The 55644-nt window shown below is 40.7% G+C and overlaps 4 protein-coding genes and 1 non-coding gene across 11 annotated transcripts; 2 read left to right on the plus strand and 3 right to left on the minus strand.

Moving 5' to 3' along the window:
- Positions 1 to 8193: 8193 nt before the first annotated feature.
- On the minus strand, positions 8194 to 21375 carry PNLDC1 (PARN like ribonuclease domain containing exonuclease 1). 6 transcript variants are annotated; one of them, XM_085307440.1, is made up of 19 exons: positions 21299 to 21375; positions 20440 to 20497; positions 20226 to 20299; positions 19248 to 19281; positions 18969 to 19008; positions 18089 to 18177; positions 17697 to 17797; positions 16343 to 16422; positions 15299 to 15436; positions 14293 to 14362; positions 13923 to 14008; positions 13689 to 13744; positions 12405 to 12472; positions 11498 to 11551; positions 11240 to 11282; positions 10568 to 10667; positions 9887 to 10062; positions 9644 to 9742; positions 8194 to 8934 (listed from the first exon to the last, which is right to left on the minus strand). In XM_085307440.1, the coding sequence occupies exons 1-19, from the start codon at positions 21372 to 21374 to the stop codon at positions 8862 to 8864; spliced, it is 1515 nt and encodes a 504-aa protein (XP_085163566.1). In that variant the 5' UTR covers position 21375; the 3' UTR covers positions 8194 to 8861. The 6 variants fall into 6 exon arrangements, with proteins under 6 accessions (XP_085163566.1, XP_085163562.1, XP_085163561.1 ...); XM_085307436.1 differs by having other exon boundaries at positions 12405 to 12469; positions 18969 to 19092; XM_085307435.1 differs by having other exon boundaries at positions 18969 to 19092.
- Positions 21376 to 29542: 8167 nt separating this feature from the next.
- Positions 29543 to 32564, minus strand: MRPL18 (mitochondrial ribosomal protein L18). 2 transcript variants are annotated; one of them, XM_085307431.1, is made up of 4 exons: positions 32368 to 32564; positions 31565 to 31721; positions 30065 to 30299; positions 29543 to 29750 (listed from the first exon to the last, which is right to left on the minus strand). In XM_085307431.1, the coding sequence occupies exons 1-4, from the start codon at positions 32435 to 32437 to the stop codon at positions 29679 to 29681; spliced, it is 534 nt and encodes a 177-aa protein (XP_085163557.1). In that variant the 5' UTR covers positions 32438 to 32564; the 3' UTR covers positions 29543 to 29678. The 2 variants fall into 2 exon arrangements, with proteins under 2 accessions (XP_085163557.1, XP_085163558.1); XM_085307432.1 differs by having other exon boundaries at positions 31565 to 31745; positions 32368 to 32562.
- A 1037-nt stretch (positions 32565 to 33601) lies between these two features.
- On the plus strand, positions 33602 to 42831 carry TCP1 (t-complex 1). Its single transcript, XM_085307429.1, has 12 exons — positions 33602 to 33750; positions 35169 to 35254; positions 36097 to 36225; positions 36800 to 36897; positions 37216 to 37326; positions 38049 to 38230; positions 39074 to 39200; positions 39527 to 39702; positions 40473 to 40596; positions 41654 to 41846; positions 42160 to 42323; positions 42537 to 42831. Exons 1-12 carry the CDS (start codon positions 33678 to 33680, stop codon positions 42748 to 42750), a joined length of 1677 nt encoding a protein of 558 aa, XP_085163555.1. The 5' UTR covers positions 33602 to 33677; the 3' UTR covers positions 42751 to 42831.
- Positions 34517 to 34652, plus strand: LOC146594491 (small nucleolar RNA SNORA29). Its single transcript, XR_014896165.1, has one exon. It is a non-coding gene; the product is annotated as a small nucleolar RNA SNORA29 (small nucleolar RNA).
- A 136-nt stretch (positions 42832 to 42967) lies between the features above and the next one.
- ACAT2 (acetyl-CoA acetyltransferase 2) lies at positions 42968 to 51965 on the minus strand. The gene is made up of 9 exons (XM_085307430.1): positions 51819 to 51965; positions 51441 to 51575; positions 50006 to 50187; positions 48923 to 49040; positions 48016 to 48159; positions 46812 to 46934; positions 45951 to 46105; positions 43824 to 43934; positions 42968 to 43204 (listed from the first exon to the last, which is right to left on the minus strand). Exons 1-9 carry the CDS (start codon positions 51865 to 51867, stop codon positions 43037 to 43039), a joined length of 1185 nt encoding a protein of 394 aa, XP_085163556.1. The 5' UTR covers positions 51868 to 51965; the 3' UTR covers positions 42968 to 43036.
- Positions 51966 to 55644: the final 3679 nt, after the last annotated feature.

Raw genomic sequence — 55644 nt, forward strand, 5'->3', positions numbered from 1 at the left:
GATCCTTAAACTTATACCCAGGGATACATCAAAGTTTTCTCTCAAGCTGTTATCCTCCCCCTCAGAGCTTGTTCCATGTCTTTAAATTAACTAATTCTCCCATAAAGTAGTTCTCACTGAGCAGCCTATTATTATGCCAGATGCAACAACAGTTTAGGACACTAAGTACTGCATCAGGCTCTTGACAAGTGAATAAGGTAAAGAAACCCCCAGGCTCAGAACTCCCACACGGGAGTATTACACTGCGTTGAAAACTCAATTATATTCAAGTGTGAAAAGGAAGAGCATAATTCGCAATCATAGGCTTTCATGGGTAGCCCTTATTATAAASAGTTGCCAAATCAAGAATACTTTTTTTACAGTTAGTTTTGCAAATTAGATTTAAAATATTGCTGAAGAGTTAGTAAAAGGAACACAAAGCATCAGAAATGCCTGCATCTGTCGCTTCTCTTTGGAAACCTTCATTCAGCGACAGTGAAATCTCTTGTGTCCCAGCAAAAACAAACAGTGTACTTTTCCTTTTTAAAGCATTTTTCTACAGCCTTGTCCCATCACTGTTACACAAACGCTGCGGTTGCGTGCCTAACAGATGGGGCACTGTACTGCGTTGTGCCACAGGACACAGGGCTTCTCTGTGCCGCCGCCTCGGCTTCCCAGCCGCTGTGCGGTCTTGAGCTCAGCATCTCGACTCCCTCCTCCTGCACCCACTGCCTGTGCCCACGGGAAGCACGCAGGGCCAGCCGGCCTTTTCGGCCAAGACACGCGTCCTCCCGCGAGCACAGCTGGACGTGCTGCGGCCCCTCGCTGCTGCCGCTGCGCCCCTTGCCGCGGGTTGCCAGCTCCCCACATCGGCCACTCCAGCCCTCTCGCCTGTTTCTGCTCAAGCAGGCTGGGTGGGCTGCRTGCTGGTGTGGCTCTGCTACCCGAGGCAGTGCAGAGGGTGAACATGCAAGTATCCCGAGAGAAGCATCAACGTTAGGCAAGGAGGAGGTGACATGCAGATGAGGGTGCCAAAATCTTCCGCCTTGGGCTGGATCCCGGGTTCCCCCTGCAGCTCAGCAGTTGCAAACCCTTTCCATGTCATCTCCAGTTCCCTCGCACCTGTTCCTGCACTATCTTCTCCAAATCCTCCTCTTGTCCTAGCCTCTCTCCCTGGTTGAGCAGAGGCACAGATAGCCTCTTTCTTACATTTACTGCCCCTGGCATGGGCAGGCAGGAAAGGGAAGGACGAGAAAGGCAAGTTCATCCTCCTTGGGAACAGCCTGCAGCAAGGGAACTGAGCAGTGCCTCACACAGCACAGCCCTGCCCCCTGCTCTGTCCCTCAGCACAGTGACCCTGCAAGGACCAGCAGCTACAAACGAGAGCAATTTGTTCCTCCGGGTGCCTCTTGCAGCTGTAACTGGAAGCACTAGAAGCACACAGATAAAAGAGACTAAGCTCAACAGGGAGTGAGTCTGGAATGAGAGATGCCAGCCAGGCTTTACAAGTATTTGGGAGTATGAAGATGGTGACAGGTGCCTATGGGATTAGGAAAGAGCTCCAATTCCATTTCTGTGCCCTGTCACCGTGCTCTTCTAGTGTGCTAAGTTATGGTTTACGTAGGACATTCAGCAGCACGAGCTGCAAAGAGCATCTCTCCTCCACAGGGTTGCCTCTAGCTGCACATAGCCCTTAGACACCCCTCACTGCGTAGCCAGCCCCTGCCCATCCCCTGGGGGCTGCTCGGTTGACAGATGCTGCAAGATGGCCTGGGAGGCCCAGGAGCCCGGCATGTCTCCTGTGGCATCAGTTCCCATGACCCAGCGGCCGTATGGAACAATTACATCAAGCTGCTCCAGCCCCGCATCCCAGGGGAGGGTGCAGGTTTCAAGCATTGCAGGCAGCTGCGTGATCTTGTGGGTCTGTAAAACCTCTTATTTATGTAGGAGCAGCAAAGTTTGTTGTATGCATTTCATGCACAGTATACATGAAAAAAATCACTTTCAGTGAACAAGTGATGGACTGCCTCTTCTGGTTCTGCTGCCTGCAGTCGTCAGCRAGCAGCTTGTTGAACAGTCAGAAATCAGAGGCAGTATGCCCGTTGTTAATCCAAAAGCTGGAGACAGTGCAGAAATTTCTAGTGGGATCTTTCAAAGCAAGTTTGGAACATGCAATATTTGTGCCTAATCACTAGTGCCAAGTGTTGTGGAACAAATAAAATAGTTCTTATGCCTTCAAAATACAATATGAGGATTGCTGAATCTTCTTTCACTGTTTTTGCTAYGTTGAGTTAAAGTAATTTTAAAGTGCAATTATACAGCACTTAACACTGAGTTTGGAGTTTCTTCATTAAGRTACATATTATATTTTCATAGGCACAAGAAAAATCTTTGAGGCGTTAACTTCTGAGGCAAGGTTATGTCCTGCACTCTGGGACAGCTCCTAGAAACACTGATGAATTTCCAGGGGTGTCAGTGGGTGGGAATGGGTCCGGTCTGAGTGGTTTTAAATACCTATTTAAAACATTAAACCAAGTTATTTTTTTTCTTTTTAACTAGATATGTCTCTCTTACATAGTAACTATTACATCTTGCAGAGTTCAGTCACACAGACATGCTAAAAACAAGCCTAATTTGCAGCATGGGAGTTGGATTCTTTATAAACCGAGTTGCTGTTGCCACTTCTTTAAAAAACCTGGCTAAAAATGGTCTTAAATAGGTCTATGGGGTAGTGTACTCACTCTGGAAATAGGAAAGCCAGTGTCAATCACCTCTTCTGCCTCCGAGGAGCACACACCCAGCACTCCCATGTCCGCAGAGAGCCCTTGGCCGTCCTACATGGGGAGGAAGGGGAGACGCAGGGGATTTCTCCACCTCTGCTTTGAAACAGTGCCACTGGGAAAACATCAGTTTGTCCATCCCTCACCATTCATTTAGCCAGGAGGAAGTCTGACTCCTTGCCTATTTATTAGGACGCTGATGGGAAAGACACATTTGAACCCCTCACAGAGGGGATCAGGGGTCTCTTGTTCCCTGAGGAGTTGCCCAAGCTGCAGGGCAGATGCCTGAAGGACAGCACAAGCCTGGCTGCACGCAGTGCCCCTGCTTAAAGGAGAGCAGCCCCTGCCTGCATTTAGAAGTTGAACCTTGGAGCTGGGACTGCCCCAGAGATGAACCCAAAGGTACCACACAGCACTTCAAGTACTGGTTTTATTAAAACAGAAACGAGAATGAGGTAACATCTGCAGCAAGACAAAACACTGATGAGCTGGGTGAGACATTCAGTATAAATGCCCTTTCTTCCTCCATGCATCTTTGTGGTATGATGCTTCTCCTCCACTTTTCATGGCCTCCTGGCTTGTGACAAACTCAATCCCTCAGTAACCTTAGGAAAAACACATAACAAAACAAACAAAATCTTTCTGTCAGCACTGCCTGCATATCTTCTTTCTAGTCTTTGTCCTTGCTGAGGTCCCTCTTTCTGCCTACCTCAGTCATCTTCTGCCCCATGGGCTCCATATGGCTTAGGGAGCAGCAGGTAGGGCTCTGAGGCAGTCTTCTCCCCTCCCTGCTGCTCAGCCACAGTAGTCATTTGAAGAGCACTCACATACTCCCAGAGCTCACTTAGGAAGCTTGGAAAAGTCCCAGAGGTGGCTTTATGAGCAGTTATTTCAGCTGCTGGAGCCTGCTTCCCACCATGGAATGCATTATTTCTACAGCACAGCTCTAATTCATAGCTTTTAGATTCCCTAGAAACAATAATTATTTGGCAAAAGATTCAGACATTGATGCTTTCCCAATGTCTGTATTCTCTTTAAAGCAYCTGCCTTCAGAGAGGATGAGGCTGACAGGACACTTCCTTTCTGAAGATCCCTRTGTGCAAGGCCTTTCACAGGCACAGGTCAGGTATAAACACACCTTTTTCTTAAGGAGAAGGGGTGTTGTAAGAACTACAGCCTCAGCATTTCATGCACTGCCCTCTTGATTAGTCCTCTGGGGGTTTTCCCCAGTGGAGACTAGAGCAGCTGGTGGGCAAGGGGTTGTTTGAAAGATYCCCAGGAAATCAAGAAACCTAAAACCATAAACTGCAAGTCAGAGATTTGGCACTGCATGCAGAGAACAATATAAAAATACATTAACTGAGAAGTTGTAGAGAAGGGTATTCCCTTGTCATCTAACAAGCTCTAAGGCATACAGAAATTTCCTTAATACAATGTTYTGATTCAGCTATGATGCTGTGATACAGGCACAACAATCCTTGCTTGTTAGGTTATGTGCTATCAAGAAGGTGAGCAACACATTACAGCTTATTCTTCCAGCAAGATACTTGTAAGCTCACCACTCCAGTATGAATAAAGATTGTTAGCTATGCTGTATTTTGAGTAAATGCATAATGAAGAAGCAGCATTAATTCACACCATTAGAAATACATCAGACTATATAAAATTTTCTTCTGTATAAAAAGAATAACTTGATTTTTAACATAGAAGTGAATTCTGTGCTTCTCCACATTAGTGTAAATCTGGAGTATCTCCACTGAAGCCATGAACAGCAAGAATGTTTTTTTAAAGGAATATTTAGAGCGAGTTTTGCCTTTACCATTTACAGACTTTTTTGCATAATTGATTTTTTTTTCTAAATTAATTATAAAAATAAAATTTCTCAAAGATGATCTGGCCCGATGGAATTTCTTTTAATCTGAGACGATGCTTAGCTCCTCCATTGCAAGATTTGTATGCTGGGTGTTCTGCAGAAGGAGGTGGCCTTAGAGGCTTCTCRCTGGTGAAGAGACATCTTAACACACACTTATTTGATCTCTAACACATTAAAAAAGCGTTACAACTCAAAATGTTCTTTGGAAATAGGAATATTATGATCTTTGACACTCCATCTTCGGGATTATGCTTTTAATAAGGACTTTCACAACTTAAATTCTAACACCTTGTTTCATTGAGTGTTGCAATTATCCTTCCTACCCTTGCAAGATAAAACGCAATTTTCTAACTGTCTCAGAGCTGACAAGCTGGTGTGCTGTAACTGCTTCTAAGAACTTTGCTATGGTTTTATTACTGTCTTAAGGCAACAGGTTTGATTTTCACATGCCAGCCCTCAGAGCCCCACAGCAGCTTTAACATTCACCTCTTCAGAGCCAGTTACAAGGGAGGTGTGCACCACCTTGAATTCACTTCAAAAGAATCCTTGTAGAAGACATTTAAGGACACACAGAACCAGAACCACCTGTGATACTTCCAGCTTCAATTAATAACAATTCCCTAATSTGGGGCAAAAGCAGCAGCTGAGGTCAGAATGGCCACACAAGCACATTGGGGAGATCCTGTCTTCATCTACAGCTGTTCAGAAAACCTTTTCATCTCTTGTGAATATGTTCCCACAGCTGAAAGTTTGCTCTGATTTGTTAGATTAGCCCCCAGCTAACTGATTTTATGGGAATTGACTACTAGTATATCCAACTGATGTCTTTAAAAGGCTCTAAGCAGTGAGTGGCCCTAGATTATTATGAACAGGCAGCTTTTTTTTCCCCCTTAAAAGATGTGCCCTAGGATGGAGATCACAATATATTCAACCTACTCTTATTTATTCTTTGTGTATTTATTCTGGATGTAAACTTAACTGATTTATAGTAGGCATATCTAGTAGATCAAAAGCTATTTTTATTTACAATCTAAATTCTCCTAGCTCTAATGCAGGAAAGCCAAATCTCTTGGCTTGACTACACTGTTTCACTACATGAGGTATGTTTGTCCCTTAAAGGGAGAAAGGGCTGACTGACCCAKCGAGTGTTTCCCCAAAAGGAGTGAAATGGTATCTGCTTTATTCCACAGTGAAGCATGTTTCTTTAAAGGGTCAATCAGGAGAGAGAATACTGCTGCAGGGAATGAATACATCATTTGTCCATATGCCACCTGGAAAAGAAAATGGGGGAAAGGAAGCAAAATTTAGAGATAGGGCAATCTATTTTTTTCCTTAAATCAAAGGCAACACTCCCTTAAAAACTGCTGTGCTTCTCAAATGTAACAGCATCTATATCTTTATGATCCCTAGATCCTAAAGGTTAGATGCAAGCATGGTTGCCTCTCCCCACATTTAAGCAGTTAGCTGAATTAGGGCCTCAGAGAACAGGCATATAATGTTTCCCACTCATATCTCCAGAAGAATATTTTTGAAGAAAAATTTTAAAAACARTTTCTCATTAGAGCACCTAAAACAGTCACTGTGGCTCAAAGCAGATTCTTTCTCAAGGAGCAGTAACAATCTGYTCCAAACACTGCAATTGGCAGTGGCCCTTCAGATTTCCCTGTTCTCATCTATCATGCTCTTTGCTACATGGTGCCAGCAATAACTCACATTTAAGTTCTTATTTATCTTAAGTGAAGGGAGCAAGGAAATGTGGGAGTCTTCCTCATAATTCCTTTGACAGGGAAAAAAAAACAATGTAGTGTCAGCAGTAACAAACCTGCTGAGTCACTATGCACAGACCTCACTTGTTGGGGTGCAGGCTTCTTCATTGCCTACAAAGGGGACACAACAAAGAGTAACTGATTCACTCCTCACAGGCCATTCAGTCTTTTGTTTCATCACTAGAACACCAGTGGCAACAAATACCATGCTTTAGCATTGGAAAACCATCAGATAAAAACAGTGAATTTTTCACCATCTTTTTCACTGTAGGACCTCATTAAGAATAACTATTCTTAATTCACAGGTAAGGAATCTGGAGCAAATACCTCTGAACAAGTAATTTCATCAACTTGTAGTGTAATTCAGGCTCTACTTTTCTTAATTTTAGCGTTGCCTGATTAACGCAACGAGGCCGAACTCATTTTAAATGGTAGATTAAACTCACAATCAAAAGTCTTATACAGAAATGGAGTGACTGAGGAGTGTTCCTGCAGGCAGAACAATAGTTATATTCTGCTACTCTAAAAGAAATTAATTTCTGATCTGTGTGCTAACTTATAAAATAGTTACTTGTCAATAAGGGCCAGCCAAATAATGTTGCCATAAATTTTATTAAAGTTCGCTCTGCCATTTACAGGAAAGCCACCTAATAGCAATACTTATTTTTAAGAGATGGGACACATCCTATGAAGGTAAATCTCTCCACCGTACCTTTCTTAATTTGAATTATCTGGTATTCTCTCATGAAAGCAGATCTGTCACTCCTTTGCCTTCACATTCAACTGCCCCTTCAGCCTATTTCCTTGCATGCTCTACTCTTTGCTGCACTGTACACCTACCTTTTCTCACTTCATAGCAATAGGTTTCAACTTCAGTCTGAACACCCTGACACCCCCACCTCTTCCGCCAGCCTTTGTTGCTTGGAAATCCACTGCACTGGTTAGTCAAGCACTGTTCAGCGCCCAGTGCTTAGAGCACTCTTCTGTCTCTTGTGCTTCATACCAGTCTTATCTTCCTTGCAGAGAGGAGCAGTACACTTGCTGCAGGAAATACACAGTGCTAAGCTGAATGTATTTTGTTTCCTAGATAACAAAGTATCAGGCAATGCTCAGCTTTACAAATATCCTATGCTGGCTGGAATTTATTCCATGTGGGAATGGATTTAGGGATTAGTTATCAAGCCTAAYAGCATCTTCAAGGCAGCTCCATGTAACTGCCAGTGAAAACTTTCCACAAATCTGCACAAACACTCAGAGCCCGTGTTCTCCACACAAAGGTGTTTGTAGTGATGATAAAAGACAGAAAAACACAATAGAAATAATGAACAGGAAAATATTTACACTGGTATTTTAAGAAACACTGCCACAAAGAATTTTATTACTTAAGGAGTTACAAAGAGGAAAAAAAAAAAGCCAGAAGTCAGTTACTTGTCTGGCTAAGAGCTAGCTTATGAAATGAGTTGTAAACCACAAACTGTGCAAAACTTGAGAACCACATCTGAAGATACATTGCCCTTTTCTCCTTAAGAGCAGCAAAGCAGCTAACAGTTAACAGCAGAGAACATGTGACCTTCATGCCCACTGCAATTCCCATTTCAGAGTCAGTTATACGCAGATTCTATGTATTATATGACTACAAGTCCCATTCAGGTAGGTGTTGACTGATGAAATCTAGAGACCACTATTTGGAAATCACAGATTGGCAGGTTCTTCTGAGACAAGGAAATTTATAGAAGAAGTTTCAGAAGACAGGAGTCCCTGGACTGACAAATTTATATCAGAGAAACTAATCAACAAAGCATGTCGCATGGTATTTTTGGATAGAAGAGTGCTCACATGCTGTGCACTAGAAGCAAACAGAAATACACAAGTCAAGTGAGTTGGCACACAGTCTACAAATCGAAAGCAAATACATGCCATTTCTCTGTGTTTATCATCAGCTTCACTACCACTGAAAAGTACAACACTTGCAGCACTGTGAAGTATTTAGTATTCCTCAGAATCTTTCATGAGCCTCCAGAGTGGTTTCTCAATCAACTCTACCCATTTTAAATTTGGTCAACAGTGACATTTCCTCTGCTTTACAACTGAAGCTAAAAATAGCCTCTTCCACTTCGCAACTTCCATAACTTTAAGAAAAATGTGTTTTACAAAGCAGCACAAGCATTGGAAACCATCTGGCATTAAGAATTGCTGTAAAGACCTAAGAGAAGATCAAAATAACTGAGTCATCCAAAATACCATCTCCTCCTCTTCAGAGGAGGACTATGCTTCYAGCAGATTAACAGACTAACACTTAACTGGAACCCACAGCATCCTCCTAAAAAAACAGTTTGCAAGAAAACAATTAGAACAGTATTTGTACCTTGTTACTGCTCATACTTTATTGTGCAAAGAGAGGAAAAAAAACATAGACAGAAAATAAGATCAGTGTTCCTCAGTCCTCATCCATAAAACAATCCTTTACACTGAATAGCAAGGAGCTCCTCCGAGGACGAAGGCCAAGAGAGACCACAGTGCAACAATACTGGAGACTCTAAAGGGCAAAAATGATAAAATACATTAAGGCTACTTAAATTTAGGGATTAATTTTGTACTTATTAAGAACTAGGATTCCTTTCCAAATTGTGTCATATGAGAAATTCATCTTTCCCAGCATCACCATCACTGCCTCATAAGACTTTGCATATGTACTTTGAACCTACAATTCTCTCCTGCTACCAAGCTTTCACCTTGGCTTTTTAAAAAACTCATACACCCCCCCACTTGGAGACTTGCCTCCTTCTCCTCAAGGTTATTAAAGCTAGCACTACAGTTCATTAAGATAACCCTCCTTCTACAATGATAGCACATAGTTTTGTGTTATTCATGAGGAAACATTTCCCATTGGTAATCAAGATTAAAGCCCCATTGACCCAGAGGTGAGAACTCAGGAGTACCTGAGCCCTCCTGGTTATAGAACAGGTATTTCAAGTCCTGGTATCCTCTACAGGAGTCAGAAAGTTACAAGCAAAGGGAAGAAATCTGAACAGTTGTCTGCTAGGAACTTTACTGAAGTCACTGCATCATACAGATTTCAAAAATGGAAGTGAATGGATAATAATTTGTACCTTACCCTGCTCCCTAATCCCTTGTTCCCCAGAAGGACACTGCAGAAGAGCAGCAGGCTGCTTCTGTGCCTGGGGGTCTGGCACTCTGCAGAAAGTGCTTTCCCCTTACCATCAACTGTAACTGCTGTAACTTACTGCAACAGGCAGTTCACGTGTGGAGAGTGCCTCCAGTGGCGATAGAGAGAAATCTGCAGATTAGGGTGATCTTTATAATCTTGCAGAGCAAGCCTGGCACTGTAACAAGAGCAGATGTCATTAGCCATGACTTGCAGGCTGCTTTCAGCCTCCCACAAATCAGGAGAGGAATCTCTTTGTCTGAGAGTTGCCAAAGCAAAGAGAAGATGAGATGGAAACTTGAAGTGAAGATCTGTCACTTACTGCTTAAATTTACTGGACAGCAAAATGAACTGGTTCTCTGAGATACGTTTAACATCAAACCGACAAAGAGCTTTTAACTCTTGGTAAATATGCCTTTCATTCATCCCTCGCCAACCTTGGACGTGGACAACCAGGAGAGGGGGACGTCGGCAAGGAGCATCTACCCCAGAAAAATTCTAGAAAATACAGAATATTGAGATATATCTGAGTTTAGAAATAGAGAAGCACTGCTAACATAATCAGAAAACATGCAAAACATGACATGCATACATAAGCCAGGCTGTAAAAGACAGCTATGGGGCAAGGCTATTTTTCTTTTGTTTCAGGATTTTTCTAAATATGAGTCACAAAAGCAAAACTGTCATGATTACCATGGTGAAACAACCAGAACAACATCAAGCTGTTTTACAGAACAACATCAAGCTGTCTTAAAGAACAGAGAGAATTAGGGCAGCATAAGATAGCTGATGCCATCTTTCAACATGACAATATTAATATAGTTCATAAGGCAAAATTCAATTAATTTGTTTTTTCAAAAAGTCATTTGTGCCGTTTGTATGGTGAAAACTTCTGCCAAGGTAGGCCTAGGCACTAGTGGATTTTTTCTCCTCTAACAAAGCCATCATCTAGGGTAATGACCCCCCACACCCCAAACYGGTACAGAGCTGCAATTATACGCACAATGCTTGAAACGCCACCTCGGATGAAATGCACCTTGTTCAGATACTTGACTAATGTACTGAGGTACTCAGAAAAAGATGGATCGGCCTCTGCTGTGACACTAAGCAAGAAAACAAAATGGAACAATGTTTTCTCCAGAGCTGCACTGTCATATGTTACCTCTACAGCACAGAGCTCGTGGCTTCAGCAGCCTTCCTAGTTATAGGACACGTATTTCAAGTCCTGGTATCCTCTACAGGAGTCAGAAAGTTACAAGCAAAGGGAAGAAATCTGAACAGTTGTCTGCTAGGAACTTTACTGAAGTCACTGCATCATACAGATCTCAAAAATGGAAATGAATGGAAAAATGATTTGAACCTTACCCAAGTGAACTGAACTTCAGAGAGCTTGTTTAAGGATAAATAGAATTCACAATGCCATTTCCCAACCTCTGAACCATCTCATGGCCCTTGATTTCATTTTCAAAATGTCAGCTTTGACATAAAGCTGCTATGTTCAGATTTATAAAAATTACAATCTAATTAGAACTGTGACATTTTCAGTAACACTTTCTCCTAAAGTAAAGCCAGACTGCAAAACAAAAAGTTATCCAAAGCAAACTGACAGCTGATTTTCATAAGATCCATCCATGTAATGCAGTTTTTGAAAAATAAACATTTAAAGAACACTCACTCTGTTGATGTGTAAAGTAGCAAGTGAGCTACTTTCAGAAGAACTAGAAGGAAAAACAATGAAGTGACATTAGAACAAATCATAAAGACAACTAAACAAATGAAAACAAAAAGCAAAAACTCAAAGTGCAGATAAGTTGCTAAGAACAGACTGTATATGAACAAGTCTTACTTACCATCAAATGAATAAGTTACAGAGTAGAAAAGGAATGGCTGAGTATCAATACAAATTTTTCAGAAATGTTTAGAAGCATTTTACCTGAGCCACAGAGAAATGCATCATAGCCTGCCTCATGAGGAGACTTCTTCTCAGCTGTAAGCATCCAAGAAAAATCACAAAGGAGTAAACACCTCTCACAAACTGTGCAGACTGCTCAGTAACAGAATCCTGACAACTTTAAGATCTACTGTTTTGTCTTTTTTTCCCCTCCCTCAGCTCTGTTTCCTTCTTCCTTTTTAAATCTTTATACCCCATAGGAGATCTGTGTGTCCACCACAGATTTTAAAAGCAGCAAAATTTTTAAAGCAGCAAAAAGGCAGCAATTACACCAGTGGTTGAAAAGCTTAGTAAGATGTAGATAAAAAAATGAAGTTATCTTTTAAGAAAATCTAGAATAGAGTTGTATGTTACTGATGGTATGGGAACCATTTCAAAGTGTACACAGGAGGCTCTGTACTGCATGATACCATGCAGCTTGGAGAAGACAAGAAATCTCTGTCTGGGCAGCAAGTATCATAAAAAGCACTGAACACATCCTCCTGTACAAACACCACTAACACTCCACATGAGGCACAGAGCTCCTGCTGCTTTCTGGGACCTTTCTGGGACTGCCACTTCCTAGATTGCTTTGCACCTTCCAAGGGCTGTTGAGAGCACCAAATTGGGCTAAATTCAACTGCGCACAAATGTCATTTGTGCTAGCAGCATAATGCAGACATCTGCGTTCTGCCTTGCAGTACAGTACGCTTGGTGGCTGTCAGGATATGCATAGCACACAACATTGTTGAAGGGCAGGATCTGGGCCTGGGCAAAGATGTGTATCAGAAGCTCTGTGCAAATTCACCACAAGCCTGACACTCAGTCATGCTTTGCATATGGATATCCACAGAGTAAAATAAAACCCTTTTAGGTACCTCTCTTTGAAGGTGTGCCTAAAGGAACGTACCATATCTTGAGCAGTCACTTGCAAGAACAATCACTGGGCACGATGAATCTGTGTGATTTAGATCACTGCTGAAAACAAACAGAAGTGTGAAATTTTTCTTTTCTTAGTATGTCAGAGAGAAGACAAGTTAAGCRCCACTCTTTCCTGCTGTCTGGTAAACTGTGATTTCATTTTAGAAAAAGCTACTTAAAACTTTTTAAAAGAAATTTTGCTTATATCCTACCAAAAAAAATGTACAACATTTAGCTGAATATTAGCTAATAGTTTCCTTCCTGAAAACTAACCTACTACCTCAATTTCTTTCCCCAGTCAAATCTATTAAGCAGCAAATCTGTTCTAACTTCCTACAAAAATGTAAATTATCCTAAAAATCAATACAGTGGACAACTCTAGGAAAAGGGGTTGACTAGATGGCTCTATATGAACGCTATTTGAGTGGAAGGCTCTGGAGAATGGAGTAATAAATGGATACCATGGAATGACTGGGGGGGAGGAGGGGGAAGAACAGAACAAGACCTCCAAGAATCTTCAGTCTGAAATTGCTAAACCAACCACCACCACCACCAAAAAAAAACACAGAATCCCAGCACTGTTCTTATAAGTACAGATTTTACATCCACAGAACAAGTCCAAAAAAAAAAAAAAAAAGAAAAAAAAAAAGAAAGAAAAAGTCTTCTACTACATCATGTCTAAGCTCCTGAGACAACATATTTACTGATGTGCTCCATTTGACTTGTATTTAGTTACTACATTGGGCTCCACACTAAGAGCAGTTCTTTCCAATGAGCTGCCATATGAAGTTAGGATGTATTTTCACTGAGACCCTGAGGGAGAATACCTACTCATTTTATAACAGGCCATAAGCAACATACTCCGAATTAGAGCTATCTGCAAGCCAAACTTGAGACCAATTAAATAAGGATGGAAATCCATTAATGAAGCTGTCAGGCCCTGCTTGGTACTGTGGAATCCAGATCTCTTGACAATGACATTTGAAAAAAATCAACCAACCTGATACATTTCTGTTACAGAATATAGACAAGAATATATTTTATTGACTCTAGGCCCCTAATGATATAAGAGAAATAGTCTTTAGAAAAGATAATTTACTTTATAATTAATTTATAAAATTAGCAAGTTTGTACTGTTAAATTTAGAAAGACAAGGAGAAAAAAAAGAACATTTGGAAGGAGGGAAGGTAGGAATATATGAAATGGCTGACTTGGAAATATCTCTCCCAAGAAATTAAAGGGATTATTCAACCTTTTATAGCTCTCCACTTACCTGCACAAAACCTCATACACCTCTAGAAGATTAGATACTCGAGGAAATGGGTATTTCTGTAAAAGAAGAATGTGTTAGAAAATCAACTAAGACAGCCCTTGTGGAAAGTGAGCTCATTTTCTGTTATTGCTAATTCATTAAATGAGATCTGAAATCAGGACGTCTAATGGCAACACTGAGAACTGGTTACAGCTATGTAACCAACTCCAAACAAAAAAGACCTTCGCATCTCACCTTCCAGATAGATTTTGTTACAGTCTTGGTGTCTATGAGGACAGGAAACAGGCTGTGAATGTTCCTTTTAAACTCTTCATAGCTTTCTAACAGAGAAATAAGAAAGCAAAACACATGTAGAGACAGACATCATGAAACTGAGGAAAAGCCAAAGGTATTTCATATGAATAAGAAGGGGAGGGGCAGTCAAAGGAATAAGGCACTGCTCCAGAAGTAAGATCAGAAGAGGTAGCTGATTAGYACTGCTGCTTGCCAAACCCTGCAGGTGGCTGGGGTGCTGAATGACCACTATCCTGACTCTTCCATCCCTACTGCAAAGGTAGCAATCTGGCAAACCACTGCTGGGGACAGCAGCTAGGTACAGCATTACCTGGAAGGGGCTTGTAGAACTTGTCATGAAGATGCAAAAGGTCCATGAGCATGTTGTGTCCCACCAGGGGCTACAGGAAGAATATAAACAGAACAGCCCATTGGAGCACACCTTTGCAGAACAACTCAGAGAGAATGAACTTCAAACCAGCTCAGCAGCTGCAATCCTTTCATTCCCTGGGCAGCATCCACACACACTCACTCAACAGTCATTCACATGGCAAGAGTCACAACAAGGCTACTGCTTTCAGGAAGTCAAACTTATGATCTATACAAAGAAGGTATTTTTTTTTCAGTAGCATTCTGTTTTGAGTGGACCTAAGGAGCCATGGGTGTGGTTTGTCTTTCAGTTGAACCCAGGCATATTTTTCCAGTGATCAGATTTAGAGGCTCACTCACAAGGGCAGAGCCTTTGACTGCCCAGCAACCATAAAGACCTCCAGAACTTGGATTTGTTCAATTATCTGCATACAGAATGTAAGATTTGCCACATATAATCAGACTACTGGGTGGTCCAATAAGCCTGTCTGACGATTACTGCAAAGTATAATCTGCTCAGCTCTCTAAGATGATGGTAAAGTAACACAAGAATTTTCAACATTGCAAATGCCTATGTTTTCTAAAAAACATTTTTCAGAACAGGTTCTGGCTCCCTCTCCCTTGGTCTTGCTTGATCTGCAGGAGTAATGGGAGTGCAACACAGGGAAATTTACTGTTGGATGAATAATTCTGAACATGCTTTGGGAGTGGGACCCAATCAGCAAGATGTTATGTTTAACAGCCTTTTTTTCTGACCATGATTGCAATCTAAGAATTCAGCTTGGTTGTTTCTGTAAACTGACAAGGAGGTGGTGAAGCTAGTGCACAGCCATTTACACACACGTGGAGTCACATCACTCCATACAGAGCACTTACCTTTTATAAACCCTCTACCTCCAGCATAACAACAAAACAAAACAAAGAAAAGTAAAAGAGAGGGACATGTGAATAGAAATGAGGCATTTTACCTTCTTGGCTTTAACAAGTGCCTGGAAGAGGTTGGTGAAGCCTCGGGCAGACATAAGAATAAGCTCTTTCTGGCAGGAGTCATGAGAAGAATTCTCCAGAAGCCGACGATGATGTGGACTCACTTTTTTTACTATCACCTGAAAAGGACAGTTACTGAGTGTCTCAACCTTCCATACTAGTAGTATGTATCTTGCTTCTTGGGGTTCAGTGATGCTGAGGACAAGTTCAGTTTCTAGCCTGTCAAGGATGGAAAAACAGTGCATCCTCCAGCACCTCAGGATTACCTCACTTTTCTTCCCTGAACAGAGATCAGTATTCCAAAATCTGCTCTAAGAGTATAAGAGTGTTTCTTCTTTAGAGGATGGTTGCTGCCATAGAACAGAACACAGAACACAAATGGGCATATTCCTGTTTAACTCAATGCTATTACGATAGCAGATTTATGGCACTGAAATAAGACAACAAAGAGGAATCACACAAATTGAATCCCCAAAGACTGTGCCTCAAGTGAGGTAAATCCTTCCACTCTGTTGCCATTGCTTATCAGGCCAAAACAATACTGATGCAAAAAGTACTCCTAAGCAACAGACTCTGATCTTATTCATGTCATGTTTCGAGAAATCCACAGCCATAGGTTTAATTCAGGAAAAAAAAAAATGCATCACACTTAAAACCTGAAGATGAAAGGTGAAAACTACTATGAAAACTACAGTCCTCTGTAGGTAGGTTCTGAAGGAAAGATCCAACAAAGTCTAGAGACTTAGAAAGTCCTTCCAGAAAAATAAATGTTTCCACTTCAAGACATTTTGTGGCTACAAGAGAAACAGAAACCAAAGTTACTCAACTTTGAGATCCCTAAAGAAAAAAAAAGGGGGGGGGTGATCCAGAATCAACACTTCCTGGAACGTTTCTTTATCTTCTTTTCTCCTCCTCCTGGACTCTTATCCTTAAAAGTACAAGCAATTTATTTTGGACTGCAGGAATGTCAGCCATATCTATCTCAACAGAAAGCCTATTCCCAAAGGTCCTAGTTTTCAGCTCACCTCATTACCTCCAAGAGGCTGTGTCCAAACATTTTGGAGAGCCCTCCTCAGAACCAGTTGAACTTCAAACATCTGAATGCCTGAGACAAAAAAGGAGGAACAGAAACTTCAGAAATGCAGAGAAACCTGTTCAGAAAATCATTTTTCTAGATACGAAGACTAAACAGATTATTCTGTTCCAGTGCACAGAAAATATTTCTGAATGTATGATCTTGGTAAATTCTTATACATACGGTAATAAGGAAAAAATGTCACAGTAAGAACTTCAGGCAAGTAAGCTTTGGTAAGGACATAGAAGAAAAAGACAAACAGAAAGAGAAAAGAGGGAAGACGACTATCACGAGTGCTCTGAAAAAACTCTGGCTGTGTCTGTGAAATATCTCAGAGTCATCCAGAAGCCAAGCACAGGTGACAGGTACTAATGCATTTCCCCCCACTGCTGATACAAAACTATTTTCAGTCCTCTTCTGAGCAGACTGCAATATGCAAAAAAGACAGCTTCATCAGTCTCACTGCTTACTTAAATAGATACTCTTTCTGTCGCATGTGCCCACTGTTACCAGACCATCTTGAAACATCAGTGTCCCTGATAAATAGATTGAAATAAACTGAATATACTTCTCCATCTCCTTCCATTTCACCCACTATAGAAAAGCCTAAATAGAGACAAAGTTAGGAAGAACTGAAACTATTTCATACCCTGACCTAGAGGTTAAAGATTTGGTTTCTATGAGCAAACCTACTAAGTATTCTTGTTATAACTCCCTGTCCTGCAACACCCTCAAAACAACAACAACAACAAAAAAAACCTCTCAGTTCTGCTTTCTTGCTCCCAAGAACTAACACAGCTTGTTTATTCCCATGGGCATTATTTCCTCCTGTGGCCCCATGGGGCTCCTTGCTGCTGCATATAAGGGAGAACAAACTCTGGATGGCAAGCCACTTTCCACTTCTATAAGGGGAAGGAAACAAACAAGAAATAGATCATCCAAGATTCAGAAGTCCTCTAGATCCAGAGAAACTACAGATTCTCCAGTTGCTGCTCTGAAGCAGCACAAAATGGAAGCAGGTTAGCACAAAGCAAACTCCCCTCCTCCAGGCACCCAATCATCCACTTTCTTTACAGGAAGATCAATCACCTCAACAAAGCAGAAGAACAAACCCCAGAGATGAATGCCTGACTGGAACAGAGGCATAGACAGCTGTAAAGACAAGATGGGAACAGGTGTTTTCACACTAAATAGACCAGTTTACCAGAACAAGCAAAGGACAGTAGCCACCCTTAGACATTAAGGAAAAGTGATGAAGGCACTCAGAGCCCACAGGTGCCTAAAGGAGGCATCTTGCTTCATACCACTCAGATCCTGCAGAATCATAGTCTCCTCTTCCTCTGCTGCTGCTATCCAGCGCGTCACTTCATCAATAGCCTTCTTCATCCTGTCCCTGTCCAGGGCACTGAAGCACAATCAGGGTAAAGAGAGAAGGGGATAAAAAGCTCTTTTCAGAGGGAGCCTCTTGCTTTGCTGTCAATATGGAAATGCAAAAGAATCATTTCCCAAACATTCACCCAGTTCTTCACATTGTATCCTGTGACCTCAGCCCTTCTCTGGAGGAACCACGGCATGCTGGAACAGCTGGCACCAAGGCAAACAGATCAACAAATTTTAGTATTTCTACAAAGCAGGACCTGAATGAAGGTGAGCTGCCAGAGTCAACATAGGAAGCAACTCTCTGGGGAACACTCACCTGCAGGCTTTCCAGCTACCTGCCAAGAGATGCTGGATAAGGTTCTTCTCCTGTAATTCATTCATGTATGGGATTCCATCTTTCAGGAACTGAAGGGGAAAGAGTCCCAAGTTGGTTATTCTCCCCTGGACTTTCTTGCATCAAATTACAGAAAAGTTGGTTAGGCATGTCTAAAATTGGCATGCATTTGGAGATGCTGATATTCCTCATTCTCAAAATACAGGCTTTGAACACCTCTAGTGGGGAGTAGAGGGGGTACTTCTGAAGAATGTAAGTAATCTGAGATGTATTTTTACATAACGGAAGACGTACTTGTATTTGGAGGAAGGAAGATGATTTTTGTCAGCTCTATTCAGACTTATTTTTGCTCTGCTTTTACCATTCCTTTAATGGGATACTTCAAAAATATCAAAATATTGTGATACTTCCTGTCCAAATTACTAAGCAGTGCTGTTATGGGATGGCATAGCCTGACTTTTATGGGAAATGATACAGTACATAAATATACATAAAATGCAGATAAACTGAGACTTCCCCAACTTAGTGGCTAGTAAAACTAACATGGTGGGGTAGCAAGGCAGCCCAGGTGCCCCAGGAAGGTCCATTAAACAACTGCTCTTCTCAGCCCACTAGAGCTCGGCTTTCTTCTTTAGGGACAGGGTAACCTGCTTAGGCTGACAAAGACATGGTCATTGCCTCTGCAGCAGCCCTGAAGCCAATGCTTGCTCTCCCAATACATGATGAACCACATAGTCACCACATACATACTTTAGCAAGATATTTAAACCAGAAACATAGCATTTGAGGATGTTAATTCTAACTTCTCCTGTAGTTACACAGACTTCCTCTGTTCCGGATTTCTGCTGTAGGGACTACATACCTTATTATAGTCAAAGCCATAATGAGACAGGAATTGAATGCTAGATGCAGAGAAGGTGAATTCAGCATCTGTAACTCCAAATGTTGAAGGAAAGAGAAAAAAGTTGTATGAATGCACCACATACCTACAAGAGAAGGGAAAAATCTCTCTAGAAGACAATCACAGGAAATGGCATAACCTTCCCCCCGCCCCAAGAACCTCTCCATAAAATCTCAACTGCAATATCTTCATTATTACAGAAAACTGAAAACGTATGTGGAAAGGATGCATATTACTTACTTGTTTGAGTTTTCATTTGAGAATATTGCCAGTCCTGAAACAAAAGAGAAACTTGAGCTGAAATGACAATGTTGAGTTGGATGCCTACTGATACTGTGGAAAAAATAGATAAGAGATGTGGGAATGCCCTAATGGAGTGCATGTTTTCCATTCATTAATGCCACACTGCAATTTTAACAGCAACTTCCAGGTCACTCCCCAGCTCCATGACAGCTGGGCAGTAACAACTTCTTCGGGCTAAGTGGGAAGAGAAGTCAAATTTGATTAAGGAACAAATGAAACTGAGCAACGAGTGATAACAGGTAAGCTAGTGACAAAAGTCTCCAACCATGCATACATAGGTCAGGTGGGTCTAGCTATAACACATAAGCATTTGGAAATAATTAGGTATAACAGAGGACAGAAACATGGGTTTTGCTACTTAGGTCCCTGCTAATAATAAACCCTAAAAAGCACATTAAGGCCTTCCATGGCCTAAGGTCTTGTTTTGGAGCTAGTTCTTGACCTTTAGCTAGTTCTTTATGAAAATGGTCAACAGCCTTCTACCCCACCAAAGGCCCCTTCTTGTTGATTTTTATTAAAGTCTTAAGAATATCAGCCCTTCATCTCCAACAGTCATCTTACTTACATGCTATATGAGTGACATAGCCTTGAACACAAGCTGCTATGACCTCCTTCTAGCTTGCTATCCTTGGTTTTAAAAACTGTTTGTAACTGTAAACTTTAAATATGAACAATTTTAAAATAGACAAAAGTATATGGCCCACCTGACTTTAGACTACTTACAATATTAAATGGTAGTATTAAGCATCAGTTAAAAAAAAAAAAAAAAAAGACAAAATTTACCATAGCAAACAAATGGCTGTAATAGAGAATTTGAAGCAGAACTATCCCCAGAGCTCACCAGCTGGCAAAAGGCTGGTTACAGCTCAGATCTAGGGAGATTGTTTTTTCTTCTCCATCAGGAATAGCACTTACCAAACTGACTAACTGTAAAGCGCTGTACACTCTGCCTGGCCTTCAGATACCACTCAGCTGGGGAATCAAACAGACTGTTTAAAACAAACAAACAAAAAAAAATGGAAGTGTGGGGTCATGGAAAGAAAACATAAAAACCTTTGCAATACACTGATTTGTTTTTCCCAAGCTAGAACAGCAATTCTTCCTTATGTTTCAAGTGCAACACCTTTACCTTGGCCTGTTATTTTGTGGGAAAGCTGAATGTAAGCCTGTAAATTCCATATCAAGCCCTGTTGAGACAAAACACAAAAAAATCTGAAATATGAAACATTCATTTCACTGGCCTCTGGACACGGGTCTCTGAAGCATTTATCCTTGCTGTAGCCTCTTTGTCAAACCCAACAGCAAGCTCAAAAGTGATCAGCTAGTGTAAAAGTAAATTCTCCCATCTCTTCCCTAATCCATTCAGCAAGATGAACAGAAAAAAACCTTTTGAGGGGAAACCTGTTGCACAATTTAGAAATTAATTTATTTGCTAACACCTTAAAGTAGGCTTATACACAAGCAAGCCCACCCTTCTTATAACTTCTGAGCAAACTGACTGGATTTCTCCACTCATACACGAGGGGGCACAAATTCCTAACATGGGATATGCGATGTAAAATAAATAGATAGATAAATAAATAAATCATACTTTGCATTCACATTTGAATTAGGTGCCTTTGTCACCTTCCATCACCAGAGAGCTACTCCACCAGGAAAGGCAGAGGCAGCACCGTCAGAGCAGCTACACCAAAGGGGAAAAAGGCTATGGCTTTAAATCTGAAAAGCAGCCTTACACCCTTATACGGGATTTACTTGTTTTCCCATTAGCTAAGCGTAAATATATTCCTTAGTATTAGCTCCACTCCCGCATTATCGCCGGAAAGCRGATTTAGTCCTTCCTTTACACATCGCAGTCAGAGACACCGCGCGCCCTCCCCGTCCGAGGCGCACCGCCCGCGGCGGGCCGGGGGCCCCGGCAGGCCGCGCGCAGCCCGCAGCCGGCCCCAGGGGAAGCCTCCGGCCCGGCCCGGCCCGGCCCGGCTCACCGAGGAAGGCGGCGCGGCGGAGGCGGCCCCGCAGGCGCGGCAGGCGCCGCTCGAACCCCGCTGCCCCCACCTCCATGGCCGCCCGCAGCCCGCGCCGCCGCCCACCATTGGCCGCGAGGGAGCCAATCAGGCCGCAACTTCGGCCCTGCGCCACGCCCCCCTCGAGGCGGTGTCTCTGCTCCCCCCGCACCCGGGGGGCGTGAGGCGTTTCGCGCCTAGCGGCTGCGGTCTAACGGCTGCGGCGCTGCTGTGGCGCGTGTTCGTGCTTCCCGACGGTTAAAAAATAAACAAAATAAAACCAGCCCAAGCCACTGCTGGAAAGCACAACCCACAGGAATCCCGAATTCGCCTTTCTCACCGTAAGGGAGCAACACCTGCACGCAGCCAGGTAAAGAGGCCAAAAATCAGACTGGGAGATTAAAGCTTAAAATGAAAGAAGCTCAAGGCTTCAAATCCCACTTCTTATTCACAGCTTTCGTTCGCACAGAAAACTAAGTCCATTTTTTGTTGAGTATCACTATTTCAAGATGATAAAGACCACAAAAAGATTAATGCAGTCTGTCGTACAGAGTGCTGTGAACACTATGAGTGCCAGCTGGCAATAATACAAGTAGAAAACAGTGGGAAATTTCAAAGAATCAGCTTGACACTAAATCGTAACTAGTTTGCAGAACTTTCACCATACACAGTATGTTTTACTCAGTGGCACACCTCTCTTTCAAATCTATTAAACTTTGAAACTATGTGATAGCAGGCAAGACTGGTACACATTGCTGTAAGATCAGGCTTAAAATAAATCCCTCCAAAACTTAATTTGAATTTTTAGAAAGCGGGCATTTATTACAGCGCTGGATGGACATTAGGAGGAACAATCCCCCTGTGCATCCAGCACTGTAGTAAAGAATGCCTGCTTTCTAAAACTTAAGTTTAAGGAGTTTTATTCTGAGCCTGATTTTATGGTAACATTTTGGCGACCCAGATGGGACACTGCCTGAATCTTGACAGATCGGTGGGCTCACAGGACCTCCAGCCGATACTGCGGGATTCTTGGAAAGAGCCTCCGATCCTCAGACCGAAGTGTTCAGAACAAGGGCCCTGGGAAGGTAAAGGCATTCTTTCTATTAGCTTTTTATTGGTTTGGTTGCCTGTCTGTAAGATGTAGGTGAAAGCCACGCAGGATAGGGCTATAAGGGTACCTGAGGGGTTCGAGTCCCTGTCGAGTCCCTGTAGGACTTGAAAATTGGAAAAGGGGTTAGAGTCTCCCCTGCCCAGGGTTTCGGTAAAGGGGTTTGAGTCCCCAGTGTCAGTATTTTTGTTAATCTGGTTTTTTTGATTACAGTTTTATTTATTGGAGTTACGGTTCTGTTTTACGTTTTGAATCTGTGATATTGGTTAAATATCAATCCTAGATAAAATGGGTGCCAGATCATGTAAGGGTGTTGAGGGCAGTATTTTAAAGAAATCACCTTTAGGATGTATCTTGAAACACTGGAAACAGATTGCCAGACCTCCAGGTGGGGGGGTAACAAAAGGAATCTTAACTAAATATTAAGTAATAATAAGTAATAATAACAGTAGTAATAATAATATAATAGTTAAGTAATATTAATATTAATATTAGGTATTGAAGTGATTTTGCAAGTGTTATTTGATAGCATCGAAAGAGAAATGGTTTGCAAGGCAGCTAGAACACAGTTAGAAGCGCAGATCGCTTTAGGGGCTTTATTGGGGATGGTAGAGACTCACTTTTCTTCTGTAGGTCTGAATTGAGATCCGAATGTCAATGGGTCAAGACAACTCCTAACCCAGTATCAAAAGTGGATTTTGGTTGGAATTCGAAACGCGATACCTAAGACAATTAACTAGTCTAATTTTTATGAAATAAAGCAGGATCRAAAGGAATCTCCTACTGATTTTATGACAAATTAAAAGAGGCTGCTTGTAAATATACAACTATCAATCCTGATTCAGAGGAAGGCAGAAATCAATTGGCTCCTTTATTTATAGGACAGTCCATGGACAATATAAGGTGAAAGTTACAGAAATTACAAGGAAGTGATGCGARCGATCCGGGCAAATTGCTTGCTGTGGCTTGGGCAGCATATAGAAATAGAGAAAGACAAAAGGAAACAATGAATAGTAGGCTTGGTAGCAATATTAGAAGAAAACACTCGTGCTAGAGATAATCAAAGGAGAGAGCAATATCAAGGAAGGGGTCAGGGATGAAGGGAAGTTCCCCCATCGCGAAATTTTAGATCTCCTTTGGGGGAAAACCAGTGTGCCCTTTGGAAGAGTGTGGGACATTGGAAGCCTGAGTGTCCCTTCTGGAAGCGAAATACCCCCCTGAATTCTTTACTCTCAATTGGGGAAGACTGAAGGAGACCAGAGGAATCTCTCTCAGTGGAACCTCTGGTTAAAGCTAGGCTGGAAAATGGAGAAGTTGAGTTTTTGGTTGATATAGGGGCTGCCTGTTCTGTGTTGAATACATTGGAAGGAGAATTAAGTAATAGAAACATAAATGTTATTGCAGCAACAGGGACTTGTGAGACTCAGCCATTTTTCAAACCTCTGAAATTAGGGCTAGGGAAGCGATGGGTCACTCACCAATTTTTATATTTGCCAAATTCTCCAAAACCCCTATTAGGAAGAGACTTCCTTCAAAAACAGGAAGCAGAAATTAAATTTAAAGAAGGAAAGATTGAAATTCACATTCCAGAATCTAAATATGTTGAGGCAACAGCCTTTTTGTTGCAGGATATAGGTTCCACGGGAGAAACAATTCCTCGACAAGTGGAGGATGCTGTAATCCCTGTTTTATGGGCTGGAGAGGTCCCAGGAAGGTCTCAAAGGGCAGAACTGGTAAGAGTCGATCTCAAACCAGGATCATCGCCAGTAAGAATTAAGCAGTATCCTTTAAAACCAGAGGCAAAGGTAGGGTTAATTCCTATAATTCAAAGATTTTTGAAGTACAAGTTATTTGTAGAATGCGAGTCAAAATACAATACCCCTATTTTGCCAGTTGAAAAGGGTAATGATTATCGTCTAGGTCAAGATCTTAAAGCAATAAATCAGATAGTACAGGACATCCATCCTGTAGTGGCAAATCCATATGGGGAACAAAGTTGGTTTACAGTTTTGGATTTGAAAGATGCCTTTTTCTGCATTCCTCTTGATGCTAAAAGTAGAGAGCTTTTTGCTTTCGAATGGGAAAATCTGGAAACAGGAAGAAAGGTACAATATGATTGGACTGTCCTACCCCAAGGCTTCACAATAGTCCAACTATTTTTGGTAATCAGTTGGTAAAAGAGTTAGAGATCTGGAAGAGAGAAAAGGAGTTATGTTACAATATGTAGATGACATCTTAATTGCAACAGAAACCAGAGAACAACGCATCTCCTTGACCATAAGCCTTTTGAACTTTTGGGGAATTAGTGGATATTGAGTATCCAAAGAAAAGGCACAAATTGCCCAAGAAACTGTCACATACCTGGGGTTCGAAATCATGAAAGGACAGAGACAGCTAGGGACTGAACAGAAGGAGGCTATTTGTCGTTTTCCTAAACCCCAAAAAGCCAGAGAATTGCAAGCGTTTCTAGGAATGGTGGGATGGTGCCGGCTTGTGGATTGCAAACTACGGACTATTAGTAAAACCTTTATATGAATTACTGAAAGACTCCCAAAGAGGATATATTGATTGGACCAGAGCCACTTTTAAACAATTAAAACAAGCCTTGATGAAGGAACTGGCTCTCAGATTACCGGATCTAACAAAACCCTTTGAACTTTTCACCTGTGAGAGGACAGGTATAGCTCTGGGCATCTTAGCACAACTTTTGGGGAAACAGCGACGGGCTGTGGCATATTTTTCTAAACAGTTGGGCAACATAAGCCAAGGGTGGCTGAGCTGCCTTAGAGCTGTAGCAGCTACAGTACTATTGATTCAAGAAGCTCAAGTTAACCTTTGCACAGAAGATAGCCGTATACGTGCCCCATATGGTAATTACAGTATTGGAACAAAAAGGGGGACATTGGCCCTCCCCCAGTCACATGTTGAATGCCAAGCAGTACTGTTAGAACAGGAAGACACTTACCTCAAAACGACTTCAATCGTTAACCCCGCTATTTTTCTTTCAACTGACCACATAGAGAATGCTCCAGAGCAACACTGTTTACAAACAGTCAAGGAGATTTACTCTAGTCGCCCAGATCTCAGCAACACCCCACTGGAAAACTCGGATTGGAAATTATATCCAGACAGTAGCAGCTTTGTTTGAGATGGGAAAAGAATGTCAGGGTATGCTGTGATGACCATCAATGAGGTTGTGGAATTGCGAGCATTACCTGTAAAGGTGTCAGCTCAAAAAGCTAAGCTTATAGCCCTCACATGAGCACTGGACCTGAATGAGGGAAAAAGGGTTGACATATGGATGGATTCCAAGTATGTGGTTGGAATTGTACTTGCATGTAGGGCTATTTGGAAAGAAAGAGTGCTTCTGCCAGCACAGGGGACCAAGATTAAACATGCCTCCCAAATTCAGGAACTACTTGAAAGCATTCAGAAACCGGCTGTGGTAGCTGTAATACATTGCAAAGCACATCAGAGTGGAAATTCTACTCCAGAAATAGGGAATCAATTAACAACAAAGTGTCAAAGGAGGCTGCAGAAACAGGCATCCTACCTCTAAAACCCGAGAAAGAAATAATCTCACCAGATACCCCACCAAAATATGATAGAAAATATTTTAAGCTAATAGAGTCCTTGAAAGCTAAGAAATGAGTAAACGGATGGGCTATTACACCTATAGGACAGGTAGTAATTTCACCATCACTAATGAGGGAAATTGCTAAAAGAGAGCATGAAAAGGTACAATGGGGAGCGGAGAATTTATTAAAACATCTACAAAAACAGAATGACAGAAATTATTAGATCAATTACAGAAAAATGTGAGACTTGTCATAAAAATAACCCGAATACTAACAATAAGCTAATTTTTGGAGTAACCAAAGGGGGGAGCTGTCTTGGAGATTATTAGCAAATAGACATTTCTGAGTTACTGAGGCAAGAAGGATATAGATACATTTTGGTCCTAGCTGACACATTAACGGCATGGCTTGAAGCTTGTCATACCAATAAAGCAAGAGAAGTAGTTAAGATACTACAAAAAGAAGTTATTCCACAGTTTCGTATTCCCCTGGGAATGCTGTCAGATGGGGGGGGGGGTCTCACTTTATTGCTAAGGTTGTGGAACAATTAAGTAAGATAATTGTGGAACAATTAGCTATAACATGGGATCTTCATACCTGTTATAGAGCACAGTTGAGTGGGCAAGTAGAATGAATGAATTATACTCTTAAGCTACAACTTGGAAAGATCTGCCAGGAAGCAGCAATGACTTGGGTACAAGCATTACCTTTTGCATTATTAAGAATCAGGATCCAACCTCATAGAAGGGGTAACCTGAGGCCATATGAGTTGTTATATGGAAGGCCTTACCAAGCCCCACATATACCAGATAACACCCATAATATAGGAGGAATGGCTATAAATAACTATTTGATGTCTCTGGGAAATACCTTACAGGAACTTCGGAGATATGCGGCAACTGATAGACCGCTGGAATTAGACGCACCAACACATCCGTTCCAGCCTGGGGACTGGGTCTGTATTAAGTCGTGGCATTCAGAGCCACCAACCGAAAAGTGGAAAGGACCGTTCCAAGCTCTCCTGACAACTTACACCACTGTTAAGTTTTGGGGCAAGGGACCGTGGATCCATTATTCTAGAGTTAAGTAGGCTCTCTCCCCTCGGACAGTAGAACAACAGTCTCCTCTTAAACTTAAGATAAGGAGAAACTATGTTTGACCTCTGGCATTTACTTGCATTAATATTGGTAGCCATGAGCCAAGCTTGGCAAACCTTATGTTGAGACCAAAATTTACATTTGATCCTAGCTCAAAACATCACTCAAATTACACAAGAATGATTGTCGGATAYGTACCCAAATGCCCCAAAGCAGTAATCCACACGGAATATCCTTAGTTGGAATAGTTTTAAGTGACTCACAAATGCAARAAAAAGAAACAGAGTGGAGTCTTGTAAGAGTAATTGGACTCCCACCTCTGATCCACTCACACATATAAGTCTTTCTGTGGTCTTGTGGGATGAAAATGATAAATTATGTATAACTGTAAATGATGTCTTATTATTACGCTGATTATGGCTATTGTAATAACGATTCATATGTAGGTGAAGAAATCAGTAAGCCTGTTACAAGTAAACTTGGTCATGTTACAGGAATATTAACCCCACATGGCTTAGGATGGTATTGGCTGTGTGGTGACAAAGCCTACACAAAGCCTTGCCCTTACATGAAGATGAGACCTGTGCACTTGGAGTTTTAGTCCCCAATGTGATTATAATTGATAAATTGCACCAACAAAGTGGATGGGTTAGGACCTTCCTCAAAAGAACTAAAAGGGCTCCTACTGCCGTTGCAGAATGACCCACAGGATTCCATAGTTTTGTTAGATGGTTCCTCCTGTGGCTAGGGGGTGAGCGAGTTGGAGAAAACAATTGTCAACATCTCAGCAACAATAGAACACATTGAAAATAAAATCCTGGATGCAATACAAGCCCTGCAGGCCAAAGTATCTAGTCTATCAATCAATCATAAGTGGTTTTACAAAATCGAATGGCCTTAGATTTATTATTAGTTTCCAGGGAAGGGTCTGTAGAGTTATAAATACGAGTTGTTGCACGTGTGTGGACCAAAGCRGAAGAATTTCTACAGGCTTAGATGAAATTTGGGAATAAACGAAGGTTTTACATGAAGTCACAAGGGATGATATCCCCCAGATTCAGATATATGGAAGAAGCTTACCTCATGGCTACCCAATTGGACTTGGTTAAGAAGTCTCTTTGTTACTACAAGAACAATAGTCTGTGCTTGTATTTTAGTCTGTATTATGATTCAGTTTTGTAGTTGTTAGAATCAAATGTGTATAAAGTCAGGTATGAAATAATTTGAAACTTTGGATTTGTAACTCCAAAGTCTCAAGAAAGGGGAGACTTGATACATTAACCCTTGGAGAAAGTTCCATTTTTGCCCTTTTATGATCATTTTTTTGTACTTGACAGTGTGTTTTGTGAAACTTAGCAGATAGTACAAAGCTGATGGCTGTGGGGCAGGCGAGGAGTGTTGGGGGGGAGTCATTCTGGTCTGGAGGCGCTAATGGCTGGAAGATTGCGCAGGAGGCATGGAAACAGCGAAGCTGCAGTAACTATGCATGCTCACAGAAAAGTTCAACTAAAAAGACACCCTTGAGTAAACCCCTGATGACCCCAGGGACCACCAGAGACCCCCTCAGAAAACCCCAAAGCACATGCATAAGCACAATGTGAATATTATAATTAGTTCCAGGAAATCCAATGAATACGTATGATATGATGAGATATATATGAATGATAAAAACTTTGTTTAGCGTGATGTGCATTATGCATGTTGGGAGGAACGATCGCCTGTGCATCCAGTGCTGTAATAAAGAATGCCTGCTTTCTAAAACTTCAGGTGAAGTTTTAGAGGGTTTTATTTTGAGCCTGATTTTACAGCAGCATACAGGAGTTGCACGGACCACTTGGGACTCTTTGAACAGGTGTTAAAATGCCACCAACTACACAATCTTTTTTAAGGAATAAAGTATGTGGGTTCACACTAACTGCAGGGTTACATTCCCTGGAAGCATTGCTGATGAATCAAGCAAACTTACAGCATAGTTCTTTAGCCGCGCAGAGCAAAATATTTCTTGAGCATAGACAAGGAAAAAGGGGAGGAGGCATCTTACTCCCTGCAGCTGTGCAACTTCACTCTTAGACCTGGGAATTACAAACATTTAGAAAAGTTTTGCAAGAAACCTACAAAGATGAGTCAGGAGAATTAACTCGTTACACAGTAAGTGGATTAAACACAGAACTTAGTTATATTCTAAGTCAGTCACCTAATGAGTGCATTTTGCTAGAGTTAGATTGCTTGCAGAGTTCAGGTTAAAAAGAACACAAAAACAAATATTAAAAATAAATAATTGATCATATTGCAACAATTGAAGACTTTAGCATTAAATCAACTATATGGCATCTTGATGCAGCACTTACTGAAATAAATTTAGTTGTCTGTGTGACAAGTGGTGAGCCTATTACAATTCTATCCTTAATCTGTTCATAATTTTAGAATCAAGAATAAAACACACTTCTGTTCTTTTAAAAATATTTTATTATAAGATACCATGCTCCAACTTGTTCCAGCTCTCAACCATCACTGTGCCTGCACACACATGTGAACAGATGATTGTTGTTCCTTGGCAAGTTCTCCTGATAGTCTCTGTTTTATTGGTAGATTCTTCGTGGCTCACACAGAACAACACCACCCTCTTTCATAGCTTTTTCAAATTCCTGAATCTTGTTTGAAAGATTAAAAGAAAATAAAAAGGGAGAGAGAGAGAGAGAGAAATGAATAAATAAAAAACTTTTTCCCATCCCACACAAAGGAAAAAAGAAAACAATCAGCACTGAAATATCTTTTGGGAACTGTTATGCAGAGAGGCAGAGGTTAACAGCCTCACTAAAACATAAAAGGATAACTGACAAGCTGCAATTCCTATTAACTGTTGCAAGCAGAGATTTGTCAAGCCACRTAACACTGATGTTCAGGAAGAATAGAATTAACATTTAGAAGGAAAGAGTAAAACAATTTTAAGGAGAAAGATACTTGCCGAGTCACAACGACGCTCCCAGGGGATGACTGCTTTAAAATTCACAAAGTTGATTCCTGCTTCCAAACAGCGTTGCGCCATTACATGGCCAAGGTTTTTGCATGCTGTTACTCCTTTAGGGCTGTACAGGTGTCTTTTTATGGCCCACTCTCGGGTAGAGGCAGATACTACAATGTCCCCATTACAGCGCTCAACAAAGGCTTCTACATAATGCTGTGTGCGCTCAAGCCGTAATCTGGAGAAAGGAAAGAAATACGGGATATGAGGTGTTTTCCAGATCTGAAGAGACAAAAACATTAAGTGCTTAACTGTATGTTATATGCGACTCACCTTATGAAAAAGAACTCAACACATTGAAACAACTGTAGTAATAATGATGAATTTTTGTATTACTTTTATTATCTGGGGCTTTGTTTCCTTTTATTAAGGCATAAAACAAGACTTGAAGCAATTTCAGGTGTGAACTTTTAACTTAGGCTTTGTTTCACACTAAGGACAGGTTGAATATCTATTGAGAATACAGTGGAAGGCAGGCAGGCAAGTAACAGCAGTCTAGACAGATAACCAGAGTTCTGATTAAAACTTCTGAAACATTTAAAACTTTTAAATTATGGCTGAAATTATTAACTTATGGTGAAAAAGATGACACACTTTAATTCAGTGCTGTCACATTAAGAAAAGGTGAAGATTTTTTTTTTCTGCTTTTATAAAGTCTAAATAGATTGCTATGGGTGATGTTTTAAAGCCACAGCTGTCATATTGAGACACTTCAGCAGTTCAACAGAATGAAATTCCAAAAGCAACTTTTTAACAATTACTCAGGTGCACAGTCCTACATTGTTGCAAATCAGCAGTCATTCCAAACTTTGCATGGACTGATACACCTGCTTGTGAGCTAAATCAGGGAACTGCTCCAACTGAAAAATACGCTTGTCAGTCTCTCTAAATACTTCAGCTTACACAGCAGGTAACATTGCCAGGAGCAGTAAGAGCTTAAGCAGTACTGCTAAGCCATAACATGTAACTACAAATTATTACTAGTAACTATTTCCTATTACTCTTTCAGACAAAATCAGATTTTCAGATATGAACAAACTGGATGGAATTCTCTCTCAGGAATAAATAATAATTTTGATTAGCCAGCTTAAAAGGAACTTATTTTCCAGAAGACAAGTGATCATCATTTTCTAAAAATTGGGCTATTTTTGTGCCTCAAGTAGAACAATAATATATGGTCAGAACAAGCAAAGAACTAGGAAGATTATAAGTTAAATAGTAGTTCTGTAGTAACTGCTACCTTAACAGTAGTTGGAAAGATTGTAAACACACTAACTTTGACATGATGATAAGCAACTGTTCTCTGAACATGAAAGATACCTGTAAATTCAGGACAGAAATAAGAGGACAACTGATTCAAAAAAGTACATTTTGTAGAAATACCAGCTGATATAGTTTAATTCTTTTGAAATCTTCATTTCTGGTGGGGGCTTTCTGACTCACCTATGCCAGAAGTCTCGCTTTGGCCACGTTGTCTTCCAGCCACGCTCCTTCCTTGCCAGGGCCAGCTGCTCCAGGTTCCGAGGATTCCTGTTAGTGAAGTCAGGGGCAACAATCTCATTTTCTGTTGTGTCCACCTCGCTTTTAATTTTGAGGCTGGCTGTAATTGATGCAAAAAAAAAACCTAAAAAAAAAAAAAAAAAAAAAAAAAAAAAAAAAAGGCATTTAAAAATACGTGTAGTATAAACAGCAGTATGAATACAGTAGTAGAAAACAAAAGAGCCTGTAAGGTTGCAGGGCAAAGTTAACTTTTTTTTTTTTTGTGAACATCAAATAGATTCATACCAGAGCTGAACCTTTTTTCCAGTTTGTGGGGTGGACTGTAAGCTAAAAATGAAAAGTACCTAACATTTCAACAGTCGTTCAAGACCTGTATGTATAGCATTAATTCAAACATAGCTAGAAAATCTCTAGGATGAAGGCTTTTTAATATAATCAGAGGGAACCACGCAACTATACTATCAGAGAACAACCAGTATTAAAAACCCTACACCTCGTCCGGCTTAACCGGCACGGATTTGCACGAACGTGAACTTGGTGTCAAACTGCTGCGTCGCGCTGTCGAAGTATCTCTGCCACGCAACGCCTCCACGCGGAGAGGCAGCAGCACGAAGCCCTCACCAGGGCGACAGCCGGGGGCTCCCCCTTGCCAGCCATCCCGCGCCCCGCCCCGGCCCGGCCCCCAGCAGCCCCAGCCGCCGCGCCCTGGGGCACCGCGCCTCGCCCAGCAGTGGGGCTGACCTTACCTGCCGCGCGGGTCGGCAGCCGCCCGGCCGCGGCCCCCAGCAAAAGGCAGCTCCGGCTCCTCAGCGCCATGGGGAGCCGGTCCGCGATGGCAGCGGGCGGCACCCACACCCCGCCCCCGTTCAGAGGCACCTGGGCGCCGCCATCTTGGGCGAAGCGGGCGCCTTCCCCCCGGAAGCCGACCAGAGGAAGACTTCCGCCCGTACTTCATGATGTCACCCGGAAGCATTAGCGCTATGTGACAGTCCTGGCAGCGCGGGAAGGGGGGGGGGACAGTAGCGCCTCCGTAAGGCTGCCGGCGGGCGCTGTGCGAGTTGGTAACGTGCTTCAAACGGCTACGTGGAGAAACAAATCACTCGGAGATAATGCACCGCTTCATGGGCGCTGGAGTCGTGATCCTAGGCGTTCATGAATTTTTCCACGTCTAAAAATGGTACACCCACGGGTCTCCAAAAGCCTCCCAGAACCTTCTGTAGCTATAATCAGGAAGATAGTAAATCAAGTGTGAGGTTCACAATAGTACTGACGAAAGGGTGTGAAAAAGCCCTTAGATACTAACAGCTACAGACCAGAACTAAGGTTGCTGTTACGGAGCCTAAGAAAAATCAAACTGTAGCACAGGAGCTTGTTTACCCTTGAAATCTAAAATGCGCAATATATGCAGATTTGACAAGAAAGGGGTGTGAATTTCTATCTTTTCCAGCACTTATCAATGCTACAAAATGGTGACTAAAGGCACTGGGAAAATTGTGCACTGTGCTTGAAAAATAAGCCTTTATCAGTATTAAAAAAGCAGCGAAATAACAAAAGCTGCTTAGTCTCCTGGCCGAATCGCGGCCAGAGCGAGTAGCGCAGTAGGAGGCAAAGGGGCGCTGCCCGCTCCTCCGCTGCTGTAGAGTTTTCACGAGCTTCTTGAGAGCGCGCCCAACTTCGGGGTCCTGGAGCCCGGGACAACAAGTTGCTCCCCAGGCGAAACATCCCGCTCAAGGCGAGGGGGAGCAGAAAGGGACACGAACACGCACGCGCGGGCTCCCACCGCCTTCTAGAACCTCCTGGAACTGCCCATGGCCCCTCGCTCACTGCCCCTCCCCCGCGGTGACGGCTCTGACAGCGGCGAGGGCCAATGGCGGCTGGAGGCGCGTTACAGCGGGGCGGGGYGCGCCGTAGGATTGGGCGAGCAGGGCGAGGTCCCGCCCCCCAGCGGAAGGCACCTCGCCTCTCCCCATGCGCGCCCGGGAGGGCGTTCCCATCATTCTTTGCGGCTCTGCAGTGATCTGGGAGCCGCGCGTGCTGCCGCTCCCTCTGCGGGAAGATGGCGGCGATGGAGGGGCCCCTGGCCGTGTTCGGCGAGCGCACCAGCGGCGACGCGATCCGCACGCAAAACGGTAGCGGCCCGTGGCCGCGGGCAGAGGCTTGATGACTGCGGGGGGGGGGGCACAAAGGAGGCAATACGGCGCCGTGGTAGGCGCTGCCATGTGCTTACCCGCCTACCGGGCAAGCGATCCCCCCTACCACCGTGGGCCGCTGGGGCCGTGAGAGAGGCCAGCCCGCCATTGGGGAGAGGCGGCTCTGCTCCCTTCCCGGACTTACGGAGTCCAGCGCAATCCTGGCGCCCTTTCCAGGCTCCTCCCGCTCTGTGGCGAGGCGACCCCCTTTTCTCTTGATGTCCAGGGAGCGTGGTGGCCGCTGGTTGCGAACTGACGTCTTGTTTCGGTTCTCGTGGGGCCGGGGACTGGTGGTGGGCCGGCAGGGCCTGTGGGCGGGGATCCCTCCGCAGTACAGAGAAATAATCTGCTTTGGGCAGTAGGGACCTTCTTCGAGATGAGTGTCTTTAGTTCTCAAAAATGCTTCACGTTTCTCAGGATTTTAAACCAAATCTGGGGGCAAGGCTGCAAATTCTGGGAGGGTTCTCAGAGTAGTTCTTGAGAAGGTAAATGGCAGAAGTAGCTGAGGACTTATCCTTGGGTTATTATGAGAATTTGATGCCGTTTTTATAACTTAGCACACTGAAGATGAAGATTCCTTAGGCTGTGGTTAAGTAATAATTTGGTAGTGACTAGCCTGATGGTGTCAGGGATAYTTGCTTTCAGAAAGTTGCAGAAAACTCGTTCAAAGCAAGAGAAATAGATCATTTAAAATTCAAAGTAAAGCATTCCCATTATACTACCACTTTTTCAATTTCTAGAATAAGTGGCTATGCTTGTGGGATAGAGAAAAACTTGCCACGGTCTGAAGGAAAAGGTTGATTGTATCTTTTTCCTATATGAAGTTGGCAGAACATCATTTAAACAGACAAAATAAGTGGTTTGTTTTAGTCACAGGACTAAGCAGGATATAAAAACGTGTTGCTACTTCACGCATGGTAATRCTATTGTTTCCTATCTGCCCACGCAAATGTACCACTTTCTTTGTGGAGCTAGGGGCTAATGAGGGTGAATTTTGACAGTAGGGCTTGCTGCTACCAAAAGAAGCAGTACAACCAGCTTCTATGAAGCTACTCTCCAGTGTTTTTCTGACCTTTGTACTGTAGTCCATTCATATTATAACCCAACAGAAAACAATTCTTTTTCTGAGAAGTTATGTCAGTTTAGTGAGCAGAACCAATTTTGAGGGAAAAGTGAAGAGTGGCACAGACTGTATTCTTTAGTAGCACTAAGCCATCACACAGCTTTGCTGAAACCTAGTTCTAAATCAGGCTACTTTGTTTCATTTTTCTGAAATGTAGGTTCCTGTCACATTGTTTTGTAAGCTGCAGTCCACCTAAAATTGGAAGGATATAATCTGTTTTATTTCATTTATGCAGTTACTGCTGCATCTGCTATTGCCAACATTGTGAAGAGTTCTCTTGGGCCAGTTGGTCTGGATAAGATGTTGGTGGATGATATTGGGGTAAGTAATCTTTAAGTAAAAAGTGCCAGGAGGACTTGTGTGTCTGAGCAGGAGTGTTTTCTTTTAAAGTGTTTCACAGGTCTAACATGCACGCATGTTTGTTCCATAGTGCTGAGTGTGGGGGGAATAAGGAAGGAGGGAATGAACAACTGTAATGGAAGTGAACATAGTAGTTACCACATAAGTTGTTAGATTATTGTAATTTCATGTAGTAAATTAYTACACTAAAACTGATTTATTTTTATATGTGTTTGTCAGTATTTAGTAACATTGGTCAAATTCATAGGAATGAATACCACTGATAACGCTGTTAAAGTTGGGCCTCATAGTGGTGTTGATTTATATAGCCCCATTGCTGCAAGGAGAGAAGTAACATATTTGAATGAATTCAGATAAACCCATAACCATTTAAAAGTCTGTTTTAATGACAACTTTACAGTCTATTATAGTATTTTTGAAAATCAATGTAGTCTCTTAAAATACTGTATTAAAGGATAGTCATTGTGCAGTATGGAATCAAACTATTATGTGCAAAAAGGTAGATGAGTTTCTGTTAAAGAACCTTTTATTTCTGTAAGACGAAGACTTCTCTGATAGTGTGCAGGAGTGCAAATACTATACTAATAACATCTTTATTGGTGAAATGAGACTCCTGATTTAAAAAAAAGGAAAGAAAGAAATGGAGTAAACATATGATATAATTGGTCATAATATGGGTTTTCACAGTGAATAATTATCTCTTTTCTACAAATATTGTGAAATGCTCGTGTTTCATAAGTAGAATAGAAGTAACCTTAGTATTGACGTAGTAGAAACAAACTTAATATTTGACTTAAAACTAGGATGTGACCATTACTAATGATGGTGCAACCATTCTGAAACTGCTAGAAGTAGAACATCCTGCTGCAAAAGTTCTTTGTGAGCTGGCAGACCTGCAAGACAAAGAAGTTGGAGATGGGACCACTTCAGTGGTATGTACAAAGTTTTACAAGCAGATATGCAAAAAGTCCATGTTTCACAACAGAAACACAGCTTTTGATTTATCCATCTATGAATCGTGATTGTAATGGGGATTAACTTTATAGGACAAAAAATATTGTTTGGATACAAGCAGATTTTACAAAGCAGATTACAGAATAAAGGAATCCAATATTGGTGTTTTATGGATGCTAGTTTCTCATATGAGTCCCATCACTCAGTGCGATTCCATTATTCATGTCTCCCATTCTTGAAGATCTAGGGTAAACTCTTTAACTGGTGTTCTGCAATTTTAATCAGCAAAAGAAATCCAAAGGTAGTTGGGCTAATAAATAAGGGTCTTAAGCAGTAAAACCTTGCCTGAGATTTGCAGTATATTTTGAAAGAAGAAAAGAATCAAATGGCTTTTWTGTGAGGTTAGAAGCTATTTGCTGTATCAAGTTGCGAGCACTTCTTTTCCACTGAGTAGATACTGGACAACCTTTATGATTCTGCTTTCCACTCAGCAATAATAAGTGCATTTTGTTTGTTTGGAACATGTGTATGTAGTGTTTGTGTTTTAAACAGGTAATTATTGCTGCAGAACTTCTAAAAAATGCAGATGAACTAGTCAAACAGAAAATTCATCCTACCTCCATTATTGGTGGATATCGACTTGCTTGCAAGTAAGAACCTAATACAATTGAAGTGTATTCCAGTTTCTAAAGTACCATGAGTGCATGCTTTTTAGTTCTTTATTTATTAGTGCATTAATACAGAGTCCCGGGAGCAAAGTGTTGATGTGTRTTTTCTTTGTTGTAGCTTCAGTGTTGAACTGCTATGTACTTACATTAAAAGTCATTTTTACTATTCTAGAAGATGAACTGATTTCATTCCTATGTTATTTGAGGTAATATTTAGAAAATCTTGCATGTTGTCAGACATTCATCTTTTGTGGGAGTGTTTTTCTTTAACATCTTTTTTTTATTATTATTATTTCACAGGGAAGCAGTTCGCTACATTAATGAAAATCTTATTATTAACACGGATGAACTGGGCAGAGAGTGCCTAATTAATGCTGCTAAAACATCAATGTCCTCCAAAATAATAGGAATGTATCCTTTTACTTGATTAAGTTATTTAAAGAAGAATGATTGTCTAGAGAACTTGAGTAGCTAGGCTAGTTTCCCTTGCAGCAGTTCTTATGGATGGGAACAGTAGACCCTCTATCCTTTTGTAATGGAATTGTGAAGAACGCTTTGCAGAGATCAAAGTCTGGCATGGGAAGATGTGTTCACATTTTGCAAAACCGTTTAAACCTGGATAGACACAGCATGTCATAATAGCTTTAACAGTGGATTGATTGRTTCCTTACTACATTACATGTTAGTGATAGTGGCAAAGGAACTGTGTGAACAGAAGAATGCATTACAGAAATCAAGTACCTAGGGAGTGAAAGTGCGGGAATGAAGGCTGCATTTTACTTGGTAGTTGCAAAAGAACCTTTATTTTAAGCCTCTGCGTTATAAAGTGAATGCAGATTAACCATAGCATAGGTACTTTTGTTATGGACACAAGGTAGGTAAAATACAAGCAGTTGCGTCACACTAGTCTGTCTTAATTTTCACATAAGTTTTTCGCCTTTAAAAAAATCATTTCTTTAAGGGAATGATAAAGTATCTGATAAAGTGAAGGAAAGCTAAAACTTAAAAAAAAAACCACCAAAAGAACTATTAAACTATTAATGGAAGCAATTTTTGACTCTTAGTTTAGGGAGACTTTTTTTTAATGCATGATACTGGTTTTCTTCCTAAGTTTAGCCTTAACAGCATTTTAGTGATGGTGATTTCTTTGCCAATATGGTGGTGGATGCTGCTCTGGCAGTTAAATACACAGACCAGAAGGGTCAGGCTCGCTATCCAATCAACTCAGTCAATGTTTTGAAGGCACATGGACGCAGCCAAAAAGAAAGCATTCTTGTGAATGGTTATGCTCTGAACTGTGTGGTGGGCTCACAGGGTAAGAACATACTATGTTTCATAAAGCTTTTGTGTGAATCTAGCCCTTTCAATCTTTTTGCATAGATTTTTTTTTTCTACTGACTCTATTAGTTGTAAAAGTCACGTAAGTTATCAATTCCAGAGCAAGTAAACAAAATTTAATTATTTCACTAGTAGCTTCCAAGCTCAGTTCTGCCAGCTCGTTAATGGTCTGTAAAGTTGGCAAGTAACTAACTCATCTTGTGTTGATGTGGAAGTTTTGTTACATTGTGTGATGCACAATGTARTGAAGCTTCATTACACTGGATGTCAAAGCACAGCGAAATTTTACAGGGATTGAACATTTAATATAGTAGTTAAAGGGTTTAGTAATTTAGGGTTTTTATTTAAAAAACAAAGCTTTTGCTGCTTCTGTTGATCTGTGACACCAGGAATATATGTGTGGCTGGCTGCAAGGCAGAACTTCCATTGTAAGCGGTTTTGTGTGCATCAGTAAGGTAACACACCTCCATTGTGGGAGCTGCTATCAACTCTGCTCAATGTACTTTTTCTCTATAAACTTAGGTTGTAATTAGGTAACTTCAGGGATGTGACGSTGGCTGGTCAGCTTTTTATGGTCACTTGCTTTTGAGAGGGGTCCATTAAAAAAAAATAACGTTTTAGTAGGATTCTGAAGCGTATTTTACTTCTTCCAAAGTTTTTTATTAGTATTCTTCTGTACTCCTGCAGAATTGGAGGAGACACAAAATGGAAATACAAAATATAAAAGTAATGTTAGTTTTGTTTTCAAATGCTAACTTAAATTTCTTCTGTTAACTGAGTTTGACAAAATCCTTTTCCTTTTTTACTTTCTCCCCCCCAGGTATGACCAAGAGAATAGTTAATGCAAAGATTGCATGCCTTGACTTCAGCCTGCAGAAAGCAAAAATGAAGCTTGGTGTTCAGGTTGTTATCTCAGACCCTGAGAAGCTGGATCAGATAAGGCAGAGGTGTGTGAAAGCTTAAATAACTCAGTGGAGTTTCACAGGCTTCTTTTGGTCTACTGTTTGAGTGGCCTGTACTTTTGACTGAGCACAAGAAGTAAAAATATTTTTAAATGTTAGCACTTCTTGGTAATAGATACTAATTGTAGAAGAGTTCAGTTTTGGACACAGGATTAGAACTAAGTCAGTTTCAGAGAAATCTACCATTGAACCATTTGTGCAATGGTTTCTTTTCCTTGCAGAATTTTGCACTAAGGTTTCAGAAAATTGGTTAAAGACTGTGATTGCAGATTTTTAAATCCAGTTTTACAGCTTCAGCGTTRTGCTTGCAGAGAGTCAGATATTACAAAAGAAAGGATCCAGAAGATTCTGGCCACTGGTGCCAATGTTATTCTAACCACTGGAGGCATCGATGATATGTGTCTGAAATACTTTGTTGATGCTGGTGCTATGGCAGTACGCAGAGTTGTAAAAAAGGATCTAAAGCGCATTGCAAAGGCATCAGGAGGTATGTATTTATGAATCTTAATTTTATGCATAAGCTGCGTAAGCATTAGCTGTTAAGAGTATGGGTAGCTGATTTTCTTAATATGGTTTCTTAACGTGAAAGCCACCACAGTATTTACATTTAGGGAATTGCAAGGAGAGGACAAGTGGAGGCAAGCTACTTTTAGCTTTTAATTTCACTATAGCTTTTAAGTCAGCATTCTGTCAAAGTGGATGGGTACTGTAGTTGATTGCTGAAGATATACAGTGAGAAGAAAGGCTGTCTTGCACTGGAAGGGCTCCCTTCTGGAGGGAATAAGAACCAGAGTCTGTATTAGTTCACAAGTCTTTATTGAGAATACCTTCATAAGCCTGTGTTCATGGAGTTGTAATTCTTACTGTGTTAAGCACCTTGTATAGATAGTTCAAGAGAAACCATGAATTTTTAAAACCTTAAATACATATTGGAAGAAAAAAAGTGGTCCCAGACTGATTTTATCAGTCACTTCCTGTGCTGTTCATGATTTTCTGGTAACAGTTCTCAAATTTGCAAGAAAGCATTTTCATTATAGTAAAGCACAGTTGTAGAAAAATAAAAGAAATAGAAGTAGTTAACTAAGAATAGCAATGCTGATTATAAACTACAGAAAACTGAATTTCTATCTGTGAATTAGTGTTTTTTGATTTAAGGAAATCTGCTTATGATGCTTTTCTGTTTTTGTTTTCCTGTATGCTTGAAGTTGGCAAAGAATGTGCTAGAATAGAATGCTAATTTTTTTTCTTTTTTTTAAGCAACCATATGTTCAACTCTTGCCAACCTTGAAGGTGAGGAGAGTTTTGAGGCACTAATGTTGGGACAGGCAGAAGAGGTGATTCAAGAGAGAATCTGTGATGATGAGCTGATTTTAATCAAGAAGTAAGAACCTCTTTTAGAATACTCAATTTTGTGTAAAATGTCTTACTAAGTTTAGAGATAAAATCCCATTTATTTGCTTCCATGCTGTCTCAGTGGTATGAGTAGTTATACGCATGGGAAAGACTATACAACTCCACTGCAAATTAGAGGTGAAAGTTCCAGTGTTTCATCTCTTTTGCTGGGGCTGGACAGTTCTGTCACCAACCATAATGTATCTATGGTGAGTTGCTTTAGGGGCTTTATTTAAATTTTTGTGTTTGCAAWTTTTTTTAAAAAATCCTCCTTTCTAATGTACAGTAAAATCCTATTAAATTGATAGAGACTCACTATTGTAGTATTCACATTACTTCTAGCAGTATGGTCCTGTTGAATTCYCCTTACAGGCAATAAAGGGAAATAAATACCATCACAGTAATATCATACARCTAGGGATATGTAAGCAGAATCTAATCCAGGAAGAAAGTAGAAAAAGTGGTTTGTGATAGTTTCATTGCATTAATCATCCCCTTGTTAGTGTCAAATGGAAGTCATTATTAATGAATAGTATTTTTAAAGGGTAAGAGTTACCAACTAGTAATTGTTCCTCTTTTTGTCTGCGCACRCTGTATTTTCCTTTAGAGGTTTTAGTATGCCAATGCTGTCTGGTATCTGAACACTTGGGAGTATCCAAGTTTGTTTGACCTGAATGCACTTGCATATTAACTTTTCCACAGCTTTGATATCACACCATACATACTGAATTAAGTGTCTAGCTTTACTARTACTGTTTCTTCCCTACTTAGTGATTAGAAAATTTCTTGCCAGTCATAYTTTATCAGGTAAATTTCTTTGAAATGCTAAACCCAAACCAGGTTCTTATATTTCAAACTCTTGACTTAAGTTGCAATGTGTAGATACTTAAATGTGGCATGGTAATGTTAAAGTTTTGTTCTACATGTTAGAAGAACTTAGCTCCACTGAATTTCATTAAAAAGGGGGGAGGGGGACATCTGCAAGAAGAGTTTTAGTTGTATTCTTTTCAGTTTAGCTAACTGACTTATTTTTGATTTTTTGACAGTACAAAGGCTCGTACCTCAGCATCAATTATCTTACGAGGAGCTAATGACTTCATGTGTGATGAAATGGAACGGTCTATACATGATGCTCTCTGTGTTGTTAAAAGGGTATTGGAATCCAAATCTGTTGTCCCAGGTGGGGGTGCTGTAGAGGCTGCACTCTCAATCTACCTTGAAAATTATGCAACAAGCATGGTAAGTCTTGCTCAGAGAAGTAACAGTGCATATGTGTTGAACTGGGACAGTCTTCCTAACGTGAATTTTCAAATACTGTACCAGAAGTCAGTGCTGTGGTGCACGAAAACATAATTAGCTTACRGAATGTAAGGTGATCCTCTAAAATGATGGATATGTCTTTCTCTCTCACATATTCTGACTGTGAGGTTTTCTGGCCTAAAATAAGTTTTGTCTTTAAAACATCTACGTACTAGTGACACTCTTGATCATAGCTGTATTTTTTTCCTCTTGTATTGCAGCAGTTGGTTTTAAATCTCTTTCCTCTTTGTAGGGATCACGTGAACAACTTGCAATAGCAGAATTTGCAAGGTCCCTCTTGATCATTCCAAATACATTGGCAGTAAACGCTGCTCAAGATGCCACAGATCTCGTTGCAAAGCTGAGAGCGTTCCATAATGAGGCTCAAGTTAATCCAGATCGCAAAAATCTGAAATGGCAAGTATTGATAGGCTATTTGAAGTGAAGTGGGTTGRTGTCTTAGATGGAAAGTTGTTTTATTAGTTTACTGAAACAATGCTTTGCATTTAGAATAATGCAGACTTACCACTGAACTCTTCTGTCACTTACTATCTGTGTCACTGTGACTGAATTGTAAACACCATACCCTGATTTATTTCTACCTCTCCATCTGATATTTCTTCTTTTCAGGATTGGTCTTGACTTAATCAATGGAAAACCTCGTGATAACAAACAAGCAGGCGTCTTTGAGCCAACCATGGTCAAAACTAAGAGCCTAAAGTTTGCAACAGAAGCTGCAATTACTATTCTTCGAATTGATGATCTTATTAAACTGCACCCTGAAACTAAAGAAGATAGAGGGTGCTATGAGGATGCAGTTCACTCTGGAGCTCTTGAAGAGTAACTTAGATTTATTTATGTTTGTGTAACTTACATTTCCCATTGTTATAACAAAAATGTTAATAAAACAAGTGGTGAAGATAAAGTTGATCCTGTTTTGTTGAAAAATTAAGTTTTAGCTGTGGTAACAGCTTGAGAAGCTGTGGTAACCTCTAATTGTAGTTGACAAGATGATCACTAATTTGACTGGCAAGTTTATCTGATGTTGGGGGAAAAGCACATGAAGCATCTTTAGAGTTTATTAGTAAGCTGAAATTATTTAAGAGCTGATCTGCACATAAAGAACACATTCATCGCTCAATGCACATAGCTATTCCCATCCCTCCTCCTATACACAGAGCAGCAACGCCACGTTTTCCACCTGTTCTTTCCAGTGCATACAGAAGAGTAACAAGGATGCGACAACCAGAGGCACCAAGAGGGTGGCCAAGAGCAATAGCCCCACCTTGGATATTAATCTGAAAGAGAAGTCAGTGCATATGGTCAAGTCAGGAAATCACTTAGCTCTCTTGCTGAATTCATCTTAAATGACTTCACTAGGTGTAGTCCTTTGCTTTGAATGAATAAACCTCAAACTACTAGTAATACTTCAAGGAAAAATAACAACTGTTACCTTCCTCTTCTAATGAACATGTTTTTCAAAAAGAGTCTAGACTCTAGTCATGTCTTTATCTGAAGATGTTACAGGTGCTAGTTTATGGGAATGCAGGGAGGGGAGCRTAACACCCACACTTCTTACCAGCTCTGGAAGAAGACAATAGCATGTAAGTTACTGGCAGTAAGTTCAAACTCTGAAGCTAATAAAAGCATTCTCAAGCAACTACCTAGAGCTGCATTGAAATTTACTTAACAGTGTTGCAGCTTGTTCTGTTAGGAAACAATCTGCCTGCTAGCAAAGCAGAACTACAGGAGAGTACTAGTTTAAAGATGCCTATTGCAGTTCCCATCCTTTTTGCTTAGGGCAAAGTGATTGCAACAGGACTGCTCTCACCTCCTGGCTTTGAATACCATTTAAGGTGCACAGAAGAGAATTGCTTCAAATTATAGATAGGAGACAGCAGCCAGTATACCCATTACCTTTTCTGGATTTACTTTCAGTTCTTTTGCTATTGCAAGAGACAGTGATGCAAAGGCTTCATTTATTTCAAACAAGTCAACTTGTTCCAGAGTCCAGCCAGCTTTGTCAATCTGTGAACAAAATAAGTGGAGGCTTTATTTTCTTTGATGCTTTTCTCAGCACCTGAGGCAGCTTTTCATGAGATTTAAGTTACAGCTGATCTAAACTCATCACTTTTAGAAAGGTGAAGCAAACAAATTATTTTTTTCATAGCCACTGTTTATGGCAAGATTCTTAAAGACAGCAGACAAAATTTCAGAGTGTTAGGAAAACTAGGTACAACATGCTGGCTGCTCTTAAAGAAATCAAGACTTAATCACACCCACTGGTACTGTTACAGTTGCAGCAGTCAAGCCATATGCAGTGCCATTAACAGAATAATTTGAGTAATATGTTTAAAAGTAGCTCTTAACCTATTAAAATTATTTTTTTTCAGTCTAACTCAGTCTCATTCCATTAGAGATTATCAGTGCTTAAGACAGACTTTACATAGAAAATAGTGAAACAACCATTAATTGTAGATATCACAGGTAATTGGTCCAGTCTCTTGCCTTCAGAATGAGATTTGTCACTTGAAACTTTTCATAGGGAGTTATTTTCAAAGATGGTTAAGCTTAAGGTTTTCACATGATGAGCTATTTTGTGGTGCAATAGCCTACTGAGATACAGGCTTAGGCATGTTTCACATATTTAGGTCTATAACCTCCACTCTTTTTGTTTCTAATGACAGTGTTTTGTCAGCAGAATCTTTTGCAGCAACGGTGTTTCACAACCAGCTGGCCAAACTAGTGCATCTCCACCAAGAATAAATCAAGGATGAGAGTCCCATTGCACTAGATACTGTACAGACAAGCAAAAAGCCGTTGCTTTTCTGAAGAAATCTCACCTTTAAAACTTACTATATTGTTGCAATACTTAACATGCCTCACCTAGTCACTCTCTCCATAGAAACTCCTATGAAATTCTGAAGTGATAAACTGATTTTACACAGAGGGTGTAAAGAGTTTGGCAATTACATTTAAAAGATCACATTGAAGAATAGTGTGTCCTTTTTCAGAATATCTATAAAATGATAGTTGTTAAATTATAAACCAAGCTGTATTTAAACTAAAAATATGTATACTATATACAAGAACTACAGATGCTGAAATTGTAACATTTATGGCATTCTTCATTTAAAAGAACAGTTGGGGGTATATGAGAAAAAGCATCAGCATTACAATTCTAACAGTCGCAGAAATTAGATGAGTTTAGGTTAGGCTTCTACATTGCCAGGACGTCCAAGATGAACCAAATTATGTCTTTACACAGTGTAAATAAAACTAAGAATCAATACACCTAATTAAGAACAAATTTATCAGCTGTAGAAGAGCTCTCTCACGTTCAGTTTTGTAGCAGTGTTAGCAAATAATCAGCTGGGGTTGCCATGAGCTATATMTATGTTAGCAAACAGTGTGGCACCATAGCAGCAGCTCATGCTATTTGTGTTAGGCAATTTAACTTGGAGTTGTTGTTCTCCTGTGGACTGAAGAGAGAGCATCAACAGATACAATAATGGTTTGTGTGTTAGATGCAGTCCTCAAGYATGTCTTCTCACTTAGTTTTATCTGAAAGGAATCCTGTTTGCATGCTCCAACAGTTTTGCAGTGCAAACTAAAACGTAGGATACCATCAGATGTGCTAATGTAGGTGCACTCACTGACCCTTTTCATCATCCTGAAAATTATACGATTAGTGGACTCCCTGATGCTTTCAAATCATCCCTAATGAGATTAGCATAAATGTTCATAAAATTTGATCTTTAGCCTCTTATGGGTATATCCAGAAGGCTTTCTACAAACTTGGCTAGTTTCTCTTCTGAATTCTATTCATATACCTATAAAAATTTTCAGTGAGTAGACACAGGCTCTGGTAGCAGTATTAACCTAAGTCTTCCATACTCTTTTAAGTCTTGTTTTCATTTACTTATTTTTTCTACATAGTTTTCCTTAGTACCTAGAAAAAAAAAATCAAGTCATGGCCAGCCAACAAAAAGGGATTACAAGCATTTTTTTTTCTTAATAATAATTAGATAGATAATTACTTACAGCTTGCTTTATTGCTGTAATGGGTCCTACTCCCATTATGGATGGATCTAAACCTGTCTGAGCCCAAGATACAATCCGGGCTAAAGGCATAAGACCTCTCCTAGCAGCTTCTGATTTCTTCATAAGAACTACAGCTGCAGCTCCATCATTCATGCCTGTAGAATGACAAAGAACTGCTGTATATTTTCTGGGGTTTATGGCTTTTATTATAGTACTTTTTTTCCGTTTGTGTAATTTCACAATTTAGACAAAAAAAAATACAAAACTTCTACTGGTTTAAGTCAGCTGAATCTGTTCAAATCAGCTGAATCCTACTGATGATATACACACTCAAAGTGGATAATATACATATACTTTGGAAAATGTGACATGTTTGTGATTTTCATCTGGAAAGCAGTAGGTGCAAGAACTGAGACATAATCTTAACGAGGAGGGTATCAGCTCTATTCAGTTGACTTTGGAAGAAGCAGCGTTAAGGACCAAAATGGAAGTTTCAAAGCTCCTATTGTAGGAGTTAGTCCACAGTGATAACATTTACAAACATGAATTGCTAAGTTTTCCTTTATCTTGACTTTTAGTATTAAACACTCCACTACAGGGCTGGTTTTAGAAGGAGATGTCATTTCTAGTTGTTCCAGGCTTAAATTTTGKTGTTATTTTCCAGACACTTGCACCGCTTCACAGACAACAAGAAAATACAAGCCATGTCCACGGGAGATGTTACACTCAGGTTTGGCCTATGATGTCAAACACACTGCCATTCCTTGGAAATACATTCAGCAGTAACCACACTCACAAAGACCTTTGAGCTACATGCAGCTACTATTCTTTTCTGTTTTGTTTTTAGCCAGACTGACCAACCTGAAGCATTAGCTGCTGTTACTGTCCCAGTTCCATCTGTCAGAAAACACGGCTTTAACTTTGACATTGTTTCCAAGTTGCTCCCATGTCGAGGGTGTTCATCCGTTTTAACTTCTATAGGACCTGCAAAATAGAGTATTACTTCTGGATCAGGGTCCAATCACACACATACTTATTTGGCACAGAGAGCTGACATCAACAGGCTGACCAGAAATATMTGCCATATTCCTTTTTACCAATAAGCCTTTCTGGCTGAAAACGCTTCTAAATTGTTACCAAAGCTCCCTTCAGCTACTTCTAGCAGGATAAACAGCTGAGTTTTCTGAAACAAACAGCAACTACTAAAATATTGTCTAGTTGTATAAAAGCAGATCTTGTTCTTGCTGTTCCTAAGCTAGTACCTTCTCTTCCAAGTAAAAGGTTGTTTTTTGAATGATAGCTGTAGGGATCTCATTGCAAAGAACAATCAAGGGAATTAAACATTATCTAAACTGATGTCAGGAAAGCTCTACATTAGTTTATAAGAGGACTAATGCCAGAATTTTTTTCCAAGGTTCATTAAATGTAAATATTGAACACTTAGTTCTTGAGGTGTCTTTGAAATATTCTATTTTTGCATTAYCACCTTACGAGAAGTTGGGGAGTTTCCTGTTCTAGAAACAGATCTTTGACTCAAGTGCCATAAAAGGTCTACTTATATCCTAAGGAGACATAAAGAAGAGCATATATAATGTATTTATTTGTTTACTGCACTGCACATCTGAAAGAGTCTACATGTACCTGACCTGCTTAATTAACCCTAGTTAATGTCACTGTGTATTTTACTAGACAGGTATGTCTTACCAGATCAACATAACTTTTAAGTTTGATGCAGYAGCAATCTAACATACTGATTTTGGTACTGTATCTGAAGGTTAGAGTCTATGCTGAAGTCAGTGGTTTGTCCAGGGAGTTACTACACTTCCAATAAAACAGATAGTAATTGTAGTAGTATTTCCCTAGAGCTACATTTATACCACCTTCTGCATCTACATTGCCTCTCATTTCAAAAATAACCACTGATGGTTGAAAGAGAGAGCAACTCTCCAGCCTACAGAACAGGCTGTGTAACTTGGGAACCATCTGCGGATTTTAACAGACAGATAGTAACAAACAAATTTTTCGTTTAAATTTAGCTGTGCTCTCATTATCCATTAACACATACCTTTTCTAGAAGGTACAAGAACAGGAACAATTTCTTTTGCAAAATGTCCAGCTTTCTGTGCTGCCTCTGCCCTGTTTTGTGACTGTACAGCAAGTTGGTCTTGCTCCACTCTGCTAACTTGCCACTGACTGGCCACATTTTCAGCTGAAATAAGAACAAAATGCAAATTTTAATAATCATTTCAGACCATGAGGAACTGCTATAATTGTAAGTTTAAATTCTAGCACAAAGTAGTCAATATTTGCTGCAGCTAGCAGCTGACCTTGCTAAATAGCTTTCATTCTGAATCTTTCATTTTGTTTGCTTATGATTCACAGGATCATAGAATCAGTCAGGTTGGAAGGGACCTCTGGAGGTCATCTAGTCCAACCTCCCTGCTCAGCAGGGTCACCTAGAGCATGGTAGACAGGGTTGCATCCAGGCAGGATTCCTCTTCTGAGAAATCTTTGTGAATGATCTCATTCTAGAGGGTATATCAAGTTAAACACAGAWGAAAACAAGGTTTTCTAGGTTACTGCTTGCTGGATAACTATGTTCAGGTGCCTCTATAGCTACTTCAGATGAAAAAACAGTTCTGAAGTTACTCTATTTTTTAAATCAAAGACTGAAAAAGCATTTGGCTATTTACGTTATCCAGGATGGAATATTCTGATACAAGGTGCCAAAAGGCACAAGCCAGGAATTCTGTAAGTGTACTTTTCCAGAATCAACAGTTTATTAACTCAGACAGAAAAAAAAGATCTAGTTTTACACACATAGGAGAAAATGCCTTTTCAATATTGGGGCTTTCTTTCTTCACATCTACAACTTAAACACAACTTGAAACTTAAGATTTGAGAGTTATTAACAGTGAATTCTTCTCTCCTTCCCAGTTTACCATTTCATTTTCAGGACTGCCGCCACTTACCTGTTATACCCATATGATACTGATAAAATGCATCTGTAAGGCCATCATGGATTATACTGTCCTGCAAGGAAGCCTCTCCCATTTTCACTCCAGTTCGCATATGAATTACATGAGGAGCCTGCAAGAAAGTGTTTTGAAAGGAGTTAGATTTTTAAACCACAAGAACGCAATACAGTCAGCTGGACATGCAACCCACTAGAGAGGCAGACACCTATCTTCTGGCTGCAGGTAGCAACCTCAAATCCCAGCTCATTTTTCCTTCCTGCAACCCTCCTCACACATGCCTCTCCTGCCCCTACCTTTATGCCTAGTTCCCTTTCTAGTTCCCTTTATCAAACACTGCAGGCTAGAATAAGCTATGTGGCATTACAAAAAAAAAAAAAAAAAGTCCTTGGCCAGTCAAATGTGAGATTCTCTAGCTGTCTAATATGTCTTCCTCTGAAGCCTGATAACTGGCATGCTGTGTTTGGCCTGTGCACTTCCTAGCCAATAGATCAAACAGCATGTTTTCATTCCACAGATCAAATTAAATAGTCCTGTGAGACAAAATGGTCTGTCAGTCTCTTATTGTACTAGCCTGCTCTAAAACATTCCTTGTTAGGCATCAGTTCATATACCCAGAGCCATTCCTTTGATAAGGCCCAAGACCGAAAACCTTGAAACGAAAGTGCTTCATTTTCTTTTCGAGCTCAAAGTACTTAGTGAGCATTCAGTCTGCATGAGAGTAATGTTTTCAGTTATTCCTTGTTTGGATCTTCTGTAGCATTAAAAAAAAAAAAAAAAAAAAAAACTTGCTGCTTGTCATTCATCACTATAGGGCTAGAGGAAAATTAAAATCGGATTTTAAATGTGATGTATACTTGCATGGTACCTTTCCAGTAGCTAGTTTGCTTTTTTAAAAAGTTTTTTWAAAAAGCTACTAAAGCCAATTGTTGCATATGTAAGTTCATTCTCAAGTACAGAAATYGAAGCTACTCTTTTAGTCTGACCTGAGGGTATTAGCCTACAAATACAATCTTAACACAACTTAATACCATTTGTTCCCAGAAAGAGAGAAAATGAGAGCATGATCATTTTCTTTACCTTGCTCATACTTTCCATGCCTCCTGCAACCACAATGCTGGAATCTCCCATCAATATGGACTGAGCAGCCAGACATACTGCCTTCAAACCAGATCCACATATCATCTGACAGCTCCAAGCAGGCACAGAGTAAGGAACTCCTGCAGCAACACTTGCCTGCCGAACAGGGTTCTGACCAGCACCTGCAAGAAAAGGCAGTAGTTTTCCTTTGTCTGTTCTTAAAGACCAAACGTAGATCTCACTACTCTTCACAAAAGGTATTCCAATTCTACCAAAATTTAGATCTTATTCCTAGCTTTAACTGTTAGATAAAAGAATTTCCCAACRGTGTGTTATCAACAGGAGCTGAATCACCTCTCTCATTTATATTGTAGACTAATGCAATATTTGCAAGACCAGGGACTTTGGACACTTGCTACAGGTACTTTATATTTGCAACAGTATTTTGACTCCAGAAGTCTGATGAAACACACTAGCCAGCTGTACATGTATAAGACAGTGCTCCCTTTAAACTGCAAATAGCTGAAGGGTTTATTCTTTAAATTTTCTTGGAGTCATGAATAGTCAGCTTTCCACAAATACACAGTCATAAAAGTTTCCATTCTTTTTTGTAATCTTAATGGAGTGAATAGAAGCACTATATTCAAAGAAAACATTCTTCATCTTGATCTCCCTAGGCCAAAGCAGTGCCAGCTCTTTTGTATGCAAGGACACAGATAAAGGAAGTTCATGATTCAGCAGTCTGAAAATACACAGAAATCTGAATCAGTTTTAAATAAGATATAGAAGTATTTATTTCATTTTTCCCCTTTCTTTAAAGCACAATCTTCCCTATGACCCTGCTGACACTTTGTTTTTACAGACATTTAAATGCATTTTCATGAAACCAAACTACATGTTACTTCTCTCAAAGCAAGCAGCATCACAGATCTTGCAAGTCAGTCTTGTGAACAAGCACCAATGCAGGCCTCTTCTGTCTCAGAGTTCATTTTTCTTGAGTATGTTATATTTAAGAAAAGATGATAGTAAATGACACGATATGGTGTAACAATAAGAAGCTGCAACTTTCACACATACTCTGTTAACGCCTTTCTGGATTTCAAAAAATTAGCCTATCCCCCTCCATTTCCTTCCTCCAAAAAATCACAGTAAATCTGATACAGATTTTTTTAAAAAAATGGCTGGGATATGGGTTAAATTCTTTTCCTTTAGCTTTTGACAGTATTAATGAATAACATCTTTAAAAAGGAAACCTGAGATATTTCAATGGGATAACTAAAGAGACGCTTAACTGCACAGAGAAAAGCCTATCAAACACCCTCAGGCTACTTGATCAATTCAAAACAAAGGGGAGCACTGATTTTCGTGTCCYCCTCCCCCCCTCCCCCCGGGAAGCCGGCCTTTTCAGCGCTCGCAAGCCCACCGACAACGGTACCTGCCGCCAAGACGTGTCCGAGGATCACCTCCGACACCTCCGCGGGGCTGATGCTCGCCCTCTCCAGCACCGCCCTGATGACCACGGCGCCCAGCTCGTGGGCGTGCATCGTCGACAAGGCACCATTGAAGGAACCTGCAAACAAAGCCGGAAAACGAGCGCCGGCTTAGAGCGGCGGCCGTGGTTTTCGGGGCGCATCCATCCCCCAAAACGGCTGCAAAGCCGAGGCGGGGGCGACACCGGCTGGCGGGGACGATCGCGGCCGGCACCAGGCCTCGGCGAGGCGGCGGGCCGGGGCTCGGCAGGCGCCCGGCCGTCCCCGCCCGCGCGAGGGCCCCCGCCGCGGGGCTCACGGCAGCGCCCGCAGCCGCCCCTTACCGACGGCGGTCCTGGCGGCGGCGACGAACACCACAGGATCAGCGCTCATGGCGGCTCCGGCTCTGGCTCCGACGGCGGCAGCGCGACCGTTGGGAGCGGCAGGCGGTGCCGGCGCGCCCCGCCGGGCCGCCCCACGCCAGCGGGGCCCCGCCCCGCCGGGAGGCCGCGCGCTGGCGACACTCCCGCACAAAATGGCGGCCGTTGGGGGGGAGCTTCAACGGGCGGATTGAGGCTGCTGAGGGGACAGTATCTGCTGTCATCCTTCTCCTGGAGGTGAGAAAGAAGTTCGGTTTAAAATCCTCCCCCCGTAAGCYCAGGTGCTGTTGTGCGTCTTTTTATGGGGTTCCCAGCACTTCCAGCTCTCTGATGCTGGTTGAACATTACTCTAGTGTTCCTTTAGCTGCCCCTTGTCAGTCCTTGCCTATTACGGTTTACTTTTTTACAGAATAAAGTACACATTAACAATATATTGTGGCTTTAAGGACAGCTTGTTTACTCCATAGCAGCATTTCATAGGATCCATGTGACCAGAAAAAAAACCTACATAAAATGAACAAAATATTTAAATTAGGCAAAATTACCTCTCACTGTTAAGTCTGCTTAACAACTGTTACTAAAATCTAGTGATTAATTACCAACCCCCAAAGCACATCTTRGGCTTTTTTTTATTATTTATTTATTTTATTTTTTTTTATTAACAGAAGCCTCTCAGTTTTTAGCATACGAAGTGCTATGCTGCTAGGCCAAAAGGCATCTCTGACTGATGTATGCAGACAGGCAGCCAGTGGGCTCCTGAAAGACCTTCTCCAGGGGAAGAGAACGCTGCTGGTGGAAAGCTGCAGGTGGCTCGCCAAGAAGGATGCAGCCCTAAAAGCAGAAACTGTCAGGGCAGGCATGAAGGGAGAGGCTGGAAGAAGAAGGAACAGCAGGAACCTGCAGAAGAGCCGATGGACAGAAATGCGCTGTCTGGGGGGAAATGGTGCTAGGATGGCCCATGAGATGGGTGGGTGTGTGGGCAAGGGGTCAAGGGTAAGACATACAGAGAAAGAAGGGACAGAATAAAGGGGGGAACAAACAATAAGGCAAAGAAAGTAAAGGCAGTTAAGAAAACAAACAAAAAGAACAAAAATATGAACAGACTGAAATCACTTATCTACCTCACAGCCTAGCTCTGAGTCCATATTCCGTATGGTGCTAAATCAAAGCTGACTAGACCACACAACAGATACTCAATCTAATGGACATGACAGCTAAAGCAGTGCATTCAAGTTGATGATTGTCAGCTGAAGGCCAAGAAAATAGAAAATATGCTGCCTCTTTTACCTTATTTAGACTATCAGCCAAATTGGGGGAATAGATTTTTATCAGCATACTAAAATTCGGTAGCATTTTGAGGGGAAATGTGGGCAAATGAAGTCCTAGAAAAGTATATAATATATGATGACAGACACTGGCAAACAGATACGTGACTGTGAGGGGGACAGAGCACTGACACAGGTTGCCCAGAGAGGTTGTGGAGTCTCCTTTTCTGGAGATATTCAAAACTTGCCTTGCACATGCAATCCTGTGCAATGTACTCTAGGTGACCATGCTTGAGCAGGGAGGTTGGACTTGGTGATCTCCAGAAGTCCCTTCCAACCTTACCCATTCTGTGATTCTGTGACGGTGTCTGCAACAATAATATACCTGTGGTCACATTCTGCGTGTTGGGTAAAATGAATTTGGTGGTATTCAAATCTGCACATATAAAAGGTTTTGAACCCTCTAAGAAAGCASTGAACAACAGGAGTGATAAAACACCTCTGCTGGATTCCTGCTCTTGCTTTATAATGTACAATTYTATAGCATTACAATACAGAAAAATAAAACACTTACAGGAAGAAAGATTGTAAACCTGGATTTTATCAGTAACTGCATTAAACTAAACTGGCAGGAAGTCAGTAGCTCAAAACAGAGCTCTTGAGATTTCAGTTTGATTGAAGGATTGGTCATAAGACTTCTTCAGTAACTTTGGCATTTCCAGCTTTTGAAAAGAATTCCCTGAGATGTCTTCATGTTCTGTTTAYTAGTGGCATTTGGAGAAAAAAAAAGAAATCTGTGGTAAATCCTGTGGGCAGCCAAATCCTTAGGTGAACTAATTTACCAGTCTCTTAAGGGTGCATTAAATTAGTAACAGGCATGTGTTAAGGTACTACATTTTTTGTTGTTGTTGTTGTTGTTATTATTATTATGCTTCTGTTGGGGTCATGTAGCCAGAATAGGTGATATGCTAACACAGCATCATTCTCAAATGAAGTTTGGATGGGAAAAAAATAATGTTTGGTCTTTTTTTTAAAAAGACTCATCAGTAAATCGTTAGCAGGTCTATCATACAGCAAGCAAAACTTAGGAACATATGCGTGTAAGCAATACAGAGTGACTATTTTAGAAAAATAACATACAGTTCATGAGCAGCCCACTATGTACAATTGAAAGTAATCCCTGCATCTTTTCAGAGTTGAGTAGAGAATGATTAATAGAGATCTCTAAGGGCAGCACAAAGTAATCTACTTTATCAACAGTACTGTACACCAGTACRTCATTCTTAATGTAGTATCTGACTGATAACAATTTGAGGTCATCATTGCAAATACAAAATCAATAATGTAAGATGGACTCAGATTAAATGTTAGCAGGCATGCAAAGTCCAAAAAAGGCAATACATCTGAAGTCTGGCAGACCGGGTTCCTTTCTATTTAAAGCTTTATAAATATCCTCATAAACACTTAATTGAAGATAAGGTGAGAATTCAGCCCCTTTTCTCCCCACATTTAACTTTTAATCCACTAATAGATGCAAAGAGTTTGAATTTGAAGCAGGATTAGCAGCTCTGTGACAGCTCACCCCAATGAGCTGACCAGCTGCAACTTTTTTCTCAACCACAAATAGCAGAATTATTTATCAACTCACAATAGTGATAAACCAGACTATAATTTTGGGCAAGCCTGAAACAATGGAAATGGATTAATTTTATACTGGTATTTTTGTCAGATTTGCAGGATCCTATTTAACTCTGTTTGGACAGTGTCCAGAATTGAAATCTGTACGCGTAAAAAGAACTTGTAAAGGAATAAAATAACATAGCAGTTGCACAAAGACAAATAGTTATGAAGCATGTATGGTACAGGTCAAAGTTATAAAGTTATTTATACAAAGACTATTAAACATTACTATTAGGCAGTTTTGCTTTGAATTCAGAGTAGTTAATGAACAGCATAATATTCAATAGCAAACTACTGTCCAACATTTCTTGGAAATTTAAGCTCTGGGAAATTCAGTAAAAATTAGGACACCAATTTAGAAGAGAGAGCTTACTTGCTATCAGTAAAAAAAGTAAGGTTATGTTGCGCAAAGTTTAYTTATTATTGTCCTAAGAACACAATGAAATGGACTTCTGCATTAAGTAAAATACTCAAAAGTGCAAAGGTTTTGACATTTTTGTTTACAAATGGCTCAGTTTTATTAGGAATAGGCTAAAATGCAAGGCATTTCAGTGTTCACTAATTTACTTGTTCTGTTTAAAATTATTTTTCTAAATTTAGCCTGTACAACTATCAGTGTTATTACCCAAAATGGGAAATCCTTTTTTTTTTTTTTTTACCATAAATCTGACTGTTGAACATTTACAAAAATACTTAAGAACATAAGTCTGAAACAAATTCAGCTGCATCTTTTATAAGCAAAAGAAATAGCAAAGAACAATCACTTAAATTCCCAAATCTTTATATAAAATCATTCCATAATTTTCAAAAAGAATCCGAATTTTTCTACTTTCCTATAATAGGAA

This window comes from Rhea americana, unplaced genomic scaffold (genome assembly GCF_003343005.1).
Source record: "Rhea americana isolate MKP2758 unplaced genomic scaffold, rheAme1 scaffold_258, whole genome shotgun sequence".
Lineage (NCBI taxonomy): Eukaryota > Metazoa > Chordata > Aves > Rheiformes > Rheidae > Rhea > Rhea americana.

What these genes read in the sequence shown, in the direction of transcription:
- TCP1 (XM_085307429.1), top strand. Translation starts at nt 33,678, where the DNA reads ATGGCGGCGATGGAGGGGCCCCTGGCCGTGTTCGGCGAGCGCACCAGC. An exon ending in CGCGATCCGCACGCAAAACG is followed by an intron (nt 33,751 to 35,168) that starts GTAGCGGCCCGT and finishes TCATTTATGCAG; the next exon opens with TTACTGCTGCATCTGCTATT. An exon ending in GGATATCGACTTGCTTGCAA is followed by an intron (nt 36,898 to 37,215) that starts GTAAGAACCTAA and finishes ATTATTTCACAG; the next exon opens with GGAAGCAGTTCGCTACATTA.
- ACAT2 (XM_085307430.1), bottom strand. Translation starts at nt 51,867, where the DNA reads ATGAGCGCTGATCCTGTGGTGTTCGTCGCCGCCGCCAGGACCGCCGTC. An exon ending in CGCCGCCAGGACCGCCGTCG is followed by an intron (nt 51,576 to 51,818) that starts GTAAGGGGCGGC and finishes CTTTGTTTGCAG; the next exon opens with GTTCCTTCAATGGTGCCTTG. An exon ending in GTATCATATGGGTATAACAG is followed by an intron (nt 48,160 to 48,922) that starts GTAAGTGGCGGC and finishes TTCTTATTTCAG; the next exon opens with CTGAAAATGTGGCCAGTCAG.
- MRPL18 (XM_085307432.1), bottom strand. Translation starts at nt 32,437, where the DNA reads ATGGCGCTGAGGAGCCGGAGCTGCCTTTTGCTGGGGGCCGCGGCCGGG. An exon ending in GCTGCCGACCCGCGCGGCAG is followed by an intron (nt 31,746 to 32,367) that starts GTAAGGTCAGCC and finishes TTTTTTTTTTAG; the next exon opens with GTTTTTTTTTTGCATCAATT. An exon ending in AAGCGAGACTTCTGGCATAG is followed by an intron (nt 30,300 to 31,564) that starts GTGAGTCAGAAA and finishes TCCTTTCTCCAG; the next exon opens with ATTACGGCTTGAGCGCACAC.
- PNLDC1 (XM_085307435.1), bottom strand. Translation starts at nt 21,374, where the DNA reads ATGGAGGTGGGGGCAGCGGGGTTCGAGCGGCGCCTGCCGCGCCTGCGG. An exon ending in ATGGCTTTGACTATAATAAG is followed by an intron (nt 18,178 to 18,968) that starts GTATGTAGTCCC and finishes TTTCCCCTTCAG; the next exon opens with TTCCTGAAAGATGGAATCCC. An exon ending in GTTCTACAAGCCCCTTCCAG is followed by an intron (nt 14,009 to 14,292) that starts GTAATGCTGTAC and finishes TTTCTCTGTTAG; the next exon opens with AAAGCTATGAAGAGTTTAAA.